This window comes from Cyprinus carpio, chromosome B22 (assembly GCF_018340385.1).
Source record: "Cyprinus carpio isolate SPL01 chromosome B22, ASM1834038v1, whole genome shotgun sequence".
Taxonomy (NCBI): domain Eukaryota; kingdom Metazoa; phylum Chordata; class Actinopteri; order Cypriniformes; family Cyprinidae; genus Cyprinus; species Cyprinus carpio.
The window spans coordinates 7173748-7245836 of NC_056618.1; the positions used below are offsets into that span (position 1 = coordinate 7173748).

The 72089-nt window shown below is 38.1% G+C and overlaps 1 pseudogene; it reads right to left on the reverse strand.

The window, feature by feature from the left end:
- Positions 1–5635: 5635 nt before the first annotated feature.
- LOC109046703 lies at positions 5636–54354 on the reverse strand (annotated as a pseudogene).
- Positions 54355–72089: the final 17735 nt, after the last annotated feature.

A 72089-nucleotide genomic window follows, 5' to 3' on the forward strand; every position in this document is an offset into this window, starting at 1 on the left:
GTATTCATGTGCTCACTGCTTTTCTGAGAGAGCGCATCTGCGCACACTTTCGGATAGCATCAAGAACCGGGTGCTCCTTAACCCCGTACTTTTACAACACTACTTGGCCAGATACACACACTTGCAGTCCTGGCCTGGTCTAAGTGTATCTGATCATGCGTCATGTTCTGGAAATAAATCCTGAGACTTTTGCTGAGATCTCAGGAGAGGTGACGAAAACCTTTCCAAATGCAAGTTAATTACTAATAATAATTAGATATTACATGTAATGTTGTAGTGCAAAGATTAGTTTATTTAACAGATTGTTATCACTTAATTAGATTAAATTGTGTCATCTGTTATAGGGACTACTGAACAGACATATAGAAGTTGATTTTAAAATGCAAAAAAAAAAAAAAAAAACACAATCTCAGAGCAAAGCTCTGTAAACATTTTCATTTTTACAACAGTACAAGTGTGTCCCATCAGTTGTATACACACTTGTTCTCATCATGCTCTCTTGAACACTTGGGCCAAATACAGGAAATACATCATATAAGTAATCAAGTAGTCAAATGCAAAGAGCGCAAGAGTGGGTGTCTGGACAAGGCATTAGTCCCTCTATATATAAAACCACTGGCCCAATGTGTTAGACAACAGCTGATGCTTACAGGGGCAGACAATAATTCATAACTGCAAACAAACAAGGATCTTTGACAAAATTATGAGATATTAATATTGTGATTTAAATGTGCACTTGGTTTTAAACATGACTCACCACGAACAACAACAGAGTAAGACTTTCTCTAAATGCATTAATATTGTGATTTAAATGTGCACTTGGTTTTAAACATGACTCACCACGAACAACAACAGAGTAGGATCTCGAAGAGAGAATGCTCTTAGAGTCGGTGATAATATTATAATCTCCAGAGTCTGTGACTTTGGTGTTTGTGATGGTCAGAGATCCATTTTCATACACTTTCAGTCTGTCTCCGAGTTCCTTATTACCAAATGTACACTTAAGATAATCACATCTACCAATGAGATATTCGATGTCATCATGATACATCCCTAATCTCCTGATCTTCTTCTGTTTTTCTCTTATCATGTTTTAGAGTGAATGAATCTCCCTCCGTCACAAAGAATGTGTTTGTATCAACAGACATAAAGTTTCCCGGAGAAGAAATGAACAGTTAAGTATAAGCCAAACAAAACTGCACAACAGGAAAGTGCTGTGAAAATGTGTTTCTACAGATCATGAACAGTATGAGTAGAGAAATATGTAATACTGTACGTACTAGAGCTGCACGATTCTGGACAAAACAAAATAATGTGTGACAAAATATTATTGCTGCAGTCTATTTAAACGTGTTTAATTTTAATGAATTTTTCAAAAAAGTTTTTGAACAGTAAGATTTTTTATGTTTTTTAAAGAATTCTCTTCTGCTCACCAAGCCTGCATTTATTTGATCCAAAATAAAGCAAAGTATTAACATTGTGAAATATTTTTACAATTTAAAATAACTGCTTTCTATTGGAATATATTTTAAAATGTTATTTATTCCTCTGATCAAAGCTGTATTTTCAGCATCATTACTCCAGTCTTCAGTGTCACATGATCTTCATAAATGTTGAAAATGACTGTGCTGTGCTTGGATTTTAAGGATTTTTATTAATATTATTATTATTATTATCATCATTTAAAACAATCGAGTAATTTTTTTTTTCAGGATTCTTTGATGAATAGAAAGCTCAGCATTGATCTAAAATAAGCTTTTTTAACATACAATTATTACTTTTATTTGGCAAGGATCCTTTAAATTGATCAAAGGTGACGATAAAGACATTTATTTTACTTCACTTGTTTCATTACTGGATGAATCAGCGTTTTTGATCGATGCTCTTGAATGAATTATTAATTCATTGACAAACACAAACAATGCCATCGACACAAACGTTATTTGAAGTGCAGTTATTTTCAGAAGAACATTGCTCTGTTTATATCAGTGTTTACAGTATATCTGAACTATAAACGTTACCCAATATTTTTGTGATAATATAAATGACTGTAAGACAGAAATAATGCTGTGTAGTTGTAAAGACAGTTTGTGAAGATGTTTCTTAACCAAGCATGGTAACTGCTCTCTCTGTGTCAGCGGCAGTGTGAACACAGATTTGAACGATTCGATAAGACCTTGTCAAAGGTTTAATAGACTCTGGGAATCGTTGTCTTTTAGGCCTCATTTACACTGCAGGTCTTGATCCCCAGTTCTGATTTGTTGACTATATCAGATTCATGAACAACAAAAAAAAAGAAATTGAATAGAATGGATTTTTTTTTATTTAATTCAATAACGTATCCTGAATTACATATGAGTGTAAAACCTGAATTAAAATCATTGACAATGAAAACTGCTGCAAAATATCATTTATTAAATCTGTAACAAGACACAGCCTTTGTAGCTGAGATAGAAGATTGTATTTATTTGAAACTAAATGATGTGTTGGTTTCATTTTTCAATTGTGTGTGTTCTATTATAGTTCTGTGGCTAACACAACAATAAAAACCTTCTTCTAGAAACCAGTAACATGACACACCTTTTAGATTTGAAAAAGAAAACTGCACGCCTTTTAAATAAATTTATTAACAGATTTGAATTTAATGCAATAGCATGTATCCTGAAAAACAAATGAAAGTAAAACCTGCATGAAAGTGCTCTTTTAGGCCCAGTTAACAAGACACACCCTTTGAAGTTGAGATGGAAAACTGAATACATTTTAAATTAACTTATTAAAATATTTTCAATGTCAAACTCGTTCAAAACTACTGCAGTATCTTCCTCTAGAGGGCAGAAATCCTGGAGACTCAGGAAGGCTGCGAAAGCGATTTTTTGAAAGTCAATAGTGTCATGTCTGCATCACTTTTGACAATGAAAACTACTGTAAGATGTTCTTAAATAAACCTGTAACAAGACACAGCCTTTGAAGCTAAAATAGAAGACTGTAATTATTTTGAACTAAATTATCTATTGGTTTCATTTTCTATTGAATATGTTCTGTTATAGTTCTGAGGCTAAAACCAACATAAAAATGTTCTTATAGAAACCAGTAACAAGACACAACCTTTTGAAGCAGTGTAATAAAACTGTGTGTGTTATAAATTAATTTATTAAAATGTAGATTTTCAAATTCAAGTCAAAACAACTGCAAAACAACACTCTTCGCCAGTGTTATCTTAAAAGTTGAATTTCAATAGCATGTTTTCTGTTATAGTTCTGTGACTAAAACAAATATAAAAACTCTTCTTATGAAAACAATAACAAGACACACACCATGAGGTTGATACAGGAGAGTGTATTATTTAAAATTAATTTCTTTATTGGTATTCATTTCAATAGTGTGTACTTATTTGGTGTCATACTTCTGTTAATATAACGACAAAAAAATGTTCTCACAAGGATCTGGAATCAGCCTGCTGCATAACCACTGGATTATGGAATACTAATGCTTTTAATGTTGTTGTTATTTTATTAATATATTTATTAATAGTAATAATATAATAAAAAACACTATCACATATCTTGTTTACAGTATTTCTTAATTAAATTCAAAAACACTATAAGTGTTTGTCTTTATATCTTTCAAAGAGCTTGGGTGCACAAATTGCTCGTTTTGTTAATTATATATATATATATATATATATATATATATATATATATATATATATATATATATATATATATATATATATATATATATATATATATAAACAACATTCCAGTTGGAAAAATTATCGTTTTGTCATTTTCATGTACTTTGTAGACGGTCCCTAGCTGGCCTCAGCCTAGCGGTCCGCTGCTCTTTGTGTCGCAACAAATCGAGGAGAATTAAAAGAATTAAACTGCGATGTGTGTTCAGTTCTACGTTCTGTTGCTTTTCAGATAAGCCATTTTTTTTTAAATACAATTATACTCATCCACTAAGAATTTTAAAAAAAATTTTCGCGGCTGAATATCTGTCTAACATCAAACGTCAAACGACCAACTTTATATCGGTCATAAAGCGGCACTTTAAAACGTCTCTAAACACATAACAATGTGTCATCTTCACTCCTTAGTAACTTATTAGAGCAACGATTAAGAAATAATTTTAGGGGCTCTTTTTTGTCAAGCGTAAAAATGTTTCGAGCCACAAACGAAACAAAAGAGAAATAAAAAGTCTTACCAGTCACGTGCAAAATTACTGTCATCCAAAAATAATTCATTTTTACCGATATCGCTTTTGTTCAAATGCCACTAAAACATTTGGAAACAGAAAGCATTCCGAACAGCTCGTGAAATCTACACAGCTGTCTGATTTCCGGAGCGCTCAGAAGTGGAAGTTAACTTTTTCCTTCTTCTTCTTCCAGGTTTAATGGCGGTTGGGAACTCATCTCAAAGGTGCACTACCGCCACCTACTGGACTAGTTAATTGTTAATATCAAAGGAGGGGGTGCAGAGAAAAAAAAAACAAACAAACAAAAATCGTATTAAATCAAACAGATATCGTACTGTATAAATGACGTCCTGTATCCGCTGTGTTCTAATATTCCTGACATAATTTAAGTGCATTTGGGGGCAGCTGTGGCCGATTGGTTAGAGACTAGGTTACTTACTACAAGTTATTAATGGCAAACAGTAAAAGAGCATTATTTAACATCTGTACATCTGGATATACACTGTCCCGTTTATTACATGGCTCCTTGGCACATAAGTCAGTAATAAGATACAAAATATTGATGAACTGAAATGTTATTGGCTGTTTAAATGTGAAGCTTCTGTGAGCCTGTCAGTTCTTAAACTGCTTTGAGCCTCGATGAAGTTCAGGCAAGATGGACAAGGCATAATGTTACGGTCAAGTAGACAGCTTTTCACAACACATTTGAGAAGAAAGCTTTTTAAAAATATATGTTATCTTAAATCCATTATAGTGTACATAACAACTGTTCTAACAACAAGATAAACACTTCAACAATATTGTAAAACTACTGTTAATACTGATGTCCTTCAGTTTCATTTTACAGTAAATACAGTCAATAAACTGAGGCACAAGATATAGCGGTTGTGTTTGAATGAAACGACTGAGAGCGTGACAGTGTGACAGTTACTGTTATTTTATTACTTTAGTACTTTATTTCACTGTAAAGCAGTTTTAACTAGAGAAGACTGTGTGACAATCAGACTGTGAGGTTCATAACCTACAAAGAAGTCCTTCACAAACTAAACACACAAACAAATGGCCACTTTCCTGTAAAAGCTGTCTGTCCATCCAGATCAAACCACGTTTCTGAAGAAACTGAACCACAGAATGTTTCAGTTTGACTCAGTTGAACTGCTTCTGTCAAACATCAGATCGACTTTCAATGCGAGATATATATGGTTTAAACTTTTTTGTTTGTTTGTTTCGCAATTCATGACCATGGAATGATTATGAAACCATTTAAACCTCCATTAGTTTATTTATTTACCATTAAATTCAGATTGACTAACCCGATATTCACACAATTTACCACTTTTGTACTCTTAGTTTATTTTTAAAACCAAAGGTTGAATGATAAAATGGAAAATGTTTTCCACAATCACAAACACATTCAGATTGTTTTTTTTTTTGTGTTTGTGTGTGTGTGTGTGCGTGCGAACAAGGTGGGTCAAACTTTGTTGTGGGAGGAATCACTCACCAGATGAACAGACTAGAGTTTTTTCAGCAGATGGGCATCAGTGAGAAGTGAAATTATGTAATGATGTAAGATCACACGTGAGCTGGACTCTGGTGTGAGACTGGAACTCTCCCTTGCCATGTATCATGCTCTCTCATTGGCTAGAATTCACAGCCGACGTCATTTTAAGTTAAAACACATTTCACACTTCTAGACACCGAATCGCAGACAGGTCCAGGTTTTTATCCTACTGTAGGCTGCTAAATATTTGATGAGCATCTGCGACACATCAATGGTTCTCTTAAATCAAGTCTTTGATATTTCAGACCATGCAAACATCACTCATGTAAACCAGCACCTATTTGCAGCAGATTTTGGGTTTTGTCAGCGATCTCCACAAAACTTCACCGATGTGAGTGAAAACTGGGCATAAAATTGTATAGTGTATATCTGGCATAAAAGAACAAAAGCACTGCCAAAAAATGAAACAATAAACAATAATGCATATATGTGCTCAAGGTGTTTGCAGGCATTGTTTTGCACATGCAACAGTGTATTGTGCATTGGATTTGCACCCATAGTCTCCATCGCTGCCAGTGACACTATTCTACAAACATATAGAGAACATAATTGTTAGAATATTTTAAAAATCACACCAGATGAATGCAGCACAGCTGAACATGCTTCATGAACAGAACTAAAGAGACAGAAATGAAGAAAACACTTGAAATGGAGAGATGATGTGACTGACCATTTACCTTTAATGCTCTACAAGATTCCCATTAGAATTCCCATTAGAAGCATTGGCCACAGAAGTTATAAAATGAGATGTAGTCTCATCTTCCAAACGATTCTCCTGTATGAAAACAGGCATTCACAGAAAGTCAAAGAAATGAACAGGACTAATAATTCACTTACATATACACAAAATACTTAACATGTGGAGTTGTTTTTTATGATGTTTCAGAATGCGTGGTAGTTTCCATTTCCTAAATATTTAACACTTCTTAAAAGTTTCTCTTAATGAATTTAGTCTGCATCACATTCCATCTTTCGTACTGCAGTAATACAAAAGGTCTGCATGCCAGTTGGGTGTGAAGTACTTTGATTAAAATATCACATCTAAACTGTTGTGTTGGTGAGTATTAAGATTATATTAGTTGTTCTCTGAATACAATTGTATTTTATGGTTTTATACTATTGTTATTTGGTTTATTTGGCAGACATCTGTATGTTTTTTTTTTTATAATTGTTTAACATGGTCTAACTGGTGAGGCTGTGCTTTGGTATGAAAAAATAAAGGAGAAGAAACAATAGGTTCACAGTGAACATGTATGTTACACCCAGACCCTAAAGTGGAGTTCTGAACATGTTAAATAATTCACATAAAACAATTATATCACAACATAAAAATGTATTCATACCACTGTTGTTCATTCAGAGTAATACAAGAGCAGTCTTAAAGAGTCAATTATTGTTGGTGTTTTTGTGTACTGATTTCTAAATGAATACACATACCACATATAGATCTCACTGATCTGAATATGTTGTCATTTTTAGTTGTTTGTTTCAGTTAAGTACACATAGTGTCTCACCTGATCCTGATTTTGGCGTGTCCTGGTTGCTGTTTAAACAGTCAGCACAATTAAAAACTTACTTTGGTTAATTAAAACAAAAATACATATTTTCACATTGTTTAAAGAGTATTCATACACAATACATTCTGTGCTGTAAGTAATACACACCTTTCTTTCTTTTCTGGCATTTGCAATAGAAAAACACAACAACTGCAGCAGTGAGCAGTGAGCAGAACAACAACACATATTCTTGTTACAGCAGCTGAAGACAGACCTGAATCTGAAACAGATAAAGAGAGTCATTATCACTAGAGTCATCATCCAATATTTAACAATTCCTTTAACTTATATTTATATCTTTTTACTTTGGTCATCAGTTGGATCATGATATTAATTTAACTGCTAAATTGCACCATCTGATGTTTTTTAGGAACAGCAACTAAGGCAGCATCACAGCACTGAGTAATCAACTAGAAACAGGAGTGTTTACTGGGGGGAAAATAAATTTTAAGCAGTTATTATGTTTATATTTTCAGTCTTGTGAACAGTATGTTTCTGGCTTACAGCCTGAAAACTGTCACTTTGACATGCATGTGAAGATGATACAGACAATACAAATTATATTTTAACATTGAGTCAGAACTCACTTTTTCAGACAGGCCACAAAAATATTAAATAATGTATATTTAATTAATTATTTATTAAATAATTAAAAATAATATTAAATAAACATTAATATTGGACTGTATTCTAAAGTTAGAGGGCAAAGTCAGTGAATAACTAAATCATACTCACCAATGACCATTAATACAGCTGATATTCTGCTAATGCTGAAGCTGTTGCGGCTGTTGATCTGTAGTTTATAGAGTCCAGAGTCTATTATTCTGGTGTCTGTGATGGTCAGAGATCCAGTCTGATGATCCAGCTTCAGTCTGTCTCTGAATCTCTCTTTACACTCATCATCTGAACAGATCTTACTCTGATCTCCAGTGATTTCAGCGATGAGAGTGTCATTAAAATACCACTTCATCACATCATTCAGGTTTTTTACTATACCAGGATCTAAAGTAACAGATTCTCCCTCCTCCACTGAATTTCTCTTTATTTCATCTAGTTTAGGAACATCTGAAACAAACCAACAGCTGCTGAGAATCTTTTTGGAGGAAAAAAACTCTACTTAGAAGAAAAACTACTAAAAACAAGTATGGTACTTCAGATATTTTTTTTTAGATTTTGACAAATTTCTCTTTATGTTTTGCTTACGTCAAACATACATCATGGACAGCTAAAACACAATAACTAAGAAAAATTAGACACACATAAACAGATGATAAGAAAAGCTGACCAGAGATGGTTTCAGAGATTAGAAATGGAAATAATTCTGTTCTGTTTAATGATAAAAGAGGAGCTTGGAATGTCACTGTTATAATAAACATATATAATCTGTTTCTAAATATTCAATAAATGACTCACCATGTACAGAAACATTGAATATCTTGTTGCTGAAGCTGCCACTGTTGATGACCTTTAGTTCATAAAGTCCAGAGTCTGTGATGTTTGTGATGGTCAGAGATCCAGTCTGATGATCCAGCTTGTCTGTCTCTGAATCTCTCTTTACACTTATCCTCTGAACAGACTTCTCTCTCATCTCCAATGATTGTAGCGATTTGGATGTCTTTAAAATACCATCTCACCTTTTCTTGTTGATTTGCTTCAATATCAGTGTACAGAGTGACTGAATCTCCCTCCATCACTGACACTGACTCTCTGTCTCTATCAACACCAGACACGCCTGTAGAACAAATGAACATTTAATTCAAACTGTGACAGTGGGACCAAATTACACACAACAGGCACTGTGAACATGTTTCAGATACATTTCACTGTCTGAAAAAGATTGTAGATTTAAATTCCAAGCCTTCATTTCTGCTCTGATAAATTATATATATATATAAAAACTTCATGACACTTGTCTCATTAATGTTGGAAGTATGCATTGTTTAGAGGTGGCCTAAATTATATTTGAATTAACATACAGATACAGGTGAAGGTTTCTTTTTAAAGCAATGTATGAAATTGTGTTTTCACACCTGGCTCTTTGAAGTGTTTGTTATAGAACCTAATACATTTTCTCCCATAGTTTAGTTTTTTTTAGGCATATGGCATTAATGATTTATAGATTGCATTTAATAAACTGTATTACACTTCTAAAAATCATTTGCAATGTGGGAGTAACACCAGCTAGTCAATCCATCTTGATGGATGACACTAATAAGTTTGCAAAAGTAGGTTTTAAATGTAACAGTATATTTAATGAGTGACTTGATTGACAGCATTAGTCCCTGCGACAAAGTTGTTTAGAATGAGGAGTTCTATCATATGATATGAAGATCTAGTGTATGTTTAAATATATGAACATGTTCTACAATTTGAGGCCATTTTCTATACATATATTGTGTAATTTTAACTGCTATAGCACAATCCTATGGTCCAATCTCCTTGAAACTTTGAATTTTCATGACGTTTTGAGCTTTCGTTTTGGATTTATAGGCATTTGGATATAATTGGCCATGCACCTTAATGACCCTGTTATGGCTAACCAAAGGACAAAATTCAACTTAATGACCCTGTTATAGCTAACCAAAGGACAAAATTCAACATTTCTGTAATAATATTTGATCTAGAGAGAGAAGAGAATTGTTCCTTGGTGGTTTGATCGAGATTGAGCAAAAGTAGCAAAAAAGTAGGTTTTTAACATATTTGTGAATATTTAATGAACGATTTGATTGACAGTATTAGTCACAGAGACAAAGTTGTTCAGTATGAGGAGATATATTATAAGATATGCAGATCTAGTGTTTGTGTGAATATATGAGCACTTTTTTGACAATCTGAGGCAATTAACCATAGGAAATTGTGTTTTTGAGGCCATTTTAACTTACATAGTGCCACCTATTGTCCGATCTCCTTGAAACGTTGCATGCTTGTTAAAAGTCATACAACTTTTTTTCTCTCAAGTTTCGTAAAGTTTTGAGATTTTGTTTACATTTTATAGGCTTTTGGGTATATTTGGCCACACCCCTTTTCTAAATGACCCCGTTATAGCTAACCAAAGACTTATTTTTTTGTCACAGTTAAAACGCTAGGATTAGTTCGCAAAAGTAGGTTTGTAACATAATTGAGAATATTTAATGAATAAAAACCTAGGACTAGTTTGCAAAAGTAGGATTTTATCATATTTGTGAACATTTAATGAACGATTTAATTGACAGCACTGGTCCCAGAGGCAATGTTGTTCAGAGTGAGGAGATCTATCATATGATATGAAGATCTAGTGTTTGTGTCAATATATGAACATGTTCTACAATTTCAGGTCATTTTCCATAGAAATCTTGTGTTTTTGAGACATTTTTAACTGTTATAGTGCCACCTATGGTTCGATCTCTCTTAGCATGCTTGTTAAGAGTGATCTGTCACATGTTTTCACCAAGTTTCATAAAGTTTTGAGTTTTCGTTTAGGTTTTATAGGCTGTTGAGTATATTTGACCACACCCCTTTTCTAAATGACCCAGTTATAGCTAACCAAAGACAAAATCCAAAATTTTTGATAATTATTGATCTAGGGAGTCCAGAGAATATTACTGCAGTGGTTTGGTTCTGATTGGGCGAAAAAAAACTAGGACTAGTTCGCAAAAGTAGGTTTTTAACATAATTGTGAATAATTAATGAACAATTTGATTGACAGCAATGGTTCTTGAGGCAAAGTAGTGCATTATGAGGAGATCTATCAAAATATATGCATAATTTGTCGATATGTGAAACAACACGTGATTACAGAGCACCAAAAATCTTGTTAGCGCCAACTAGTGGCCGATTTCTTTTAAAATTATTACAGACCTTTAGGGCCATTACAATTGACCTCTGTTAACCTTGTTTAATAGGTGCTTAAAATTGTTTGGCCATTTCACTTTTTCATACACATGTGTACCTAGTTTGGTGAAGATATGTCATTACATTCAAGAGCTATACTTTAATTAACATTTGGCTAACATTAGCATAGATGTTTTTTTTTTTTGTTTTTGTTTTGCGGACTGTTTCATGTGAAAATCAAAATTTCAACGTTTTTTGATAATAATTGATATTCAGTGTCCATAGAATATTTCTGCAGTCGTTTGGTTCCGACTGGGTGAAAAACCTAGGACTAGTTTGCAAAAGTAGGTTTTGGATATAACCCAATTTTGCGGAAAAACCATGTGTCATAGAGCCAAAATTTGCCATCCATTTTTGTTCAGGCTGACCGAAGGATTGCAACAATGCATAGTTTTTTTTTTTTTGCGCTGTAATGCCCCCCCCCCCCCCCCCAGATCAGATCCATTGACCACTACAGTATTACAATGTGAAAATTGATCCTGAAGTCCTGAAGTATCAATATTTTCAATATTGATGTTGCATTGAAAGAATTAATCCTCACATAAAACCACTGATCCTAAGGTGTTTTTACCAAGCAATTAATTTAGCACAAAATTTAGTGTGTAAGATAAGCTTCTGTAAGCAAGTGGAAAAGTTTCCCAAAAGAAGTTTCCCAGAAGCACAAGTAGAAATTAAGACATCATTGCCAGCACTGGTCTCTGCGATCAGCTAAGGAAAATGCAGTAATGTAAAAGGTGTCTCAGTGCTAGATTGAAGATTAGAAGGCAGAACTCTTCATTGACCACTGGACAAGCTGCATGTGTGGAGCTGAGGAGTATACTCTATTGGTTCAATAGGCTACACAATCATGGGGAAGACTGCTGATCTCACAATTGTCCAGAAGACTATCATTGACACACCTCACAAGGAGGGTAAGCCACTAACATTTATTGCCAAAGAAGCTGGCTGTTAAGTTACCATTCTTTATTTGTATTAGTTAGACTCTCAATGCTTATATTCAGGTATATGATTGAATCTCTTCTTTAACATCTTCAACATATGTTGTCATGGTATCCAAATGATCTGCTTTTTATTCCCCTAACAATTATGTACACTATGTGAGCCTAAAATGCATCATACTATTTTTACCATAGTTTGGGTTAGGTTACCAGATAACCAGTTCATCATGCCATATGCAAATTAGGTGTCATTGAGACAAAGAAACACATTCCCGCTGAAACTATATGCCTTGTTATTGGTCAATCTAACCAAAAGGGGTGTAACCGGGAAACCAGATAAAACCTCTTCCACACCCAAAAAGTGAGTTTCTCTTAACTTGCGGTTCCCTGGAGACACCCATCACCTTGGACACCTCGCGACTCCCCTTCTGACAGTTTTCAGCAACTTTGTTGATTCACTTCGAAGCAATCAACCCATGGATGAAATGACGAAGGTTTCACTCTTAACAAGATTCAACAGGAATCTACGCATTATACATGCACCGGGACACTTTACTCAGCAACTACAGAACCAATGCAAGTAACCGCTTGTTAACTATTTAGATGCGCTGCTAGGCTTTGACCCCTTTTAATTATGTGATGAGATTCTTTGATGGTTCTTAACAGGTTGTGATTTAGTTTATGAGTAAATACTGCCATGACTCTCCACTGTCTTGCATGAGAGTGCTAGCTCGCTCTCTCTCTCTCTGCAGTGTGCTCTCCATTCTCTCTCTCTCTCTCTCTCTCTCTCTCTGCAGTGCATGCTCTCTCTCTCTCTCAGTCTCTCTCACTATCTCTCTCGCTCTATCTCTCTCTCTCTCTATCCATGCCTTCCTTGCGTTGGCATCTACAGGTCCTTCTCAAAAAATTAGCATATTGTGAAAAAGTTCATTATTTTCCATAATGTAATGATAAAATTAAACTTTCATATATTTTAGATTCATTGCACACCAACTGAAATATTTCAGGTCTTTTATTGTGTTAATACTGATGATTTTGGCATACAGCTCATGAAAACCCAAAATTCCTATCTCAAAAAATTTGCATATTTCATCCGACCAAAAAGAAAAAGTGTTTTTTAATACAAAAAAAGTCAACCTTCAAATAATTATGTTCAGTTATGCACTCAATACTTGGTCGGGAATCCTTTTGCAGAAATGACTGCTTCAATGCGGCGTGGCATGGAGGCAATCAGCCTGTGGCACTGCTGAGGTGTTATGGAGGCCCAGGATGCTTCGATAGCGGCCTTAAGCTCATCCAGAGTGTTGGGTCTTGCGTCTCTCAACTTTCTCTTCACAATATCCCACAGATTCTCTATGGGATTTCAGGTCAGGAGAGTTGGCAGGCCAATTGAGCACAGTAATACCATGGTCAGTAAACCATTTACCAGTGGTTTTGGCACTGTGAGCAGGTGCCAGGTCGTGCTGAAAACGAATCTCTTCATCTCCATAAAGCTTTTCAGCAGATGGAAGCATGAAGTGCTCCAAAATCTCCTGATAGCTAGCTGCATTGACCCTGCCCTTGATAAAACACAGTGGACCAACACCAGCAGCTGACATGGCACCCCAGACCATCACTGACTGTGGGTACTTGACACTGGACACTGGCATTTTGGCATTTCCTTCTCCCCAGTCTTCCTCCAGACTCTGGCACCTTGATTTCCGAATGACATGCAAAATTTGCTTTCATCCGAGAAAAGTACTTTGGACCACTAAGCAACAGTCCAGTGCTGCTTCTCTGTAGCCCAGGTCAGGTGCTTCTGCCACTGTTTCTGGTTCAAAAGCACACGTCTGTGCACAGTGGCTCTGGATTGTTTTTACTCCAGACTCAGTCCACTGCTTCCGCAGGTCCCCCAAGGTCTGGAATCGGTCCTTCTCCACAATCTTCCTCAGGGTCCGGTCACCTCTTCTCGTTGTGCAGCGTTTTTTGCCACACTTTTTTCCTTCCCACAGACTTCCCACTGAGGTGCCTTGATACAGCACTCTGGGAACAGCCTATTCATTCAGAAATTTCTTTCTGTGTCTTACCCTCTCGCTTGAGGGTGTCAATGATGGCCTTCTGGACAGCAGTCAGGTCGGCAGTCTTACCCATGATTGCGGTTTTTGAGTAATGAACCAGGCTGGGAGTTTTTAAAAGCCTCAGGAATCTTTTGCAGGTGTTTAGAGTTAATTAGTTGATTCAGATGATTAGGTTAATAGCTCGTTTAGAGAACCTTTTCATGATATGCTAATTTTTTGAGATAGGAATTTTGGGTTTTTTCATGAGCTGTATGCCAAAATCATCAGTATTAAAAACAATAAGACCTGAAATATTTCAGTTGGTGTGCAAAAAAAATAAAAAATATAAAAAATTAAAATTTATAACAACACAATATAAAAAAAAAAAAACTTTCACAAAATACAAAAATTTTTAGAAAGACCTGTAGTGTGTTTAATGTACGTGTATGTTTGTGTGCATGGGGAGTGTGGCGGGGGAGGCGTGGTTCAGCGAGGTCTGCGACGGGAGAGCAAGTGAGGAGACGAGCGGTGGTAAGTGGGGCAAGTGAAAAACGATTAACACCTGGATCTCGTTGCAGTGATTGGCATGGGGAACCGGTATTTAAGTCGGCTGAGGACCGGCGAGAAGAGAGAGAGGGCTGGGGACTCGTGGGAGTGAGAAGCTGTGGAGCTACAAACCCCAAAGATAGGAAGACTACAGTAGTGCGAAGTAGAGAAATACTGTGAACTGCATGCGCATGTGGCGCGATTGTTTTTGTTTTTATTTTATTGTGTCAAATAAAGTATCCCACGAGCCTCAGCACACCGACCCCGGTCTCCTTCCTCTTTACTTGAACGAACTTTGTTACAGTCAGATGTTTGTAGTTTAATAAATATCCATATTTATTCACACTTGGTTGTCTGTGTTTGCTGCTCTCTGGACAAGGTCACTTTAACGTTCCGGTTTTGTTACATGCTCTGGGAGCGATGTATTAGTAGTAAAATTATTTTCCGTGGCCAGAGAAATAATTTTACTTAGAGTCAATAAATTATTAACACTGTCCGCCCTGCAGACGAACAAATCATTTTATTGTACTATTAATGCTATAATGCTACTAGTAATTCCTGAAGATGAATGAAGTTAAAGGGTTAGTTCACCCAAATATTAAAATTATGTCATAAATGACTCACCCTCGTGTTGTTCCAAACCCGTAAGACCCGTTCATCTTCGGAACACAGTTTAAGATATTTTAGATTTAGTCTGAGAGCTTTTAAAAAATAAACAAAGGAAAAATAAACTAAGGAAGAACGGAAGGATGGATGGATGAAACAAATAAATGGGGAAGAAAGGAGGAAGTAAGGAAGGATTAAAATGAATAAAGGTAGAAAAGAAGTAAGAGAGGGAGGAAAGAATGCAGTGGGAGAGGAATTAAGAATAAACAGGCAGAAAAAGGGTTTCCTGGGACATTTTCTGAAGTGCAGAGGTGTTTCAAAGCTAAGAGGCTCACCTACAAAGAACTGTGGATAGAATGAGCAGAAAAAAGAGGGACCGAAGGATAGAAGCGGGATGAAAGATGACATTCCCACCCACCTGCACTCTCCGAGCTGACTCATTAAGGTGTGCATTTGATGGCTGTCATTACCATGCAGGAAAAAAAGAGAAGGAAAGGAGGGAGACCTCTGGGGATCTCATTTCTTGCACTCTTACAAAATACATCGCACATCCTGTGGGTCTACAGACACAGCTGGAAGGTGGAGTTCTCTGAACAACCACAGGGGGCAGTCCTGGGCGAGAGGTGGAGGACTAAAAAAAAAACACACCATGGTGGGAGAGAACAAGACAACTTTGTCGCATTCAAATCCACAGTAAACCACCCAAGCTGTTCTGGAGTGGAAAAGAAGTGTAGGTGCTGTCTACAGTCGTGGCCAAAAGTTTTGAGAATTACATAAAAATCTACAGACAATCCAAAAACTTTTCAAAAATACATAAAAATCCCACATTAAAACAGAAGAGAAGGAAAATGCCTCCTGTTTATTCTACTTGCTACATGAACTGCCACAAACTTCTACAAAGGATTGCAGTTCTTGAAACAAAGTTACTTGCTGGACTTCCAAAACAGGCAGAACACTCAGCAGACTGTCATCATGGACGATGCCCTAATCATACAGTCGTTGAGTCCCATGAATCTAGTGAATTTAAACAGTTTATACCAAGTGTAGAGGAACAATCCAAAACTGATCATCACACTAATCGATGGCACAAACAGGGAGTGAGACTCAAAGGCACACGAGACATCAGATTGTCACGAGTTTCTCATATTGCTGCCGTAGCATCCTCTACCCCAGATTCGGCTATGGCAAGGCTTGTGAATACTGGTATTCTATCACCCCTTATTGTCAGAACAAATTTGAAGCAAATTAATTTATTAAATCCCTTATATTCACAACTGAGTGTCTCTGTGTGTTGCTCACAATTCAGGAATGAGAGTTGATCCTTGTAACATGCTAAACTATTGCTTGTACTACATAAAGTAACAAAGCTATTCATCCTTAGCCAGGAAAATAATCTTTCCTAGAATTCAAAATTGATTATATGGTCTGCTCGGCGGACGGCCAGATCAAATAATCGTGATATCGATTCTGCTACATAAAATTCTAAGATCTAATCGAAATATTTATTATTAATTATAACCAGTTATAATTAATTATAAATATTATCCTTTTGAGCTAATTTGCTACATGTGTACACAAGGAATTGTTTTGTAATTCTAAGAGATGTGAAAACAGGTTTCAAATGAAAGCCTACAGACTTTGACATGCAAAAATGTGGACTGAAAGGAGTAGTTTAGAAGGGGTCATGTGACCGGGGACGTTTGTTTTCTTACCGTACACCATCAGTGTGTAGTGGTCAGCTGCACGGCCATAATTATTATGTGCCTGACAGAGATAAGTGCCGTTGTGCGATTGGCTGAGGCGAGACATATGGAGAATGTTGCCGGTTTCCTCCACCCTCTCAGGAAGAGTGTCATTCACTCGCGACCACTGGATGTCACGTGGTCTAGAAAAAAAGACAGCAAAATAAGACATTATATTAAATAAGCAATCAAGAATTTATTAAAGAAGGAACAAGGGATTACAAATTTATAAAAGGTTAAATCTACGTTCCAATGTAATAGTATATAAACTGAAAAAGTTATGTACATTGTGTTTTACATTTTGAGGTAAAAAAAGGATGACATTTCTAAGAAGATCAAATCAGGAAGCACAGGTGTCTGAGATAATGACCTTTTGTCTTTATGCTCTTCCTGACCATTTGGCTTTTTAAACTCTTTAATCCATTTGGCTTTTTAAACACAGCTGTACCTTTGTCTCTGTGATAATGTGAAAGCATGGCGATACTGTCAGACTGATTGGATTAGCACCTTTGCATTTGAATGACAATGTTATGTTGATGAGATCAAGGCTGGGAAAATGCCGGTGTCAGGCTGATTCCTGTACTTCATTTGCATACTATGGGTTAGATTGTCTCCATCTCTACTGAATAGCCGTGTTTCCACTGTCGGGCCAGTGCGAGCCAGTGCTTCAAATGGGTCAGGCGGGGCTAATAGCCTCGGGCCTGTAGCACCGAGGCCAAAATATCGCTGCATTTCCACCGTCGAGCCAGAAGCTTCTACTAGCTTACTACTTCTACTACGCTTCACTAAAACCCACCCTTTACACGCCTCTCAGAAACAACTTCACAAATCATTACACCAACAAAGAGAAGTTATCAGAAAACTAATAAGAAATAAGTCACTGGAACTAGCGCGATCACACAACAAACATGATAAAAGCGCCCGTTTGTTCGCATGCTTTGATACATATTTAAATCCAAAAGCATGATGTTTTACTATAATAAGTAATACATTGATCATGATTAATTAATTTATCATTATTGAAAAAGCGTTATCCTGCTTATTCAGTTGAGTCTGTTTCTGTTTATTTGAAGTCACAATAGCTTATATACATCACATTTAGAAATAATGATAATTTCTATATTTTTATAAAAGCTCCCGAACAAAAAAAAAAAAAAAAAAAATTATTATTATTTTTTATGATAGGCTATGCGGAGCTAAACTCTCGAGACGAGACTTATGACAGACAAAATATGTTACTAAATAAATACACAATTGTGATAAAGAGAATAAGAAGCTGACGTCAGATTTCTTCAAGCGGCCGTATTTACCATGTTTACTATGTTAATCGTTAATGGCTAACGTGCATAGTCTTTTGGCATCGCTTATAAATATTTCTGCCTTGTATGGTGATCATAATCCACATCGGGTTAAGTTATTTCAAACATTTGCTGATGACTGAAACTTTTGAGCTCAACGTATTAAAAAGTCTTTAATTCTGGTGTTATAGCTTAACTTTCTTTTATGATCCGTGCCTCAGACGCTATCAAGATTCAGAGAAACTCCGCCTTTGCTCATAACCACTCCTCTAGCCCCGGCTGGCCCACTTTGGCCCAAGGTTTTCGTCGGGCCTAAAAACCCGGGCCGTTGGCCCCAAGGAAGCACCGATGAGGCACGATCAAGCACCAGAAGTGACAGTGGAAATGTGGCTAATGTATCCCTCCCCCTTGAATGGATATAAACGATGAAGTAATACTGCTTTAGTTAGACTTTTGATGACTGCAGCCCCACGCAGCGCGTTCTCAATAAAGAGTCCTGCTGAAGATACCCAAGAGTCTTCTGGTCTTCGCTTCTGAGTTTCCAACAGTTTTGGTGCCGTGACCTGGATAGAGCTTCTCGTCTGACATTGTTCCAGACTGAATACAACCTTTTGTAGCTCAATAACTATTTGGTGAGTGTTACTCTATCCTAAGAACCACTAGACCAGTACATGTTATCCTCTGTGCCGTCAGACTAGGGTTGTGGGTTCGAGTCTCAGGCCGGAGAACTAGGAGAAGATCACAGGGAATTGAGGGAACTGAAAGTGTTCCTCCCAACTCTTCTGTTGTCCAAGTACAAACTGTTGTCAAAGCACAAAGATATAGAGAGTAGAGCTGCACGATTAATTGTTAAAAGATCACGATCTTGATTCAGACACCCACACGATCTCATTTCTAAATGACAACGATTCCTGAGTCTATTAAACCTTTGACAAAGTCTTACCGGATCATTCAAATACTTCCTCACACACACACAGACAAATACACATCATTTACAATAAACATTCAACAAAAACCGTCTTTTCAACTACACAGTATTATTTCTGTCTTACAGTCATTTATATTATCACAAAAATATTGGGTAACGTTTATAGTTCAGATATACTGTAAACACTGATATAAACAGAGCAATGCCCTTTTGAAAGTAACTGCGCTTCAAATAACGTTTGTGTAGATGGCATTGTTTCAAACTTAAAAATGTATTTTGTATTAATAATTCATTTAACATCCATTAGAAGCACTAAATCGCCTACTTTCAAGTTTCAACATGTTTTACTCCATTTTTGTCGCTTCTGCATTAACACAAGATACTCCCTTGTCCATCTTTTCCCAAACAGGTCCACCATGTATTGGACCTGTCACCAACGTCTACGAATGTAGAGATCTTCCTGTTTGAATAGTCCTGGAGGTAAAACTGAGTTTGAACTTAGTTGAAGAATGTGGTTTGGGGTAAGTGCATCAAGGTCGTTTGGGTCATCTGAAGACGGTGTTATTGGACGGTCATTCAGGATTGATTCCACCTCACCACTGAACAGAGCAATCTTTTGACCAAAATCTGTACCAAACGCTCCCAGACTCCACCTTGATGTGCTCCATGAGGCGGGTTGAAAGTCCACTTTATTCCTTCCTGTGCAAGAGAGCTTTGGATTTTACTTTGATTCAGTTCTTTTAAACTCAATTCACGGTTACTACTAACAAAGATTGTTCCATTGTCTGATCTGATTTCTTTGACTTGCCCTCTGTGACATATGTACCTTCGAATTGTATTTATGTAAGAATCAGTGTCAAGAGTTTGGGCCACCTCTAGATGGACTGCACGGCATGTTAAACAGGTAAAAATGATACCATACCTCTTCACGATACTTCGTACTCTTTTGACCTTGATTGGCCCAAAATAGTCCACTCCAGTCTAGGTGAAAGGAGGAAGGTCGACAGAGATTCTATCAACAGGAAGATCAGACATTGTTTGCTCACCTGGCCTTTGAAATAGTCGCTGGCAGACTATACATTCTTTGATGATCTTCCTGCATACGGCATTTGCATGTGGTATCCAGTACTGGCGACGTACAGTAGACAACATGTGATTCCTTCCTCTGTGACCAATTTTTTCATGTACATGGTTCAAAATGAGATTTGTTATATGACTGCATTTAGGCAAAATTGTGGGGTGCTTTGTTTCAATGGGTAAGGCTGACTTACTAAGCCTGCCACCTACTCTTAGCAATCCATCCACAATCACTGGATACAGTTTGTACAAGTGGCTTGATTTCTTCACATTACCTTTGGCTAGTGCAGCAATTTCGTCTTTAAAAAACTGTCTCTGAACAAAGCGCACAATTGCTCTCTCTGCTTGTATCAAGTTCTCAACAGAAAGTCCTGATATGGCAGGGTTTAAGCATTGCAATTCATCCTTTGGCACGACATCTTTGTCAGTAACTGGAGGAATCTGAGCTTGATTTTTTTTTTTTTTTTTTTACCCTTTGCTGAAGAAGTTTCATGAACTTCAGTATCCATGCTACTGACCTTTTGAGGGTTACCCATTAGGAGAAATAATTCAGAAGTTTGCTGGTTGGACATTCATCTGGTTTTACCATGATTGTATTAGCAGTAATCTCGTTTCTCACTTCTGGATAATCATCCTGGATGGCTCTTACTGTTGCAGCACTCGGACACTGGGACTGTGGTTGGGAAAGAAAATCAGGACCATTAATCCAGATTTCAAACTTTAGGAAGACATCAACCCTCATGCCTCGAGAAGCTGCATCCGCAGGATTCAACTTGGAACTAATGTATCTCCAATTAGTTGTTGCTGAAATAGACTGGATGAATGACACTCTGTTTGCCAAAAAGGTTTTGAATCTTCTTGTAGTGTTTGTGATGTAACTTAGAATTGTTGTGCTGTCTGACCAAAAGGTAGATTCGTCTAAAGGAAGTTGCAACTCAGTTTTCAGTAATTTGTCAGCAAGCTCCAAGTCTTGGTATAGTTGTTTGCTTTAAAGGTGCTACCTTTGCTTTTCCCAAGACAAATGTTGCATTGTGTTCACCACTACTGTTCGAAATTCATAGGTAAGACACAGCACCAAAGCCAGTTTCACTGGCGTCGCAGAAGTGGTGCAACTCTGCCAGTGTTAAGTCTTCAAACCCTTTGAGAATGAAGCATCGTATCAGTTCTCAAGTTCTCAATAGACTCAAGTCACGCTCTTTCCATGGGTAGCTGGTCTCTACTGAGGTCCAGTTGATTCACGCCTTTAGCTCTATTCTCTTCAGGGATAACAGATAAGTTATTGCTTATCCATTTATTGAGTCTAAAACCCCCTTTGGCACATACTTCTGTTTGTTGTTGATATAGAGCCACGGCTTGTTCCTCCGTGTTAACAGATTTTAAGCAGTCATCAACGTAGAAATTTTGCCTGATTGTGCTTATAACATCTACTGGATAATCCTTCTGGTTATCATCCGCTGTTCAAAGAGCAAACGTGGCACAGCTTGGGGATGACACAGCTCCAAAGACGTGTACAAGCATTCTGTACTCTGCAAGCTCTGCATTACATAGAAATCGTAAAAAGTTGACATCCTCTTTTGCCACTCTTACCTGATGGAACATACTCTGAATATCTTATATGAAAGCAACTGGGCCTTGATAGAATCGAAGCAGCACTCCCATGAGTGACTTAGTCAGATCTGGGCCTTGCAAGAGTTCTTTGTTCAGAGATGTTCCACCAAATGTGGCTGCACAATCAAACACCACATGTAGCTTCCCTTTACGAGGGTGATAGACTCCATGGTGCGGCAGGTACCACACCTTTCCAAGTTCTACCTCTAGCTCATTTTGAGGTATGTTCTCTGCATATCCTTTTTCAAGCACATCATCCATGAAATCCTTGTATTCTTTGTAAAATGACGGGTTCTTTCGAAACCTTTTCAGAAGGTGTTGTGCTCTTTGCTGGGCTATGCACTTGTTATTGGGCATACTCACTTTGGCATCACTAAATGGTAATTTCAAGTAGTAATGCTCATCTTTAAGTGTGGCAGAAGATGATACTATATCCATAAACTCCTTATCTTTTACAGACATTTCAGTATTTTCATACTGCTCTTCTACAAAGTCTTGGTTAAACAGTCTAATTATCAGCTCTTCCAAGTTACTAATGGAAATTCGATTGACTTGAACTTTTGGCGTATCCCATACATCACCATCCATGTTGAGACTCAGTAGGCCATTAATGACCCAACCAAGGAGTGTTTTTACAGTGTACAGTCCACTATCCACGCTGTTAATTACTCTCCATGGCTCCAAGGCTTTTGGAGCATTTACTCCAATAAGTAACCCAACAGCAGCATCTACTGGAGTTAAATCCACATCTTTCAAATAAGACCACCTTTTTAGGTCTTCCATTTTGGGGACGTTATCTTTGGTGACTGGGATTGTGCTTTGAGTATACACATCAGGTAATGCCAGGTAAGTATCTCCCTTTAATGCAGCTACTTCAATCCCAGAGATTTTGTAACTAGAAACTGGCTTTTCTTGACCCATTGTTTTCAAAAGTATATCTGTCTTTCGCCCAGGAGCATTCAATTCTTTCATCAGCTGCTCAGTGCAAAATGTTGCTGAGTTGCCTTGGTCGAGAAAGGCATAAGTTTGTACAGTTTTGTTCCCTTTTTTTAACTTTACTTTTACTGGGACTATAGCGAGTGCACAGATTTTTGTGCCGGCCCCAGCATGGCTTCCAACATCCATGGAAACTAGAGTACTGGACAGTGATGATTCTTTTGATCCAACTTTAACAACCTTTGATTCGTTTGATTTTTCTTGATCTTCCTTTCTATCAATATGTAGTACGATAGGATGATTGGTATTACAAATCTGACAAATCAAACACCTTTGACAATTGCTGTTCATGTGCCCCTTTCCTAAGCACCCAAAGCACATTCCATTGGCTTTCAGAAACTCCACCTTTTCTTTGTTGGATTTACGTTTGAACAAATCACACAACCCTATTGCATGACCTTTCCCACAAAATGCACATACTTTCCTAAAAACAGCTGAGAAGGCATTGACCGATCTTCCCTGGGCATTCAATTTAGTTTTAGAATCAAATTGTTCAGAACCTGTACTGACTGCTGTGGCAAAACTGCTCCCGCTACTGGCCATTATTACATTGGGTTTTGCAGTCTGCTTTGTTTTAGGAATTCTCCTGTTATCTGCTAAACACTGAATTTCTCCAAAAACAGGGTCAAGCATGACTCATGCCTGTTTCTCAATGAACTCAAGGAAACCCTTAAACTTTGGCCTTTGTTGGGCATCCTCTTGCATATTGCAGACAACAGATCTCCATTTGTCACATAATTTAAAAGGTAATTTAGACACAATGATCTTCATGTTTGCTGCAATTTCCAAATCTTCACAATAATGAACTTTGTGCAAGGTATTGAAGCAGCCTCTCAAGAAAAGTGCATAAGATCTCAGAGCAGGAACATCTTCTGCTTTTATAACAGGCCAGTTTAGAGCTTCATCAATAAATGCAGATGTTATTTTAACAATATTTCCAAAGTTTCATTCCAACTGTTTCTTTGCTTCATTGTAACCTGTCTGAGGATCCATGTGAATGCAACTGCGCACAAGACTTTTAGGTTGTCCTGAAGTAAATTGTTCAAGATAATACAATCTGTCTTGCATATTATCTGTTTTTCTTTCAATTATTTGCTCAAAAGCCTGTACGAATGCTCTGTACTTGAGTGGATTACCATCAAAAATGGAAATCTCCCTTACTGGAAGAAGAGACAGCTGCTGTTGCCTGACTAACGTCTCAGTGATCTCATTTTGTTTTCTCATGACATCTACAAGAGCACTGCCTTTCAAGTTAGCAGAGACCCCAATTTGATGACCTTTTGATTGAGCATCCTGTGGTTCAGTTTTAATCACTTGCTTTGCAGAACGGTGAGGAACTGATCTTTTGGCTAAAGACAATTTTGTTAATGTTTGGGCCAACGGTTTTGATGGTGTAACGGCAGGAAGGATATAATCAGTGGATGTACTAGACTCTGAGTCAAATGTGTCAGACAAATCTTGTTTTGAAACACTGCTTTGATTTTTTGTTATTGATGCAGGCTTGAGAATTTTCACTTTTACATCAGCTGCGGCTTTAGCTTTTGTTCTAAAGCTTTCGCTTTTACCATGAGTGCAGCATGCTCTGCTTCAGCTTGCAAGCAAGCTACTGACGCACTGGATGTTTTGCTGCTCCTTCTGCTGTGTTACCATACGCACCTTCCCCTTCAGCGTCATCTTCTATTTGTTCAGCCTCCTTTTCTAGATAGTGCCTTTTGTCTATTTGAGACACACTATCATCTGGCCCAATAGCATCTCCTAAACCCTCATAATTATCTTCTTCCTTCTTATCGTCACTCACACCCATCCAACCTTTAATTCCACTAAGGAATTCTCGAAAACGGATTAACTTAGTTTCGTACCAGTCAGAATGATGTGCTTCCTTTTCATCTGGGTCTTTCAGCAAACTCTGGACGGCAACTTGCAAATTCATAAACTCCGCCAAAATACAATAAAACTTTTCAACTTGAACATCAACTGCTTCCTTACTTTCACCAGCTTCGATTAGGTTATCGATTTCATTCTGTTTCTGTTTAAGAGCTCCAAGTTTCCCTCTTCGTTTAGCGAGCAACTTAAAAAAACCTTTCTTCCTCGTTTCCTTCCGATCCTTCATCCATTTTAACTTAAATCAATTTCAACAATAAACAATGCCCATTTTCCTTTCTTTTTCTCGTCTTGCAAATCTTCGAACAAACTAATTAATTTTCAACAAACAAAGCACTGAGAGCATGGCGGCTCAACGTCTGGCTTTCCAATCCCATTACTCACGGTAAAGCAACGAACCATATATCCGTCCATTCTCCACAAAGTCCATGAAATCATTTGCTCCACAATCCGTCATGTAAATCCAAGGTATTCCACAGAATTCAGATAATTTTTGCGGGCCTTGTTTCGGCCTTTGTTTTGGGAGCATAATAACGATATCGGGCCTTGTCCTGAACGCACTTCATTTTGTGAAATGTTTGCTTATTCTTCATTTCATTTATTTAGACAAGTAACTGACCAACAAAAAATACATTAAAATTAAGATACAAATTATACCAAACGAAATTTGTTCCAAAAAAATAAAAGAATTCTACAAACAAAACATATGAAGTGGTCAAAAAATTATGTCTGACCCATTTCCCTTCTTCCGGCGTACTGCCATTCGATTTACCGCCCCTTATGACGTTTACAATTATCTTAATTTGCAAATTGAGCTAAACAAACCACAAACCAATAATATTTAAACAAAAATAATATACAAGAAAATACACTTTCTTAAATGGCTACAACAAATGTTTTCAAGCAATCAATGCACAATTAAAATTGGAAATAAACGAACAGAACTCTTCACTCAAGGGCGGGGTGTGAGGCAGGTGCTGTCCACTATCACCGACCCTCTTCAATATTTAAATAATGATTTGGAAAACTCCTGGAACAATCAGCAGCACCTGGCCTCACACTACATGACTCCAACATACAGCTCTTGCTGTTTGCAGATGATCTAGTTCTGCTGTCTCCAACAGAAGAGGGTCTACAGCAGAACCTAGACATGCTGCACAAGTTCTGTCAGACCTGGGCCCTGACGATCAATCCTAACAATTTCTAAAGTACCAACATTCCAGAAAAGGCCCAGAGTTCATGGAAAGAGACACAACTTCACCCTTGGTATGACCAAAATAGAACATGCCACATACTACACATACCTCGGGGCTGAAGATAAGTGCAACTGGTAAAATAAATTTGGCTGTGAATGAACTATAAGAGAAACAAGAAGGGCCTTTTATGCCATCAAAAAATCTATCCAAATTTAAATACCAATTAGAATTTGGCTCAAAATATTCCAATCAGTCATAAAACCTATTGCATTATATGGCAGTGAAGTGTGGGGTCATCTTTATTCTGAGCCATTGTACTTTATTGGAGCTGGACTGAGATGATACTTTTTAAGCATTTTGGAGTGATAAGAGGATGAAAGCTGTTCTTGTGTGAGCAGTTCAAATGATTCGTTTAAAAAAAAAAAACATGTAGAAACAGAACTTCATGCACACTTTCAAATCCATCAAAATCTCCCACACGCAGCCTGATAGATACATATTTCCAAAAGAAAAACACACATGCTCTTGTACACTCACAGTGGGTTGCCGGTAACGGAGCAGGTGAGACTGAGGTAGTCTCCCTCTTGGAGGATGCCTTGAGGGGGAATGATTTTCACCGTAGGAGCAACTGCAGAGATAAAGAGAAAAATAGAGAAAGTGAATAAAACAGGAAAAGAGCTCTTTCAAAGTCTAGTGAACACATAATGTCTTCTATTGCAGTCTCCTGCCTAAAATGGAAATTATTGCTTAGGAGCAAATACTTGAATGTGTAACTAAATGTTTCTCTGGAATCACAGCTGATTTTAATACAGCCAGTGCAAATGATAATAATTATTATTGATAATAATAATAATTATAATAATTATAACAAATAAACACACATATGAGCACTATATTTTTTTCCTAAACACTTTTTAAAAATAATTATAAATTGAATCATGATCTATTTATTATTTTAGACAATTTTTATAAACTATCATTTAAAGGCTTGGGCTTTTTCTTTATGTAAGAAATTAATATATATATATTTATTCAGCAAGGATCCATTAAATTAATAAAAAATGACAGTAAGTGATGGAAATGTAAAAAGTAAAAAAAAAAAAAAAAAAAAAAAAAAAATTTCACTTTCAAATAAATGCTGAATGTTTTATTATTTCATTAAAACAATCCTAAGCGGTAGCAAAATTGAGCATAAATATTGAACAGCACAACTTTTTTCATCACTGATAATTGGGGGTGCACAATATTGGATTTTTGCCGATATCCGATATGCCAATATTTTTTTTTACAAATTTTGGCCGATAGCCAATGCGATACTGGTGTATTTCCTTTTGTTGGGAAAAAACACCAAGTCTCTCTTGTGTGGAAATTATAAGCAAATTATTTAAAATTTTGTTTAGTTTTTAACAAGAACTTGTTAGAATTAATATTAAAACTGTGCATTTTTTTCCAAAAATAAACAATAAAAACATATAAATATATACACTCCAGAAAGATGCACAATGTATTTTTTTCTCAGAAAGATGCAGTAGTAAGTAACCTTAAAATTTTATTTTAAGATTTAACATTTGTAGATGGTCTAAAGCAAAATAGTTATTTTATCTTTTATCGCTCATAATTTGTTTTTAAAATTTGTTTTATTCATTTAAGCTATAGCTTCAGACCTTTAAATCAAATCATACTCATGATTTTATGACATCAGTTACTGCTTTATTTAATTAGAAACAGTCTAAATGTTATTTGTGTGTTTTACCTCCATTTTATTAGAAGTAGGCCAAAAGAGCCCCCTTCGGAATTAAAACTCCTTACAGAGCGGGCATTAGGAACCCAGGGAGGCTGCCGCTGCTGCCACTGCACGTGCTATTACTGTTTACTCTATCATACACCAAATGTGTCATTCTGTACCTGCGTTTTCGGTTTCAATTTCAATTTCAATTTTATTTGAATAGCGCATTTACAACAGCCACCAGGCTGACCAAAGTGCTTTACAGAAGAGCAAGAATATTACACATACACAGAAAACAGACCAGAGAAAAATTTTAAACCACCCATTTAAAAATTTTACATATCACAGTAGTCAATACACTAAGGAAAGCAAAAAGGTTTTTAGCAAGGACTTAAAATAGACAAGGAAGGGGCCATTCTAATCTCTAAAGGCAGGGTATTCCAGAGTCGTGGCCCTGCCACCACAAATGCACGCTCCCCTCTACACTTTAGTCTAACGCAAAGGACCACCAACAAATCCTGGTCACAGGATCATAGGCTTCTAGGTGGAGTATAAAGACGAAGAAGTTCAGATAAATAGGAGCTTTATGTAGGGATTTATATACAAAGAGGAGAATTTTAATGTCTATTCTCTGACAAATCGGCAACCAGTGAATGGGATCTAAGAATTGGAGTGATGTGTTCATGTTTACGTCACTTTAAAAGAAGTCTAGAGAATTTGAGATTTAGATATACCGCAATATAAAGAATTGCAGTAATCTAAGTTTAAATGCAGCGATTCAAAACTGCATCTAATCATCTAATCACCATTCTTTGCTGACTCTAATCGCTAGCACATCATGAGCACATGTGAGTTATCATATTCCTCTTATCGGCCAGACATATTGGCATAATTTTTCATATGGGGCCGATGCCGATACAGTCATGACCAAAAATATTGGCACCCTTGGTAAATATGATCAAAAAAGGCTGTGAAAATGTATCTGCATTGTTAATCCTTTTGATCTTTTATTTTAAAAAAAAACAAAATCACAAAAATCTAACCTTTCATTGGATAATGAGAATTTAAAATGGGGGGGGGGGGGGGGGGGGGGAGTAACACCATGAAATAAATGTTTTTCTCTAATACACATTGGCCACAATTAACAGCACCATTTTATTCAATACTTTTTGAAACCTCCATTTGCCAGTTTAACAGCTCTAAATTTTCTGCTATAATGCCTGATGAGGTTAGAGAACACCTGACAAGAGATCAGTGACAATCCCTTCATCCAGAATCACTCCAGACCATTTAGATTCACAGCTCCATGTTGGTGCTTCTTCTCTTCAGTTCTCCACACTCCTTGTCTATAGGGTGTAGGTCAGGTAACTGGAATGGCCATACAATTTATGTTGAGGTTGGTAAGATTTATTTTTAAGTTTTTGAAAGAAGCATAAGACTCACCCAGGCTGTATTTATTTGGTCAAAAATACAGTAATACAGTAATACAAAATACAGTGGTTTTGTGCTCAGTGACCCATTTTTGTGTTGTTTTTGAGGTTTGTGGCCCATTATAAGATTTCTAACAGAGTCAGTCACTTTTTGATTTTTTATCTGTTAGTATTTGATAGAATCCATGATGCCATGTGTCTAAACAAGATGTCCAGGACCTCCAGCAGAAATATAGGTCCACGACATCAAAAATACTGCAGTATATTACATTGTTCACATGGGGTACTTTTTATCCCTGTGCACCAAACCCATCTTGATTGTTTGCTGCTAAAAAGCTAATTTTTTAGTTTCATCTGACCATAGAAGCCAGTCCCATCTGAAGTTCCAGTCGTGTCTGATAACTGAACATGCTTGTTTTTAAATGAGCAAGGATATTTTTTCTTGAAACCCTGTGTTGATGTAGGTGCTTTTTTTTTTTTTTAAGGTTTTCTGACCCCGAGACTCAACTATTTTCTGCAGTGCTCCAGCTGTGGTCCTTGGAGAGTCTTTGGCCACTTTCGTAACATTTTATGTTGATTGGAAATTGTTATATAGACACACGTCCTCTTCCAGGCAGTTTCGTAACATTTTATGTTGATTGGAAATTCTTAATTATTGCCCTGATGGAGGAAATGGGAATTTTCACTGCTCAAGCTCTTTTCTTAAAGCCACTTTACTAATTTGTGAAGCTCAATTATCTTTTGCTGCACATCAGAAATATATTATTTTGTTTTTCTCATTGTGATGGATGATTAGGGGGATTTGGGCTTTGTTTTCCCTCCTCTTTATATTTCTGTGAAACAGGAAACCATTGCTAGATAATTTCATGTTCATAATCACACTGGAGTGCTCAAAATTGTGAACATGAATGGGAATATACTTCAGAGATATTTTACTCATAAGAATTTCTAGGGGTGCCAATAATTGTATCCAACATGTATTTGAGAAAAACATTTATTTCATAATGATATTTCCCTCCATTTTAAATTCTTATTATCTAATGAAAGGTTAGATTTTTGTGATTTAAAAAAAAATAAAAGATCAAAAGGATTAACAACACAGATTAAATTTCACAGCTGCCTTTGATCATATTTAACAAGGGTACCAATATTTTTGGCTATGACTGTATTTACATGTAAAGCAATTATCTGCCAATTCCGATATCGGTCCAATAATATTGTGCATCCCTTAATAATGAAGAACAAATCAGCATATTCGATTGGTTATGAATGATCTTGTGACACTGAAGACTGGAGTAATAACTGCTAAAAAACTTAATTTAACACTTTATTTTAGGTGTCTTTAACTGCTATGTACTATAGTACATGTATCACGCACACACACAAAAAAAAATTAATTATTAGGTACAATGCATCAATTGTGTTCATGTTGAATTGCAGATCACTTTTGCTGCTACTCATGTGGGATACGGTTAAGTCTAGGGAAAGGTATGGTGCTATGGTTAAGTTTAAGCATAGGTTAAGGTGTAGGGGTAGAGTAATTACAGATCTAACTACAGAAATTAATTACAGATGTAATTACAGGAGGGTAGTTTTAAATATAAGCACAATGAAAAAACATTTATGTACACAATAAATATATCAAATGATTATTTCAAACGTAAGGAAACTATAGTTAAAAGATAGTTAATATAAAGTGGATCCGTTGTGATTGTAAATGTTAAAAAATTAAACATTTTAATTGTAATTATATGTTTTACTGTATTTTTGACCAAATAAATACAGCCTGGGTGAGTCTTATGCTTCTTTCAAAAACTTAAAAATAAATTACCAACCTCAAATTTTTCTGTTTAGTGGGGAACGAACTATTTAATGTTTATACATACATAAATTCACAAAATGTATCACAAAAGGCCACATTCAGTAAATGGACTGTTACGACTCAGGCCTCTGTGGCTCTCTCCGACAGCCACTGGAGGGCACCTTCACCGGAATACTGACACTCTTATGGACTACATTACCAAGCGGCCCGTACCTTGGACTAATCGCCACCAGGTGTTCCTCATTCCACGCCCTATTTAAGCTGCAGCCAAACACACACAGTTAGAAGTCTTGTTTTGCCTGTCTGACATTTCTGAGCGTTTATCCCTGCCTGCCTTCCCATGTATTACCTTGAACTGTTCTGATCCTGACGATTCTCTGCCACCTGCCTTACTGACCCTTTGCTCTGTCCACGACCTGTCTACTGTCTGCTGCCTGCCCCGATTCAAGCCTGGTCATCGACCCTGTCTTTGATTGTCTCTGATATCGCTGACGCTGTTGTCTGAACCCTGCCTGTTATCACTACGATTCCTTAATAAACATTGCACATGGATCCGAATGTCTCTGACTCCTCCTTCCATGGACCCTCTTCTGGTCAAAACAATTTATTTCCTAAACTGTAGTAATTTTACGTTTATCTCTAACCAACAGATGGCAGAATTCTACACCTAACACCTAGATCAATATCCAGAAACAACTTAAATTAAATTTAGATCATCATTTAAGTGTTTTTTTTTTCCATAAAAATTTTATATTTCACATGCAAGCTAATGGTGTAGTTGCAGAATTCTGTGGAAAATAAGAACAAAAGTACTTCATATCTCCCAAAATATTAATAATAATAATATTATATATTTTTTTTACAATTACTCTTTCAATTTTGGAGTCATATTGACCCCATAGGCCATAAGTGTAAACATTAAACTAGGACCATTTGAGGGTTAAACTCAATTGTCTTTTTATAGAGTAAAGCCCTTTCGATTTTTACAGCAACTTTATGAGAGAAGTCCTTGTGTAAAGTTAATATTAGATATTTTTATTGGTTGAAACCTTTCCAAAGTATCACATTTTGAGTGTTTCTGTTAACACTGTGGTGTGATGTGTAATGGGATACTGTTGTCTTCTCGTCCTTTATCATACCAGGCAAGATCTAACACTAATAAACAAACCTTGTTAGAGGCTTGTCAAGTGAACATGTTTAAACAGATGGGGCTTCAGCGAGCTGATAATAACCGCTAATCAGTCTAATAGGGCAGTGCAGTAGTCATAGAAAAGTGACGGCATTGTTGGCTCACAGTGAACGTTTAGGCTGTAGTGACGAACTCGTTTCTGCCCCACGAGTGCTGGGTGAAACGCCTCACAGCTCAGCGCCGCTCCGTTATCTTTCTTCTCCACAGGGATACGGATAGTGTTGGAAATACTCACAATCTTGCCGCTCTCCTGCTGAGAGATCACACCTGAATGAAAAGAGAGGAACAGTGTTAACAGTGTGTGTTCACATTTCAGCCAGACATTATTTTCATATCTTTCATACAAAGGATTGCGCGCTCGCCCTGATTACTTCAAACAGTATGAATTTGACACGCTGAGCAATACACCTTACACACACTGATTTCACAACCACAGAACAGGCTCTATTATCCTTCTGAGACTCTTAAGTCTATTAAGTTTTAATTTGATGATGAAAAATAAAATGACAAGAGGAAAGTGAAGGGCAGTAATGGGGCGATGAAAAAGACAGAGGGAAGAGAGCGTGAGGTCGAAAAGAGTTTACAGATTTATGAAGATTACCACAATTATGAGTTTCTAACTTAAAACTATTCTTCGGTCTTTTTTCAAACTTAACAGAAAGCACCAATCACTTGAGCATTGCAACTTCATATAAAAACAACCAAAATGGCAGCGGCTTAAAGCAAATCAATACATATTTCTTTTTGATATGTAATTTTATACTCGCTTTGTGTTTTGTTTTGAAGGAGCATATAAATGTAATACAGCGATCGAGTATTCTGCTGTGACTGACAACAAAGCCACATACAGACCTTATTTTGTGTTATAAGGATTTATAACAAGTTGGCAACACTGACTCGTCATCTCTGAAGTAGTGATGCGCCTGTATGCATGTTTCATATGGATTACATAATCTGAGAATATTTTTTTTTCTTTATGAAATGGTTCATTTAAAAGAATCACTCTCTATAGATATATTTTTCATGTCTGTAATAAGGCAAGCATACACGGAGTTTCACGCTCAAGTACACAGAGTCCAAGACGTCAGAAAGCACATCTTGTTTGCTTTCATTATTTTACAAAACCACAATTTTTCGTTGTTATTCTGTAACACAAATAAACATAGAGTCTTTACAGATACAAAAGATGCATTACTATTATCTGTATGTCCAAAAATGACGAAGTATTTTAAGAGCATTTCATAATCTGCATGCCTCCATCTGTCATGCAGTAGCCCAAGCACACTACTGTTCAGCTTCCACACTCTGCACAAAGACGTGAACTGCACACTTTTTTCTAGGCTAAGACTAAGCTGCCATGTAAAGTTGCTACTACATAGATATCTCAGATGATAAGCCATATTTAAGGTTGATGAATGTTAGGTGAGCATATGGATGTCCTGACCAATGTACTTTATTACCACATAGAACAGCCAATAACGATTTGTCCGTCACGGACTGCGTGATTTCACCACTTCATGTGGATTTTTTTTTTTTTTTTTTCTGTGACTAAACGACTAATAAAATTTTGGTAATATGCATATAAACAGCCTTTTAATTAGCAAAGTGGAATAATCATGGCTTATAGTAATAGTAAAAAGTATAGTAAAAAGATAACCAAACTGGATGCAAGAGAGTTGGGATAACCTCCAAACCAAAGCCAATACCTTTTTAAAAGGTCATTATTGTTAAATGTTTCTAAAATGTTTATATTCCGAGGTTGATAGCTCACAACAGCCATTTTAGGATAGTTCAGATTTGGTCTTAGGAGTCCTCTTCACTACTCCTAACGTTTCACAGATTTAGGAGCTAATTTTAGCGCTAAAATGCTTCGTGAAAAAAGATGGCGGCGCCTCCACACGCAGCGGCTTCTCTCTGTCCCGACAGAACGGTGTTTTCGTGTTTTTTGTCTTGTGAGTCGCAGTGTTTTTGTACGTCGTCATCGCGTCTATCTGTCTTTAAGCGCACATACAGTCGTGAGTTTCTGCTGGATGTCAGCAGAGCTGCATTTTTAGAGTTAAACTCCGCGCACGCGGAACAGCTGCGGGCCCTCGGTCTGCTCCGGAGGCCTACATCATCACCGACCCCCACTACTGCATCTCGCCCACAGCAGAAGCGCCACAAGCGGCGTGAGAGGAAGCAGAAGAGGGGTAAGCGCGGAGGTATCCGGGCTAGGCTAACAGCTAACCCACACAAGCCATCTATCCCCACCATCGTACTGGCTAATGTACGCTCTTTGGACAATAAACTGGACTACATCTGATTACTACGTTCAACTCAGAGGACTGTAAGAGACTGTTGTGTGTTTGTATTCACGGAAACATGGCTCAGCGACAGCGTTCCGGACTGCGCCATTCAGCTCGACCAGCTGACGTGCTATCGAGCAGACAGAGCTCGCTTCGCGGGAGGAAAAACCCGCGCGGCGGCGGGCTTTGTGTTTACATCAATGACGCGTGGTGCCGCGATGCTGTTGTGATCTGCAAACACTGCTCAACCCTGGCGGAGTTTATGATTATTAATCGCCGGCCGTTCTATCTGCCAAGGGAATATACTGCCATACTGCTCGTTTCGGTTTACATTCCCCCGAACAACAACAACTGCAACAGGAACGATGCACTAAATGAACTGTACCAGCACATCAGCGAGCAGCAGACAGCACACCCCGATGCTTTTCTCATCATAGCTGGGGATTTCAACCATGCTGACTTAAAGAGTGTGTTTCCAAAAATACACCAACACATTAACTTTCCAACACGAGGTAATAACATTTTAGACTTTGTTTACACCACACAGAGAGGAGCTTACAGAGCCCTCCCCCTCCCCCACCTCGGTGCCTCAGACCACATCACTGTCATGCTAATGCCTGCATACAGACCGCTCGTTAAAGTCGCCAAACCAGTTCAGAAACAGATTCAAGTGTGGCCAGAAGGGTGGTCTGACGCTCTTCAGGACTGCTTTGATACAACTGACTGGAATATGTTTAAGCAGGCTGCCACTTACAATAACTCCACTGACCTCCAGGAGTACTCGGAAACTGTCACTGCCTACATCACCAAGTCTATTGAGGATTGTAACAGTCACAAAAACCATTACTGTCCGGGCCAACCAGAAGCCGTGGATGACAGGGGAAGTCTACAGACTCCTGGAGACGCGGAACGCTGCCTTCAGAGCTGGAGACGAGGGGGGCCTAAGAACAGCCAGGGGCAACCTATCCCGCGGCATCAAAGAGGCTAAGAGACAGTACTCCAGGAGGATAGCCCATCAATTCAGTGACAGCAGAGACACTCTGAGCCTGTGGCAGGGGATACAGACCATTACGGACTACAAGCCCCCACAGCGGACCTGTGACAGCAACATCTCTCTGCTGAACGAGCTGAACACCTTCTTCGCTCGCTTTGAGGCACAAAACAGCTCCACTGCACAGAAGACTCCACCTCCTCCCAGTGACCAGGTGATGATGCTGACCCCGGACAGCGTGAGGAGATCCTTCAGCAGGATCAATGCACGCAAAGCTCCGGGTCCTGACAACATTCCTGGGCGTGTACTGAGAAACTGTGCAGCAGAACTCACTGATGTCTTCACAGACATTTTCAACATCTCACTTAGTCAGGCTGTTGTTCCCACATGCTTCAAAGCTACCACCATCATTCCAGTCCCGAAGAAGCCATCTCCATCCTGCTTCAATGACTACCGTCCTGTTGCACTTACTCCCATCCTCATGAAGTGCTTCGAACGGCTAGTCATGCACCACATCAAGTCTGCCCCCCCCATCCCCCCCCCTCCCTGGACTCATTTCAGTTTGCATATTGGTCCAACTGGTCGACCGATGATGCCATCTCAACTACCCTCCACTCAGCACTCACACATCTAGAGAAAAAAGACTCATACGTCAGAATGCTATTCATAGACTTCAGTTCAGCATTCAACACAATCATCCCTCAACAGCTCATACACAAACTGGTCGAGCTGGGGCTCAACACTTCGCTGCAACACATCCAGCACCATCACACTGAACACTGGGGCCCCCCAAGGATGTGTGCTGAGCCCCCTCCTCTTCACTCTGCTGACCCACGACTGCACACCGTCACACAACTCCAACCTCTTCATTAAGTTTGCGGATGACACGACTGTGGTGGGTCTCATTAGCAACAGAGACGAAACCAAATACAGGAGCGAGGTGAGCCGCCTGGCCGGGTGGTGCAGTGACAACAATCTCTCTCTGAACGTGGAGAAGACGAAGGAGATTGTTGTTGACTTCAGGAGAGCGCACACACAGCATGTTCCTCTGACCATCAACGGTGCGACTGTGGAGAGAGTGAGCAGCACCAAGTTCCTGGGTGTGCACATCACAGTGGACCTCTCCTGGACCGACAACACTGCAAGCACTGGCCAAGAAATCACAGCAGCGTCTCTACTTCCTCCACAAACTGAGGAGAGCCAGAGCCCCACCCCCCATCATGTACACCTTCTACAGAGGCACCATCGAGAGCATTCTGACCAGCTGCATCACTGTGTGGTATGGCGCCTGCAACGCGTCCTGCCGGAAGACTCTGCAACGCATAGTGAGAGCAGCTGAGAAGATCATTGGTGTCTCTCTCCCCTCACTCCAGGACATTTATGGAACCCATCTCACTCGAAAAGTCCTCTATATTGCAGGTGATCCCACTCACCCGTCACACAGCTTCTTCAGTCTGCTGCCAACAGGGAGGAGACTGCGAAGTCTCCAGGCCAGGACCAGCAGACTGAAGGACAGCTTCATCCATCAGGCTGTCAGGAAGCTGAACTCGCTCCCGAACTTGCCCCCCCGTCCCTCTTCTGCCTCAGGCACCACTGAACTATGAACCCCCCCCCCAGATCCCACATCTCCATGTCCTTCCACCCCCCCTCCCTCTAACATACGATGTCATGCACCAGTCACTTTGTGCAGCATTGGTCTGCTCACTACCTCATTCACCATGGAACTGACATCATTCTACCACCTCATCAGTCAGTTTAATAAAAATAACTGCTCCTGAGCCCTTTGTCACTTTGTCACTTTTAATCAGACTGAATAAGCTATTTTTTATGCACTAAAAATCTTTTTATCTGCACTGTTTGTTCACTGGTTTGCACTCTATCTGCCATGTGCCTTGCGCTGCTTTTATTTAACCTTATTTTCTGATTTTTTTCTATTATGTATTTTTTTACATTCCCTTATTGTATAGTTTTATCTTATATTTTATATTTGATCTAGATTTTTAGGCTCTACTGTTAGTGTTATCTGTATGCACCGGGGGTCTGAGAGTAACGCAATTTCGATTCTCTGTATGTATGTACTTGTGGAAGAATTGACAATAAAGCAGACTTGACTTGACTTGACTTGAAATAGCCTAAATAGGAGTCCTAAATTTAGGACTGACACGTCCATTATTTTTACGATTTTCTCTTAAATCGGCGAGTTATGAGCTACTTTTAGGCTTAAGATGTTTTGGGAATATGGGCCCAGTTCTAATTATTAACTTGTAGTCTATTAGCATGCGTATTACTAGAATATTGGCTGTTTATTTGGCGCATATTAATGCACTTTTCTGCATGACCACATTCTAGAACTCTTAACCCGACCTGATAGCTAAACTTACTGATGATACTTATTAATAAGCAGCAAATTAGGAGTTTATTGAGGGAAAACTTCTGGTAAATAATGAATATGTGTTCCTTAATTTAAAGTGTTACCGACTTATTTATTAACCTTAGTTAATATATAAGGTATCATGAACTAAAAATAAACATGGGGATAACATTTTTATGGTGGCCAAAATCCAAAAAAAGTTTTGCATTTCCAGTTCCATCATAACAAAGTCAATGGAGTTAATGGGTTTTATGTTAAATGCCTTAAATAAGGTCTGTAACATGAGTTCAAGATATTTTCACATTTTATTCTACAACATAAAATACACCAGTAATATCTACTTCATAATTTCTTCATAATTTATCAATTATTAACTTTATGTAGCATGTTTGAATCATAAACTTTTGTTAGTCACAGAGTTTAATTTTTGCAATAATCCAAAAGCCAACTGAAAAATCCTATTGGGTTTTTGAAATGTTAAAGGGAAAGTTCACACAAAAATGAAAATTCTGTTATTAATTACTCACCCTCATGTCATTCCAAACCCGTAAAACTTTCATTCATCTTGGAACAACATGCCTACTGTTCAAAAAATATTTAAATAACACCTTCATAATAAAAATCCCTCTAAAGTCGTACACCACTGTTCTGTGGGGGAAGTCATGGCCTAATGGTTAGAGAGTCGGACTCGCAATCCAAGAGTTGTGAGTTCCAGTCTCGGGCCGGCAGGAATTGTAGGTGGGGGGAGTGCATGTAGAGTGCTCTCTCCACCCTCAATACCACGACTGAGGTGCCCTTGAGCAAGGCACCGAACTCCCAACTGCTCCCCGGGCGCCACAGCATCAATGGCTGCCCACTGCTCCGAGTGTGTGTTCACGGTGTGTGTGTGTTCACTGCTGTGTGTGTGCACTTTGGATGGGTTAAGAGCAGAGCACGAATTCCGAGTATGGGTCCCCATACTTGGCTGTATGTTACGTCACTTTCACTTTCACTTTCACTTTCAAAGCTTGGGGTCAGTACGATTTTTTAAATAATAATTTTTGTTTACATTTTTTTACTGTATTTTTGATACTTTAAAAAAAGTAAACCTAGATTAACAAATGCTGTAAAAGTACAGTAGGCCTACTGTTAGTAATTTATTAACTAAAGTGGTCACACTTTATTTTAAGGTCCAAATCTTGCTATTAACAAACCATTAACTTCCTCAGTAAAGGAAGTAAACTCCTAATTTGCCTCAGTAAACTCCTAATTTGCTGCTTATTAATAAATTTAGGTATTGGGTGGGATTAGGGATCTAGAATATGTTCATGCAGAATATGTGCCATAGAGGTACTAATAAACAGCCAATATGTTAATAGGCATGCTAATAAGCAACTAGTTACTAGTGAGAATTGGTCCCCATACTAAAGTGTTACCACTAATGTGAACAAACTGAACCTTATAGAGTGGGTCCAATCTCAGAGGTACATCTCACAATACAATGAACACAGCACTGATGTTACAGCACAGGCCAGTTGTTAATGTTTGTCTCACTCTACTTGTCTGTGTAAGTGGTGTTCCAGACCAGAATATGCAAGCAGTTTTGTGGAGTTGTGCCCTTTTTCTAGACCAGCTGTCAGCCTGTGTGCTACTTGGTGAATAAACAGAAAATTTGGTCTGAAACACACATTACTTGACATAAACTTGTTTATATAACTCTTACTTGTGTGATATTGCTTAAATATCCTTGATCAGGCAGACATTAAAATTATTTTAGCTGAAGTGAAACAGCGGCAGACTCAGAAGTCTAAATTCAAACTGGGTACCTTTGTACTGAATCTGTCGCAGACAGTCAGACACTTGCGCTCACAACTTTATAGAGCGCCATCATACATGACATTTACCGTGAAGACAGAGAGTCTGACAAAGAGACAAATCAAATATGCATGCATGTAAAGGATTTTTAAGAAAAGATGACTCTTTTGTGTTTGTATGTGTGCTTATGTGTCTTTCATATTTGTAAGTGCATTTATAGGATTTAAATGTGGCTGCACTGAATGTGAAATTACAATAATTGTGACATTTAAATTAAACTCACCTGCGATTTCTCTGCGATCTCGGACCCAGCGCAGGGTGGCTGGTGGTTTGCTCCGTGGGGACACACATGTGAGCTCCGCCTCTCCGCCCTCCACTGCCTCTGTCTTCACCTCCACTGTAGGCACCTCTGGGGGCACCAACACTGACAGCGTCGCCACCTGGTGGTGTGTGTCATCGGTGTAGAGCTGGCAGAAGTAGCCACCCTCGTCAGATACCATTGCATTAGTCAATGTGATCCGCACCAGGTGCTGTGTGAAAAGAACCATCTGAAAACGGTTGTCTTTCAGTACTGGAAGAGAGAGAAAGTAGGGATCAGTGAGGATAAAGGAACCACAGGATACACAAGTTAAAATTTAAATAAAATTGGGCCTACTGTATTTACTTTCTAAATGCATCCTTGTAGTCTTATTTTGAGCAATTTCAGTGGTGTTATTGCAATTAAGAAAATGTGTCTTTTTTCATTCTTAATCAAAATGAAATGATTTTCTTCTTCAATGAAAATGGCTCTGTGAAAAGAAAATAGAGCCATACAAACGCTACTAACTTAACTACACTATCATTCAAAAGGTTTTTTTTTTTTTTTTAAGAAATTAATACTGTTGTTCCAAAGAGGATGCATCCAATTGATCAAAAGTAACATTAAATACATGATGTGTTTATATGTGAATGATTTCTGAAGGATCATGCGACACTGAAGACTGGAGAAATGAATGCTGAAAATTCAGCTGTCATCACAGGAATAAATTAGATTTTAAAATATACTGAGACAGAAAATATAATTTTTAACTGGTAATATTATTTCACATTATTACGGGTTTCGCTGTATTTTAAATTAAATAAATTCTGCCTTGGTTAGCATACGTTTTTTTCGTAAACAATTTTTTGGCTGACTTCATCCATGCCTAAATACTGCTGTTATTGCTGTTTTCAATTGTTTAATTGTCAGAAAAAAACCCAAAACAAAACAAACAACAACAACAACAACAAAATGTTTTGTAGATCCTGATTGTGTAAGATATATAAATACCACTTTGTCTTTCGATTTTTGTAAGTAACTTGATAGTAAAATAAAATAGTATTACCTTTTAAGTAACAAAGCAGTTACCAGAGGCAGACAGTAACTACATTTACTTGAGTATTGTACTGAAGTACACTTTTTGAGTATCGGTACTTTACTTGAGTATGAATTTTACTGGGAACTTATGACTTTAACTTCCCTACATTTGAAAGACAAATATTGTACTTTTCACTCCACTACATTTCTATCAAAGTCCTTGAAGTAGAAAGTCATTACTATTTAGCAGCTTTGAAAGTCAGTGGGTGATTTCTTTCTTCTGTAAAACGTGACTTTGTTTTTCAGTTCAAGTTTAACAGTTCAACAGCTTTATTGTCCTTAAAATACAACGAGATTATAGTGCAAATCCCTTTAGTGCAATATATATATATATATATATATATATATATATATATATATATATATATATATATATATATACACACACACAAAAATACATAGTAAAAACATTAAAAACACAACAGGACATGACATAGCCTAACATTATTTTTCAGACAGTTTATCAGTAATCACTCTTGTAGGGCTACATGAAATGATTTCCCAGCATTTCTTTAACACTGACCAGTTGCAAATGTGATATTTATTTAAAACTATTCAATAATAAGAAGTTAATATTGTGGTATATATTAGACACAATATTGTCTGATTTTGCCAAATTGTGTAGGAGGAACTACGTGAAAATATTATCTATGAATAGGGTTGGGAACCGAGGAACTGATTCGGTTCCGAAAACGGTTCTGTTGCGACACGTGACCAAGTGTTGTGAGGTGTTCTGATGATTTGGCGTATCCCGTAAAGGATGTAACAAACAAAATAACAGAAACGCCGCCCTGCCTCTTTACTTACTGAGCACATTGATTCCAATGACGCGCATTCCACAGACGCTCTGGGCCACAGCACGTCTTTAACTACCGAACACATGTTTCCCTCGACTGTACGTGCACTCGCGCCTTTGATAACTGTGCACGTTGTTTTGTCTGACTGTACATGTACCTGCAGCACGCAGCACCTACCACCATTAAATTACATTATATCTGTCCCATATTCTCATTTATATACATATTGACTGGGGCTAGCTGTGGCCTAACGGTTAGAGAGTTGGACTTGTAACCCGGGAATGAACAGCGCTCTCTACCATGGCTGAAGTGCCCTTGAGCAAGGCACTGAACCCCCAGTTGCTCCCCAGGTGCTGGATATATAACTGCACACTGCTCTGGGTGTGTGTTCACAGTGTGTTCACTTCTCACTGCTGTGTGTGCGCACTTGGATGGGTTAAATGCAGAGCACCAATTCCGAGTATGGGTTGCCATACTTGGCAAATGTCACGACTTTCACTTTTTCACTTGACTTCAACTTGGACCACTAAATAAACAGACTGCTATTGTTATGTAAGTATGAGGGGTAGATTATTTAGTCAACAGGTTATTTCAGCAGTGATAAAGTGATAGAAAATATTTGTTTTCATGTATTTTAAATGTTTAATAATGTGGAAACCACTCATTGCATCTCCTGACTGCATTGTTATTTGTAAAATAGGGGCTTTATGGATTGTATACATGGTTATAAGTACAACAGTTTATATTTCATTAATTTAGGGAAATGAACAAGTGTCTCAGCCCTCAAGGGACTATTTGGCCAACCAGCTTATTCCTGCTTTAAAAGCAAAATGTTATTGATAGTGTAAAAAACATCAACTTTGAAGCATATCCTGATTGATGGACTAGCATTACTCAACATTACTTATACCTTCCAGCAACACTACATTCAATGAAGGTAAAATAGGAAAAACTTAATAATAGTTCATTTAAATAGAACCAGAACCGGAAAATGTCTAACAATACCCAACCCTACTTATGAAAATCCATATAATGTAATATATGTTGAACTTTGACATTACCAATCTTTAAATTAAGTTGACAATAAACAGTATTGAGCATTGAGTAGTTGAGTATTGTGCATTTTTCCTTACCGCTATTTTTTAATAGTTGTTTAATGATTTTAAAGGAAACGGAATCGGAACATTTCTAACGGTTCCCAACCCTGTCTATGAAGCCACAGAAGAACTGTTGTGCATCTCCTAATAAAACACAATATGTGTTGGACTTAAAGCAGCACTGCACAGACTGTTTTGTGTGTGACATCAAAATACTGCGAGATATTGTATAGACGCTGTGTGTTTCCCTGTGAAAGCAAAACTACTTTGTTTGGCATTGCTACCGTGGATGAAGTGGAGTCCAGCCCGAGGTTGTCACATGTGGTTGCCGCAAACCCAACAGACGCTCCTTTGCAGAATCAGCCTTTTCTTCCTTATCACTCTGTATTTACAGGATTTCACTTTCCACTTTATTCAAATGTGGATGAATGGCTACACATAGATGTGTACACTCACTGTCAAAGCTGTGTGAGATCACTTCCATCCTGCTTTTGTACAGGTGGGTAGGGGTGTTAAATATTTTTTGTTTGTTTGTTTGATTTGTTTGATTTGTTTTGGTCTTTCCCCGTAGGTTTTTAACATTCTAAAATCTATTTATTCCTCCCAGACAGTAATCAGTTTCGGCCCAGATCCGGCCCACATCTGGCCCGCATGGATTTCACGCGGGCCAGATGTGGGCCGGATCTGGGCCCAAAACTGTTTCCTGTCTGGGCAAATATACTACAAACTAGTGTATTCAGTAGAAGTAATGTATTCTAAGTTGCTTCAGAAGTATTGCAAGTATTACATACAACAATAAAACAGTGCATTGACATAAAAAAAGGCATTTACTTTTGATACTTAAGTACTTTTAAAAGCAAGTACTTCTTTACTTTTGCTAAAGTAAAAATCTGTCTTTAAACTTTTAATTGTAGTGGAGTAATTTTGACCCGCAGTATCCGTTACTTTCACTCAACCCAACTCAAACTAAAACCATCACACAATAAATATCAAAAGAACAGAGCAACATAAAAAGGAGAAGATGGAAAGGAGAAGAAAACAACAGACAAGGTTTTTAACTAGCATCTCTCACAGAACAGCTGACACAGAACAACACAAATACTGAGGGGAAGCAGAAAACAGAAGCATCGGGAACTAGTGTTGAAAACAATTTGCGCTTTGAAACCAAGGTGAGAGAATAATAATAAAATTGTCAGAAAATAATAATAATAACAAATAATAATGCTGGTTACAAAGGCTGGATGGGCCTTTTTGGGATAGGATTTACACACAAATCGTTATGTATTGACCGGCACTAAATACTCCTTTTCTCCCTACTTCCTTTTAAAACTCTTTGTCTGTGGCCGACTGTGCTCTGGAGATGTGACCCTCATGCCATCAGCACACTCTCAGGTAGCCATACACCACACTGGATCCATAAGATGACTACTGGCTCTGAAAGAACCCAGACATTTTTCACCACTTGGCTGAATTCATCTGTGTGTCATGTTGGAAAATGAATGAGTAAGAAAATTAGTGACTGAATGAGCAAACAATGAATGAACCAATTCATGTTTAAATACTGTAAATGAACATGTGAGTGAATGAATCAATGATTCAGTGTTAATTTAAGGGAGTGATAGTGATACATTGAGTAATGTAAACACAAAATGAATCAGTCAGTGAATGAGCAAGTGATTTATTGAATGAATTGTTTATTAATTTAGTAAGTGATACATTGAATCAATGAGCGAGTTAGTGAATGAATTAATGAATGAGTGAGTGATTGTATGAACCAGTGATTGAATAAATTAAATCAATGATAATGATAAATGAATAATTAAATAATTAAATAAATCAGTCTGTGAAGAGAGCAACTGAATAACTGAATAAGAATTATACATTGAGAAAAAAAGAGTGATACATTGAATAAACATTGACTGAATCAATGATTCACTATGTTACATTGAGTGAGTGATAGTGATACAATAAGTAAGTAAATCACTAAATAAATCAGTGAGAAAACAACTGAACTGAGTGAAACTGTACACCAAAGTCAACAGAAGAGTGATACATTGAAGGAACAATGTAGTAAATGAATGAATAATTGAATCAGTGAATCAGTGTGTTACACTGAGTGAGTTATAGTGATACATTGATAAAGTGAATCACTAAATAAATCAGTCAGTACGCAGGTAAGTGAATTTCTTGAGTTATTTTTATATCTTGGTTAAGAGGAAAGTGTTACAATTAGTGAATGAATAAATGAATCAATGATCCAGTGTGTTACATTGAATTAGTCATGGTGATACACTAAGTAAATCACTAAATAAATCAGTGAACAAGCAGGTAAGTGAGTTGGTGAATGAGTTGTATATTAAGTGAGAGATACATTACAGTGTACACAAATGAGCAAGATAGTGAATAGATGAATGAATTAATCAAATGAATCAATCAATCATTTGAATCAGTGTTACATTAAGTGAGTGATAGTGATGCAAGTGAATCACAATATGAATCAATCAGTGAGGGAGCAACTGAGTAAATGGGAGCTATATATTTAGTAAGTGAAACAGTGATACTTTAAATGAATGTGCAAGTTAGTGAATAAATGATTAAATGCATAGACAAAACAAATGATTCAGTGTGTTGCACTGAGCAAATGAGTGATGCATTAAGTATGTAAATTGATGAAATGAACAGTCAGTGACAAACAACTGAATGAAAGAATTAGTTATATACTGAATAAGTGAAACAGTGATACTTTGAATGAATGAGCAAGTTAGTGAATAAATAAGTGATAAACAGAATAAGTGAGTGAGCACTTTTTCGTGACAAGTATCTTCTCACTCTATCCATGTTGTAACTTAATTTAGATTAATGAGAGTCATACAGTAAATGCTTAGTATAATGTTTAATTAGTTGTTTTCAATAATAAGAACATTAACCATATACAGTATATAGTAATTAATTGGGCTGTTCCCCTTTAAGAAAACATTGCCCATACTGCTATTCAGATTGAGAGTGTGCTATCTGAAACTACAGTAAAACATGTACGCTGCTAAAGTGAATTAATCACTGTAAAACTATCTGAAACTACAGTAAATCAGTTCTTTTTTTTTAATTCAAGTCGTCAGAGTTCATTATTGCTTGTTAAGCGAAGAAGACACGACAAACGTTTGGTGCCGAAACGGAGAGCTGTAGGCGCTTTCCACAATGAGACTTTTACAAGACATCGAAACTTGGTAGACAAAGAAGATCTGGTCATTGAACGATAAATGGTTTACTGTAGTTTCTGCTGGTTTCGTCTGGTCAGAGGAGAACTGGCCCCCCTATTGAGCCTGGTTTCTCCCAAGGATTTTTCTCCATTCTGTCACCGATGGAGTTTTGGTTCCTTGCCACTGTCGCCTCTGGTTTGCTTAGTTGGGGGTCACTTCATTTACAGCGATATCATTGACTTGATTCTGAATTCAATGATGAATACTATTTTAACTGAACTGAGATGATGACATCACTGAATTCAATGATGAAGTGCCTTTAACTGTCATTTTGCATTATTGACACACTGTTTTCCTAATTAATGTTGTTCAGTTGCTTTGACGCAATCTTTTTTGTTTATATGTGTATCCCCGCCCGTGATATAGCGAGGGCAGGGATGACATGAACTGTTAGCCCTGTTATCTGAAAAAGAGAAAACGATGCTGGAGTTGGATGTTAGAATCGAGGAAGGGATGGACACCAATGATTTGGAGAATGAAATGCTGATGTTGAGGAGTATAAAGAGCGAGTCACACGCACTGAGTGATACAGAGAAACCGGGAAAGTAGCAGAACGAGCAGCACAGAGCCCTCGCTACACAGACAAACAGTTAAGTTGCCCAAGTTGATTATAGACAAGTTTAACAGTGAAATCAGTCAGTGGCAAGACTTTTGGAATCAGTTTGAAACCGCTATTCACAAGAATGATGCGCTGAGCAAAACATTAATTATTTAAAGACGTACCTAACCAGTGCTGCTTCAAAGGCAATAGCGTGACTGATGTTAACAGACAGTAATTATGATCACGCGATCGAGCTGCTGCAGAATCAGTTCGGAAGAACAGACCTGGTTATTAGCGCTCATATGACCAAACTGCTGAATCTCTGTCCAGTAAAGAAACAAAGTCACTGCTCTGAGACAACTTTATGATGAATGTGAAGTATACATATCCGCAGCTTAGGATCGCTGGGTGTCTCATCAGAGGCATATGGCAGCTTGTTGTGCCGTTCTGCTACAGATGATTACAGAAGACATTACTCTCCAGTACAGTTGACAGAGAGGAACCAGCGATGAATGGAAAGTCTCGGAAGTTATGGAATTCATGCAGAAAGAGATTCTGAGCAGAGAGAGAACCATGCAGCTGATTAAGACAAGTAATTCCAGAGACAAAGTTACCAGAAACCAGTTAAAAGGCAAGACACATCATTTGAAATACATGCCATGGGCTGCAGCTCTCAGCTGCAGTACTGCAAACCACCAGTCAAAGAATACAGAACTGCCTTTTAGATACACAGTGAGAGCACAAATCAGAACTGTGTCCGAAACTGATATTGCTGCACGAAAGGACAAACCGATGAAGATGGGAAGATGTTTCATGTGTCTTGGGCCAAAGCACAATGCAAGATTCTGTAAAACTAAAATGTGCTGTAATGTATGTGGAAAGCCGACACCACAGTGCTGTATGTGAAAAAAGAGAGACACCTACTTCTGACACTGGTGATAACAAGGACAATGTACAAGGACAATCTTCCTTTGCTTCCCATTCAGTAAAAATACGGCACTTATGATACAGAGTTGTCAATGCTGATTGGTGCCGATTACTACTGGTCAGTGCAAGGTCCAGTCAAAATGTCCAGTGTTGCTGATGCAGACTGCTTGCAAGTACAAGTTACTGAAGACACACTGGTTTCGGAGCGTCTGAAAGCCTTCTGGGAAATAGTCTCTTGGTATCACCATGAAGCAGACAGACAGTCCTGAGAAAGAGGAGGCTCTTTGTCGAAGATGCAGTTGGGAAGGAGTCATCTCCAACCACTGGGAAATACCATATGCCTCATCATGCTGTTCTCCGTGAAGACAAGTTAACAACAAAACAACAAAAGTTGTTTTTGATGCCTCCATCAATTAATGCTTGTCTGCTTACTGGTCCTAACCTGAATTCATATTTGCTCAGTATATTAATTAAGTTCAGACTGCATGTGATTTAATTTACAGCAGATATCAAAAAGGCTTTCTTGCAGATTTCTCTTACTGAGAAGGACCGAGATGCTGTGCGATTCCTCTGGCTTGATGCACTGCCTCATGAAGTCAGAGGTGAGAAGCTGCGTGTGCTACAGATGACGAGGGTGGTGTTTGGAGTATCTCCCAGCCCATTTCTCCTCGCAGCTACAGTGAGAAAACATTTGAAGAAATATGAACCCCAACTTCCTGAGGTAGTAAAGATAATAAAGGAATCAGTTTATGTCAATGACTTTATCTCAAGTGCGAGTGACGTTGAGAATGCTTTCTCCATAACTGCTAATGCCAAACAGATGTCCACAGCTGGCATGGAACTTTGCAAATGGACAATGATCTGTCTAGAGTTGAAAGAGAAATGGAAAACAACAATGAATGAACACCAGAGACAGAGACACCAGGAGCTGTACTGAAGGTGCTAGGCTTGGTGTGGAGGACTGAAAAGGATGATATGTATATGATTTGACTGCATTGCTGGACGCTGGACGCTGGCGTCGTACGCTCTTCTGTATCAGTCGTGCCACAAGGACACATTTTTTATGTGTATTTATGCTTTGGTTTGAAAGAAAACAGCGCAACAGCGCAGCGTGGCTGACACAGAAGAGTGCATGCCGCCAGCGTACAGCTCAGATTTGCTAAAATGGCACTATGCTGATGTGGAGAGACACAGAGGAGAGGAATTGTTAAATAAAGTAATTTTTGTTTTCTTTGTGTACAAAAAGTATTCTTGTCACTTCATAACGTTACGGTTGAATCACTGATGGCAGATGGAGTATTCTGACGATGCTTTTCATACTTTCCTGGACCTTGACACTGCTATTTATATGGTAGTCTATGGGACAGTCTCAAGCCTCCCAGTTTTCATCCAAAATATCCTAAATTGTGTTCTGAAGACAAACAAAGCTTTTAAGGGTGTGGAACGATATGGGGATAAGTGATTAATGACAAAATTTTCATTTTGGGATGGAGTACCCCTTAAAATTAAAGTCGTCAGAGTTCATTATTGCTTGTTAAGCAAAGAAGACATGACAATTCATATTTCATGTGAAGGGAGTAAAAGAGCCTCACTAAAGTAGATAAATGCCTTCTCTCATGCTAAATGGCAGGAAAATGTCAATGCATTGTCCAGGCCGGTGACACCTTTAGTCACGCCTCATTTACATACCTCACAGATCCGGCCAATCTGAAGGAATCTCATGGAAAGTGTGCATGCTGATAGGCTATTGTATATATGACCTCTGAGGGATATTTATGCTCTGCTGCCTGCTAAAAGACTGTTATCGGGATTCATTAGTTAGCAAACTAATTTGAGTGACAGTGACAGCTGCAATGGGAAAAAAAAGGGATTGTCACATTAAAGGATCTTTAAAAACAAATTGAAATAAGGTGTAATTAGTTAAAAAGAATTTCAGAAAGACTGATGGCGCCAGTATAAATATATTTCAAAGATGATAAAAGCTAACCAGCATGAAAAGAGACTGCTCCACTGCTAGCATGGAATCCAAGGTTGTGTTTAACATATTTACCACTTACCAGCGCTACAAGAGAACCATTAATGTATATGGAAGCGTCACAGAGGGAGTAATGTCAGAGAAGGAGTGCTCAATAAGTTAATTCTAGTACTTTTGCTAAAATACGCAGCAGCTGCAATGTAATGAAAATGGGGAAGAACTTTAATAAGATCATTGTCAAACTTTAAATGATACTTAGCAGATGCTACACTCTCAGAAAAAAGACTAGATTTTCAAAAGATACTGAAATGTTCACTTCAGTTATTAAAGCTACTAAAACTTTTTTTCTGAGAGTCTATAAAGGTTTGTTGGTTTATTAATTATGATATTAAGTTTAAAATGAGAAAATTATGCCACATTATGACATATAGTCACATTGTGAGACAGTTATAGTTTCTAGAAAAAAAGTCAACACTGTGACTTTTATAAGAATCTAAGAAAGTCTATATTGTGAAATTAAAGGGGTCATATGTTGCCGCTAAAAAGAACATTATTTTGTGTATTTGGTGTAATGCAATGTGCTTATGCGGTTTAAGGTAAACAAACAAACAAAAAAAAAAACACATTATTTCCAATAGAATGTACATTGTAGTTTCTTATAGTTTGAGTTTATTATTTAGAGTATAATTTCTTTAAAGAAATAATTTCATATTTCCATAGTAATAATAATAAAAAAAAAATAATAAAAAATTAATGAAGGTATAGTTCAGGCACCCAAAAATGACAATCGTGTCATCATTTACTCACCCTCATGGTCCTAAAAAGTATATGTAATACATTAAATCAAACAAAATATTTCTTGCTGAAGCTACTTTTTGTAATGTCTGTTTGATGCTTTACTCAACAATCACTTTAAATTATCTTTTGGGAGTTTTTTCTCAGCCAAATTTGATGTGCAATTAATTTGTGATTAATTAGATTGATTAATCACCACATCATTTAATTAATTAGATTAAACACTTTAATCGCTTACCAGCCCTAATAATAACACAGTTGCAAGTAGTAATTGTGATGTATAACGTGTCAAACTCGCAATCACAAGATATAAAGCCACATTGTGAGATACAAAGTTGCAATTCTGAGAATCAAGTCTCTTTTGTATTAATCAACATAATTGTGACATATAGAAACAAAGTTGCAATAAAATCTAATTTGTCAGATAAAGTTGTTTTTGTTGTTGTTTACAGTGTGTTGCTAAAATAAAAGAAAATATCTACTAATGTATCCTGTGTATCCCAGAATAATCTTCAAGTCTTTTAGCTAAGCTAAAGTAATGTAAGAATATTAAAATAATTATGCCAAAAGCACTTTGTTCAAACATTTAAAGTGATGTTCATTTAATGGGTTTTTTAAAGATTTTCTATTGACTGCCAGTGAAGTGGCAGCTTCACTCACCTCGTGTTTCATTGAAGAATACTGTTTGTCTGCGTGGGTTCTGGATGACCACGACTGAGCCATCGTAGTTCTGGACATGACAGGAGATCTGTACCGTCCCCCCCTCCAGCACAGTCAGGTTCTCAGCCTGCATGGCCTGCCCCCGCACTGAAAGAACAAGGGGCCTGACAGAGTTAACGCAAAACTTTCATTTGCTGAAATGAATCATTTATAAAGATATTTTTGATGGACAGAAGGAGACAAGATGGCACACTGAGCAATTTTGAAAATAAAAATGCCTCTGTGAGCAATTAACATCTCACTCACATAACTACCTTTTTGCTTAGAAGTGTGAACCATAAGGAGACAAAGAGCGAGTGAAAAAAGGAAAATAATGAGAGACTGACAGATAGAAAAGGGTCCTAATTAAGTGCTGGTAAGACCAATAGCATATATATGTATATTTTTTTATCCATTACCGTGGGCATGATTACATGATTATATGCTTATGAAACATTATGTAGTTCATGCTTTACTTAGAACTATTATGAAGTAAGAATGATATATGGTTTGGGGCCTAAATATAGGGGGACCGAGCTTTAGAAGTATGATATAGTAGAGTGTTTTTTTTTTTTTTTTTTACTTTCTTACCATGTGTGGAAAAGTACAGCTGTTAAGAGTTTGTAACCTTGAGTAGGGAAGAGATATAAGGTGGAGAAGCACCCTCCCTCTTTGTCGCACTCTACAACAACCTGTGTGTCTGTAAGACTTTGCAAGGAATAAAATCTTTAAAAGACAATTGGGTGAGTTTGTCTCTTATGCTGGTGAAGGTCATTTTTATTTTGCCACGACAATTTGGCATCAGAAGTGGGATTCCTTGGATGTGTCTTCTGGACCTGAAAGCGGACAGTACATCCTGGACAATAGAAGTTCAGCCCTAACCCCGAATAGGTTAAAGGTAGAGAGAGAACGACCGCTGAGGCCAGGAGGGGACACCACTGGAATCAGTAAATGAACCTGGGTGGCATCAGGACTCTCTGGCAAGAGACAAATCAAAATCTTCTAAAGAATTGGGGTTTTGAAATCAGAATTGGAATTAAGAAAAAGGGATAAACCATACTGGTGGGTCTGACTCTGTGGTAATGTGTAATTAAGACACGGTAAAAGAAGATAACGTGGAGCACCACGGAGCATGCTGAAGTTATAAAAGTAGCATTCCCAGCGCGCATGGACACAGCGAAGATTTGCAGCTGTTGCCATAGCAGTGAAGAGTCTAAGACTATTATCATCAGAAACAGAGGATTAAAGGAACCTGCCCAAAGAGGAAATCAACTTGACACATGGGAGTGTCATTTGCGGAGCTGGTTTCTGAATGGACTGAGTCCTAAGATTGTGCAATCAGTGAAAACCAGCTACATTGAATGGAAAATGTATTATTATCTGCTGTTCTACATGTTTTAGAAGAACTGTAAACAGCTAAGAAGGAAAAGGCTATAGCCAAGAATGACACAAAATTACAGTTGGCCTTAGTGCAAGCTGTTTTGAGGCCTGGAGGCTCTTCTATGCAGCAAAATCAGCAAAAGGGGCTGGGGGAAGAGTAAAAAGATGAGGTAGAAGATAATCTAATGGGGCTGAAGGAAATTCTGAGAAACAGGGTTGCTGGATCTGCGAAACTGATGATCATATGACCAGAAAATGTACCAAATGCAGACTGTGCAAGAAAGATGGTCATTGGGCCAAGGAATGCCCAGAAAACCAGCAAAATCAAGAACCAGACACGCAAGGAAGATGGAGAGCAGGGAGGAGGGGTCCTTTGGGCGAGCAGTCAACAGCCACAGAACAGGGAAGTGAAAATTTTTTAACCACACACACGCACACATACACTGATGTACATACTGCTCTCTGCAATGAAGAAAAAGCTTGCATTTCTTTGTGTGTTTCTGATTTGAATAATGCAAATTCTGATAAATGTTCAATGATATACAAAAGTGAAGGATTTAAGACATAAGCAGAGTTTAACTTTTATGCTTGGTGGGGGGGTGGGCACAAACACTTTTTTAGATGTTCTACATTGTGTATATTTATGCTTATATAACATATATTCAACATTAAAATACATTAATATATATACACACATATATATATATATATATATATATATATATATATATATATATATATATATGACGCGTGTCCCGAGCTCCTCATCAGCGGGTAAACAGAGCAGGCACATTCACCTGCTCATTATGGGCTGAGCGGTCACACCCTGCAGCCCATTGCAGACGGGCTTTATAAGCGGCAACCGACGAACACAGAGGCGTGATTGTCTCCAAAGGACTCAGCTTTCTCTGTTTTTCTCCTCCAGACAGCAGGTGTGACCGCCAGCCCGCTAAAGACTCGGACCTCACGGATCCACACAGCACTGCGCAGAGGGAGGAAGAGACTGCTGAGCACTGAGCACCGAACCCCTCACGTTGGCTATTTTTCCCTGCAACCTCAATAAAATCCCCCTTTCGGGGAACTTAACTTGATCCTCGTGTCGTGTGCTTCTTCACCCCGTCAAAATATATATATATATATATTCCCGAGGGTACACACAGAATTTATTTATTTATTTATTTATTTATTTTATTTTTTTATGGGGGACCAAATGATCAGTGAGAGGTGAACGAATGTGTCACACGTTTCAGAATCAACAAAATGGTAAAAATACATCGGCCTATATCAAGAGCATGCTCAAAGATGAAAACAGAGAACAAAACAGCTTGGATGAAGTGGAGAAATAATAACATAATACAAAGATTATACAAATATAATGAGAAAATGTTAATTCTTTAACTTTTATATTTTAATTGGACAGTGTGGTGAAAACTCATGACTTTCTTCTGCAATAGATGTTGATCCAATATTGTGTACAAATAACAAAAACTATAGTAAAACTTTTTTCCTTTCAAAGTTAAAACAATAACAATATATCATTTACATTCCTCAGCTACATAAAACAGCAGCAATTAATAAATAATACATCGACTTCAGACGAGTATAAAGTGATTAATGGACACACGAAATGATACGGAAATCGTAAATACATATCTTACCAAACACGGCCAAAAGATTAACCAACGTCCACAAAACGGCACATTTCATTTTCACCCGTTTTCGTATTACAAAAAAAAAAAAAAAAAAAAAAAAAAAAAAAAAAGTAAATTAAATTGAATTGAATTGAATTTATTTTTAAATGGAAATTAAAAGCTATCCGTTCTATTTAACGCAGCTTTAATGACCCAATGGATATCCCCTAAAGAACGAAAGTAACAAGTCTGTCCCCAGCAAACAGGGGACGCCCCCCGGACGTTATGAACGTCCGTTTATGGTCCGGAGTACGTCCACTCTGTAACGTTGGCTGTCGGACTTTTTGAGAACGTCCGGTTTTGGTCCGCATTGTAACGTTTGCTGATGGACATTCTGTGGACGTCCACTTACGTCCGCATTTGGTAATCATTTATTGCAAATAGTGGCAATTATCTGCACCTCAGCATTTTAATACACTATAAAAGAGTATGGAATAATATCTTATTGAGTGTAAATTTTAATTCAAATTATTAAACGGATTAAAAAAATCTCTCCCTACACCTACCCTAACCTTACCCGATAATGTATTTTAAACTTTTTGATTATTTCCTTCATTTTTATTAAAAATAAATGTTTTTCTGATATTTGAAATTTGAAAAGGGAGAAAAAAAGTCCGCCAAAAGGCAGATTCAAACCCAGGACAGAGTAATTTTTTTTCTTTTTTCCCTGGATTTCTTTTTTTTTTTAATTGGACTTTGTACTTTTTGAACCGAATTGAAGTGAACTTTGAAGTGAACCTAATAAGATAATTTTGTACCATATTGATAGAAAACAGAATACAAAGAATATATATTCCATTTGTGTATTTAACAACATGAAGTACATTAACATTAGGCCTACATTACATAAAGGATTCCCAAACTGGTCTTCGGATTCGTAGTTTAATGTAATGCTAATAATTATTTAAATCATAAAAATATAAAATAAAATAAATAATTTTAAAATGTCATCAATCAAAATAAAACACTTACTAACAGATATTTTGTTTTGTTTACCTGCATGTCATGTGACCAATAAACCAACATCAGAGAACCATGAACATTCACAATATTTTATATATATATTTCACACACACACACACACACAATATATATATTTCACACACACACACACACACACACACACACCGATATATATATATATATATATATATATATATATATATATATATATATGAAAGATATTTAGATGAAAAAAAAAAGTTGGACAATGCCTGCAATGGAGTAAATAAGGTAAATAAGAAATAATGTGAATTTGTGCATTTGAATGTGCTTGAAAGACAAAAGCCTTCAAATGACGTAGTCATATATGGTTATATAACAGTGGTTAGTAGTTGATGCAATGTTCAAACACTTCTTAAACCTGAAAAGATTTTTAGTAATCCACTCTTTGCAGTGGTCAGATGTTGTGAAGCCACCTGACAAGTGACTGATCTTTGTGTGAATGTTGATAAACAAAAATCAGCACACTTACAATACTGCTCTCAAAAGTTTATTTAGTTTGTGTTAATATCAACAAAACTGTAATACTTTCTGATTGTATATAAGGAGTAGGCTGTTTTAGAAAGGATCGTTTAAAAGATGAAAAAGAGGAATTAGGGAATACTTTGAATACTTTATGAATACTTTATTACTATTGTGTGAATAACGTAATCATGTTTTCAATAAAAAAAATTAACTGTAGTTAGATTACGAGTATTTAAAAAAAAAAAAATTAATCTATTTACAAGTACTTCATTTATGGAATGTAATTATGCAATCCCGAGTTGGTATAAATTGTTTTCATTACACATGTGAAAACTTTTGACCGCTACACTTCAGCCAGATGTGTTCTGTCCATGATCACTCTGTCTTTTGTTGCTGCAGTATTGTACCTGTTATGTTTTGTTTTCTGTTACCTTGTGTTTTGGATTACCTTTTGCAACCATTTTTGCTTTGTTCTGAATTATTGTTTGATCTTAATTAAACTGCGCATGGATCTAATTGTGTCTCATTCTGGCATTCCATGACATATAGGAGTCTGCAAGAGTCAGTGGTGTTTACATGGGCATCAACACTAACTCTGACAGAGGAACTGTTCACTGGTCTTGTTGAGCTAGATCACCACATTCAATAAATTCAGAATGTTTTTTTATATTCTTTTTAAAATTGTGTTCTGCTCTGAATAATTCTGAAAGGTTAAGGCAGTTTAGTGGTCTGTTGGCATCTCCGTGTGGTCTTGTTTGGTATTCCAGCTTGACTTGTTATTTCTATATGTATAGAAAAATGCAAAATGTAAAAAACATTTTTCTCAGTTTTGTTATACACATAAAATAGTGAATTATGAAAATTGTAATTTTTTATTTATTTATTGTTTTATTTGTTTTATATAATACATAATGTTGTATTTATTGCAGAAATTACAGTTTTTTGGGAATCATCCTCAATCTTTAACTTGGTAAAATCATTATTTTTTTATTTAAAATGTTTCAAGTCTTAATACTTTTCCTTTTGTTACACTGGAATAAACCATATACATGACAAAATTGTTGGATGTGATGGCCTACTTGGAAAATTGTCCACCAGCCGCCACTGGCTACAGCTTCATATTATTTAAACATTGTTTAATACTGTAAAACATACTGTTATTTTTGATCCACTGCGAGATTTCTGAAGTATACGGCTAAAACAAATAAATCAAATTATTCCAACCATTAAGAAAGAATCAAATCTGTCTTTAAGGGTACATAACATGAACATACCAAGATTGTACAAGTTCATTTCCATATAGAATTAGTGTTTGTGTGTTTAAATGCTTTACAAAATGCAGAATGTTTACAACACTTTTGTTACAACAAAATACAAAGAATAGCCTAACTCGTGATATGGTATGGATAACTGGCAAACATCTTAAGATACATATTCATATTGATATTATGAATAAACTATTAATATACAAAAAAAGTAAACTAATGATTTCATATAGCTGTTTTACAAATGTGTAATACTAGTAAAAAGGTGTGTGCAGCAGTTATTAACAGTTTTTGAATATAAAAATAAAGTACAAAAACCACACACATTTGTCATTTGGTTGCTGCTTTTTCCCCATGATGTTCATCGTTTCAAAGGAGACAATGGTGATATTTCTTGGATCAACCCTTGCTGGATTTGAACTGCCTTACTATAACCACAGAGCCTTACTATAACCACAGACACAAAGCTATGACACCACAAACAAACAAACAAAAAACAGAGAAAACATCTGGCAGGTGGTATAAGATTTGTACTGCTGCAATTTAGTGTTCATTTTGTCAACTATTTTTGAATGTGGTATAAGATTTGTCAAATGTAATATTTAGTATTTCTATTTAGTCGACCTTATCCTGTTTTTCCTGTTAAGTTTGGTTGACTAAAAGTCTGGGCATTTTAGTCAGTGCAAGTCATAGTTACAGTTAGTCCTGCTGCATAAAGGTTAAACTGATAATCATGATTATTTCCAGAAGCTATAGATTTTGAGTCATTACATTTATCATATTACTGGTAAGCCTCAAAGCTTTTTATTCAAAAGCTACAGAGGAATTTCTAATATTAATTTAAATAAATCCAAATTATGTTAATGTTTTTCTAGTAAAACAACAACAAAAAAAGGCTTTATCTCATCGAATAAATGTTGAGTAATGATTGAATAATGAATAATGTTACATTAGTGTCTCAGTCACAATCTGCTTAGGGTTTGTCCCATTAGTAGTGTCAATCAGTAGAGAGTCATGCTGATTAAGGGACATTACTTCTCCACCATTCACCTGTATAATAAATAAATAAATAAATAAACAACCTTTTATTAAAAATGTTAAACCTGTTCAAAATGCCAAATTTAACATGATATCTCAAATATATATAAATTTATATATATATATATATATATATAATACAATATATATATATATATATATATATATATATATATATATATATATATATATATATATATATATATATATATATTTAGTAGTGCTCAAGGTTGATGACGCACATCTTTTAAGATTATTTTCAAACAAAGAATCAAATAATAACATCTAAACAAACAATACCTATGCAAAACACAACAAAAATACAAAACTCAAAGATTCTTTTTACACAATACACCTCATATTTCCATCTTGTTAAATTGGCTGTTTGAAATACTCACCATTTCTATTTTGTTTGGTGTTTGTGATGGTAAATCACAGCAGGTGCAGCAAACAAACAGCAGCAGAACAACAACAGCAGCAGAACAACAGCAGCAGCAGCACATATTCCTGCTACAGCAGCTGAAGACAGACCTGGAACAGCTAAAGAGAGACAGTCAATATTACTAGAGAGTGAATAACAATCTGTCCAGTATTTCTTCCTAATATTCAGCTATCAGTTGTATTATATTGATTTATAAAGCACATCTGGTGGGTTTCTGAGCAACAGCAGCTAAAACAGCATTAGCTCTATGAACTCAACAGAAATTAATGTTCACAGGAAACCTTAGGTTCTGAGAACAGAATATATTGCTGTGAAAACCGCACCTGAATATATACATGATACCCACCAGTGACATTAACGCCAAAGCTCTTAAAGCTGCTTATGCTGAAGCTGCTGTTTCTGCTGCTGATCTGTAGTTTATAAAGTCCAGAGTCTGTGGTTCTGGTGTTTGTGATGGTCAGAGATCCAGTGTGATGATTAACCTCAAGTCTGTCTCTGAATCTCTTATCAGCGTCTTCACACTGAACATCTGTACATATCTTACTGTTTTCTTCACTGATTTCAGCAATGAAAGTCTCATTAAAATACCACTTCATCACATCATTTGTTTTTTTTATTTCACCAGGATCTAAAGTGACAGATTCTCCCTCCTTCACTGACTTTCTCTTCATTTCAGCTCCTGGTGTTTCAGCACCTGAAACACAAACCAACAGCTGCTGGAGGATCTTTTGATGAAAATAATAATCAACTCCACAACATGAACAGTGAATATATGATGCACTTTCACCATCTCATGTCTGAAAATAAATATTTGTCCCTATTTTTTCTTGCTTTTTGTATACTTTTTTATAGCCTACTATCAAATCCTCTGCAGTTTGAATTCCCGGTGAACTAAGAATAAAACTAACAACTAAACAAAAATCCTACGGCATTCAATTTGTAGTTGAAGTTCCTAATTTCCCACCTTTCTCTTCATTAAATTATCTAAAAACACAGGTAAGCTACAAATAATAAATAGCCTTGATTGTTAATCAGTGAATGAACTTACATGACTTTAACACAATGACTCACCAGTTACAGCAACAATAAAGCGTTTTCCACTCAGGCAGCTGTGGTTGAACCTTAGATAATAGTGTCCAGAGTCATTGGTTCTGATGTCTGTGATGATCAGAGATCCTGTCTTACGATCCAGCTTCAGTCTGTCTCTGAATCTCTCAGTCTCCTCATTACACTGAAATTCTGTACAGATATAACTGAGATCTCCAGTGATTACAGCAATGCGAATACCATTAAAATACCATACTATCTTCTCTTGTTGGTTCATTTTAACATCAGTGTGTAGAGTGACTGAATCTTTCTCCATCACTGACACTGAGACTTGGTCTGTAGCAACACAAAGCCCAGCTGAAGAAGAAACGGTGGGTTTAGTATATTTATTTTACTGGCTTAATGAGCAACACATACATGAATAAATAGTATACAACAGGAAAGTGTTGTGAAAATGTTTGTCTACAGATCACAAAGATTGCGGCTAGAGAAATAAATCTTCACAATGACCTGATAAGGATACAACAGGTGTCCTGAAGTCAGACTGAAATAAGGGCAGTCAAGATGGAAAGTTCTTATTGCTAGTAGTGGATTATGACTTTATGTTGAATGCTGAGAATGCATCATTGTAATGTGGGAGCACATCCATGTATACTCACCAAGTACTAAATTGACATAGAAGTACTTTACAAATGTGGTGCCACTGCTGCTACTGATCTGTAGTAGATAGAGTCCAGAGTCTCTGGTTCTGATGTTTGTGATGGTCAAAGATCCAGTCTGATGATCCAGCTTTAGTCTGTCTCTGAATCTCTCTGTACCATTGTTACACTGAACATCTGTACAAATATAACTGAGATCTCCAGTGATTTCAGCGATGAGAATGTCATTAAAATGCCATCTAATATCTTCTTGTTGGTTTGTTTCAACATCAGTTTGTAGAGTGACTGAATCTCCCTCTGACACATATTTTGTAGCTCTACTAACAGTGTGATGACCTGAAGAAATGAGCAAATAATAAGCCAAATTAAATTATACAAAAGAAAAGTGATGTGAAAACAGGTAGAGAAATACAAACCCAATTCCAAAAAAGTTGGGACACTGTGCAAATTGTGAATAAAAACAGAATGCAATGATGTGGCAGTTTCAAATGTCAATATTTTATTCAGAATACAACATAGATGACATATCAAATGTTTAAACTGAGAAAATGTATAATTATAAGGGAAAAAATAAGTTGATTTTAAATTTCATGGCATCAACACATCTCAAAAAAGTTGGGGACAAGGCCATGTTTACCACTGTGTGGCATCCCCCTCTTCCTTTTCTAACATCTGCAAATGTCTGGGGACTGAGGAGACAGGCTTTCTAGTTGCTCAAACTGTCTTAGGTCTTCTTTGTCGCATCTTCCTCTTTATGATGCGCCAAATGTTTTATATGGGTGAAAGATCTGGACTGCAGGCTGGCCATTTCAGTGTCCGGATCCTTCTTCTACGCAGCCATGATGTTGTAATTGATGCAATATGTGGTCTGGCATTGTCATGTTGGAAAATGCAAGGTCTTCCCTGAAAGAGACGATGTCTGGATGGGAGCATATGTTTGTTCTAGAACTTGGATATACCTTTCAGAATTGATGGTGCCTTTCCAGATGTGTAAGCTGCCCATGCCACAAGCACTCATGCAACCCCATTCCATCAGAGATGGACAACTTGGGTTGTCCTTGTCCTCTTTAGTCAGGATGACATGGCATCCCTGTTTTCCAAAAAGAACTTCAAATTTTGATTCGTCTGACCACAGAACAGTTTTCCACTTTGCCACAGTCCATTTTAAATGAGCCTTGGCCCAGAGAAAATGCCTGCGCTTCTGGATCATATTTAGGTATGGCTTATTTTTTGACCTATAGAGTTTTAGCCGGCAACGGCGAATGGCATGGTGGATTGTGTTCACCGACAATGTTTTTCTGGAAGTATTCCTGAGCCCATGTTGTGATTTTACAGTAGCATTACTGTATGTGATGCAGTGCCGTCTAAGGGCTCGAAGATCACAGGCATCCAGTATGGTTTTCCGGCCTTGACCCTTACGCACAGAGATTATTCCAGATTCTCTGAATCTTTGGATGATATTATGCATTGTAGATGATGATAACTTCCAACTCTTTGCAATTTTTATCTGAGAAACTCCTTTCTGATATTGCTCCACTATTTTTCGCTGCAGCATTTGAGGAATTGGTGATCCTCTGCCCATCTTGACTTCTGAGAGACACTGCCACTCTGAGAGGATCTTTTTATACCCAATTATGTTGCCAATTGACCTAATAAGTTGCAAATTGGTCCTCCAGCTGTTCCTTATATGTACATTTAACTTTTCTGGCCTCTTATTGCTACCTGTCCCAACTTTTTTGGAATTTGTAGCTCTCATTAAATCCAAAATGAGCCAATATTTGGCATGACATTTCAAAATGTCTCACTTTCAACATTTGATATGTTATCTATATTCTGTTGTGAATAAAATATAAATTTATGAGATTTGTAAATTATTCCATTCCTTTTTTACTCACAATTTGTACAGTGTCCCAACTTTTTGGATTGGGGTTTTGTATATCTGGATTCATAATGATTTAATAAGTATACAACAGTAGGTGGCTTCAGTCAGAGGAGGACTGAAATAAGGGCAGTCAAGATGGAGAGCTTGCACTGCTAGTGTGTGGATCATGGCTTTATTTTGAATGGACAAATGATATTGTAATTTGGGGGGCACATCCATGCAATGCATGAGAGTGAATCTTTCTGCTTGCATGTGGATTCAGATCTCCAGTGATTTCAGTGATGAGAGTGTCATAATGTTTGCATGCGGATTTCTTTTGCTCTCACACAAAACTGGACAAGCATAAAGATTCATCACTTAACACATGAATCTAACGTTGTTCAACACCTGAAACACAAATCAACAGCTGCTAGAGAATTCTTTACTGAAAACAAACTCCACAACATCAAAGAACTGTGAATGATGCTTCTTGATTTCCTCTTTTATTAATATTCCACTAATATTCCACTTTTTTTCATTAAATCCTCTGCAAATTGAATACCTGATAAACTTTAAAAAACACATTCTAAAGTAATTCATATGGTATGACAAGATCGGTCATCTCAACCAGGTTAAAACTCTTAAAACTTTTAGTTATATTACTAAATTTTGTAATTAAAAATGCACAATACACTTTCATAGTGTGTAAAATGTGTTTTGATCCACATACTGACCAAGATATGATCCATAGAGTGCATGGAGTTAATATACAGCTAAAAAGAAAAACACTACCTCTGAATATCTCCCGTAAAAAAGGGGGTACATTGATTAACAAGAAAAAATTAAAAAATGGGCACATCATGCCGAAAAGGGTTGCCAACCCCTGCTCTTTTGGATTGTAATGAATTATAATGATAAAAGGAAATGCCTGCTTGTTATAAATCTTCTCTTTTTGTAATATTAGTGCTCCTGTCACATGATTTAATCGCGATTAATCCACATCCAAAATAAAAGTTTGTGTTAAACATAATATGTGTTTATTTACTATGTATTTTTATTATGTATGCATAATACACACACAGATACAGTGCATATTTTGAAAAAAAAAATTACATATATTTACATCTCAGACAGCAACCAGTGTTGGGCCCAGATTCCGCTTCGCGTTGTGGCCTAACAAGGCCTCTGGCAAGCCAGCTAACGAGGGATTAGTGCCGCCTATGGACACAGCGCTCACACAGCATCACACCGGGGAGTGCATGTGTGATCACTGACACCTGATCCCCATCAGCAGAACTGCTTTTAAGCAAAGGAAAAAGAAGAGGAAGTTGAGTAATCGACTCCAGACCTAGATCTAAACGCTGTGTTCTGGCTCTCTTTCAGATTCAGGTGTCTGAGGATCAGCACGTCATGCCGCACACATGGATACTTTTGCTGCACAACCAGGACTCCAGCACCAGAGCACGCCAGACTGCACTACAAACAGTCTACTTCTCTTCCACTGTTCAATAAAACCACCCCTCTGGGGACTTTATTGCATTAGTGTCGTCCGTGTGATCACTCTCCCGCTACATGGTGGAGAATGCATTCAAGAAGAGAGTGATCCTTCCCCAAAAAAAAATTAATTTACAGTCAGTGTAAGTGTCCCCGCAAAGAGCCCCCTCTCTCTCACTGCTCGGTTGCACTTCTGGGGCTGGAAATGGAGAAGATTATTCACAGACTCATGGAAAATAACGGTCCAATAGCAGCAGTTCTCGGAGAAGCTGGTGGCCTGGCAAGAGAGGACGGAACAGGTATTAACACACCTTTGAGGTCATCGTGACTAGAGAGGCGTGGGAGAAAGAGCGGTGGGCACAGGTGCTCGCTTCCATTTCTGACGGAGAAGATAAGTTCGAGACCAGCGAGGGTATTATTGCTCTCCACCAGTATAGTGAGAGTTATGATGCACTGAAGGAAAGAAATCCTAGGCCTCGGGTGGGGCTGTCCCCAATGTGGGTGCCACGCCGGCCACTTTCACAGGCGTGGTCCTACGATGAATCACCTTCTCCATCCGAGCTCTTGACTCGCCTCGCCACCTACTGGCTGTTACACGACGGCCCAGCAGAACTGCCCTAGGTGCTGAGAGAGGGGTGGTAATCAACTGCCTGCTTCAGGCACTGCCGTGTCACTACCGATGGCGATGTTTCGTAAAACATGCGCAACCACCTACATGCCCTGATGGAACTGGTGGAACTGGCAAAGGCAACCTCCTTTGCCCCCCGATGCGGGGAGGGGGGAGAGAGCCGGGCGGCACTGCCCCGGGAAGACCAAACTGGGACCGACGCGACCGGTGGAGGGGCCACAAGGCCAGTTTTAGTTTAAAAAAAAAAAAAAAAAAAAAAACAGACGGTGTGTCCCCCCTGCACAAAAAAAAAACAAAGAAAAATGGTCAATGGCAGCCGTAAAAAAAAAAAAAAAAAAAAAAATAAAAAACCGTAAAAAAAAAAAAAAAAACAAAAAAAAACAAAGGTTTGCAGTGTACAAACAAAAAATTAAATTAAAAAAAAAAAAAAAAAAAAAAAAAAAAAAAAATAAAAAAAAAAAAAAAAAAATAAAAACACGTGTGGAATGCTGGTTGTATTGTCCTGCCCAATAGCAAACAGATGAACCCATGCCCACCGAGCCACCATCCTCCAGGAGGCCGCGTGTGGAATGCTGGTTTGAGCGCGAACCACCTGAGCAGTACCTCAAGGAGTGAACCCTGAGCAAACCATCTGCACTGTATTGGGAACTGTACGAGCTGTCCTAGAGCTCGGGGCAGGCCGCTCGGATCACTTTGGTCCAGCCCGTGTACTGCGACCACCCGACTACAGCGGATAAAGCTTTGATCACCACCATAACCTGGGTGTGCAATGGAGACACCCCACCCCCACAGGCAGGTTACCATCTCAGCTAGCCCCGGCGACATGGCAAACTGGATGGTGTGGGGGGTTGTTAAAGACCTCCTGGTACCTGTGCTTCTGGGGATAGACCTGGCCAGGTTTCGATCAGTTGATGGACCACGGCGATTGCGGCAACCATTCCCAAAGCCTGGGCAGAGAATTTGCTGGACTCAGGTTCGTGTAATAGAGGAGGAGGTGCGCCCAGCCTGTGGTCCTCACCCCATCCCTTACTCGTTATCTCAAGAAGAACAGCCTGCTTTACTGTGTCGCTCCAGTGGGCATGGGGAGGAAAAACTGCTTTCTTAGTGGTGCCAAGGGGCCAGACTGAGACTTGTAATCGAGCTAGCGCAACTCACGGAGGGCGCGATGTCAGGACACCTCGGGCGTGGTTAAACACCACACAGCGGGATTCGAGGGGACGAATTTCACTGGCCCTGATTGGAAGCTGAAGTAGAAATGGTCTTTGGCCAGAGCTATCCAAACCTGGCAACCACACCTCCCCTCGTCCATCCTCTGCCCAGCCCTCTTGGTGGTGTGCCCATCCCTTGAGCGTGGCGCCTTCCCTTCCGCAGACGGTATGGACTTAGATAGGGCCGGTGCCAAAATCCTCGCCCGGGGCCATGAACACAATTTTGGTGATACTGGACTTTCAACCCGGTACCGCCACACCGAAGCTGTTGCCCCTCAGGAAAAGGCCCCGTCCAAAGCCCTTGCCTGTGAGTTGTTCCTGGCTATTTCAGCCGAGTGGGGGGAAAACAGCCTGGTGTCAGAGACAAAGAAGAAAAGAAGCCACTTCTCTCCAAGAAAAATCAAGGACAGACTGAAATTCTGCAGGAAGTACAAAGAATTGGACAGCAGAAAAACTGGGGCAAAGTTATTTTCTCTGAATGAAGCTCCCTGTGTTTTGTCTGACTTTTCTGGGACATCTGGAAAATCTACTGTTCGGAAGAAGAAAAGGTGAACACTACCTTGAGTCCTGTGATGTGGCCAACAGTGACGCATCCCAAGACCATGCCATGTGTAGGGTTTGCTTTCAAACCAAGGGAGTGGGGGGAGTTGGGGGGGGGCTCTCTCCACTTCTTCCCAAAAAAACACTGCCATTGAATAAAGAATGTCTTCCAAAAAACGACCTGCAGAGTGAACTTGGGCAACAATCCAGAAGCAATTGGTTGATGATCTGTGCATTTTCCAGCATGTGATGGGCACATGTCACAAAGCAAGAGGTAAAGAAGTGCTCAACAGTATTACACTAAAAATTAGGATCCGTGGACAGAAAACTCCCCGGAACAGTCCCATAGAGAACTGCGGTCAGTCATCAAAAGGCGAGTGGATAAGCAGAAGCCCACAAATTGTGACCAACTCTGAGATCTAAAAATGGCAAGAATGGAGCCCATCAGTCAGGAGTTGGTGCAGGAAGATACTATTCAGCATGCCAGAGCCAATTTGCACAGAGGTTATGAAGAAAAGGGTCAACACTGTAAAGATTGACTCATATTTTTATTTAGTTAAAACTAAAACTTTCAAACTTTGATATGATTATCATGGTTTTCAGTTATAACCATAGACACATGTGGAAAAATAATCTATAAAATGACTGACAGCCAGAGCCAAACTTTTGACAAAACACAAAGAGTTATGGTCCTGCCCAAAACTTTTGCGCCATGACTGTACCCTCATCATCATATAATGATGAATGCTAATTTATAACCTGCGCATCACATTTGACATTTGTTTTTATCATCCAACCAAAAGATTGTACACAAATAATTTTTTGCCCAATAAATGGTTTCAACACAAGAAAGACAGGGACATGCTGTAATTTTTCATCATGTTTCCTTTAGGCCTCCCTTGCCAAACACTATTAGAAATTTCTACGGAACCAGAGTTTGTCACCCCTGAAATGATCAGGGGGCGGTGTGGCCCGATTCGAAGCGCTATGTCACAGAATCAAAATATTGTTCTTTTTTTTTTTGGCTCATTACGATTAGGTTTTAAAGGCCCATTAGTTCACCCAAAAAATGAAAATTCTGTCATAAAATTACTCACCCTCAAGCCCTCTTCCAAAAAGATATCCAACACAAATTATTAAAGGATATTTGAATGAATGTCAGAGAGCTCTCTGGAACCATGACCATAGACAGCAAAATGGTCCGATCGTCACTTAACCACAATCAATGCGCCTCCAGGAAGAGAGAAACCGTATTCATTGGCCATCGTTTTAAAATAACCCACATGACATTCAGGTGCCCCGTTCAAAACATAATGCCCTACAAATCTACAAGAATAATCTTTTATGCCGACCAAGAGAAAAACAAAAAATAACTGACTTTATTCCAACATGTTTGTCTCCTATGCATCACTCTGGCAGCATTTTGGAGAGTATACACATCTGTTTTAAACAACATCATGTATGCGCGATACGCATTGACTTTACGTTCAGGTCATAACAAAGACCCGCTTTTTAAACAAAATATCCGCGTACAATGCCTTAGGATATGAGCCATTATACTCATGAAAACATGCCAAATAAACTATTTATAGCCAATAATCTTAAAAACAGAAAACCTGGGTATTTTAAGCAAACAAAATTGCACTTTAGCCGATGATGCATATGATACGAAATTTGTGTCAACAGTTGCCCATGACACTGATACAGCCCCCCATGCTACCCAACAACCTTAATTCATACCCAAGTTGCCCGTATCCATAGCCACACCAAATTACATGGTTTTGCGAAATACCGCAGTATGCCCAAATCGACCAAACATTTAACTTAGTGTATTGATACGCACTTTGGTTCCTGAGATCAGGTACATACATTGTTTACATATGGGATACTCCTGTATCAATGGTAAACGCCCAGGAGCACAAAGAGCTCTTTGAAAATTATCAAAAATATTTTAATCAAATTGTGTGTTCGAAGAGGATATCGAACAAAAGGTGTCCTTACTATGTTTAAGAAACTACATGAAGTGAGGTGAGGCAATTAATGACAGAAATTTTCATTTTTATGACCCTAACTCGCTGAACTATCCCTTTTAACTGCCCCCTTTGAAATTTACCATGTTGTGATATTTAATGACTCTTGATTTGAGCTGCCCCTCGCCCTCACGACTATTGACACCGCCAATGGCCACGCGATGAAAGAGCTGAAGCAGGCGTCCAACTACCAGTTGTTGCTGCTTCTATAGCCCCAGAACTTGGTAGACCACAAAACATGCCCACAAAAGCAAGGAGTACTGAGAAAGAACATCACCCATATTCTTTGTTATAGACACCCCTACAATCAAACAAGGTGGTGCCCCCGTTCTCTTGTGCGTCTAGCCCCCCAGTAATCGTCTCTACTCATTGTGTGCCGTTCAGCAGGCATCTATAAGCAGTTTTATAAGGGATTATTAGCATCTGTGGTCTCCCATCGTTTTAAAATTGACGTTTAAGATTTGAAAATAATCTAGCTGATGTGGTTCTTCCTAGGCCAGCCTTTATAAAGATTTAATGCATAATTCTATTAACATAAAACATGCGCAATTTACCTCATACACTATAGCCACACAGTTAACTGGTTGCAGATTCAATATGCCCCTACTGTCTTGAAAGCACAGGAAGACATTTCGGCAAGCGGAACTAGAAATCAAGTGCAGTTCTCACTTTGCTGTAGCCTGGATGGGGACCCCACAATGAGAATGAATGTATGATCTATATTTAGATGCCGCTATAAAGTACTCATATACTCACCATGTGACAAGTGACACTACAATTGAAGCTGTCTATGCCCTGTGATTTGCTGACAACTGTTGTGTTAGCCGCCTGCCGATATCTGTAGTTAATTAAAGTCCAGAGTCTGTGCCGTTCTGGTTTTTGTTAATGATGACGCTTACATGAGATTCCAGTCTTATGATCGCAGCTTTGTAGTTCTATGTCTCGGCCAATCTGGTATTCATCCATATTTACACTGAAACATACTGCTTGCATGCTATAACTCGAGATACTCCAGTTGATTGCAGGATATGAAGTTTTCTATGAAATAACCACATAAAATAGTCTTCATGGTTCATTTTACAATACCAGTGTGCAGAGTGACTTGAACTTTCACCTCCCTTCACCGACACTGTGTCTGTCACCAGCAACGAAAACAAAAAACCTGAGAAGACGTATAAACAGTTAATTAAAAGGCAAACAACAAATTAGATTACACTTTATATTTTTAAGGCTGCATCCTTGTTGGCAGTGACTTAGTATACATTGAAGTACATGAACCTCAAGTATTCCATTTATATTAAGATAATTATATTAACAAATAAATCTGCGTGTAATTATGCCCCCCATAATAAAGTGTTATTGCCAAGTAGTAAGTACTATGTAACGTATGATAACAAGTATTATAGGCCTATATATTGCTGCCATTTTATACAACAAATGTATTTACATTAGACTCGTACAGACAATTTTAACCACTTCTAAATATCATGGTATAATAAGTATAATAATTCTTACCACAATATTAAATAAGCTAGTGTATAAATGTTTTCTATTTATTGTCCTCCAGTGTTTGAACTATACACACATAAACAGGCGTGGAATCATTTAGAACGGGGCGAGCGAACACTCTGCATCCAAATTGCAAACCTCTTGAAAAAAATAGAATAAATACATAAAAATATCTGCTTGGAGATATACGTCAGGATCCATAGTCTGAATGTCCCTGTCCTTATGCGTCTGTTCTGCCCTGACTCTTACTATTTTAGAACATGTTCTTGACTACACACCATAATGTTTCTGTGTTACCCTGCTTCCTTTGACCATCTTAGTTAGTTTATAATCGGATAATTGATTAGCCTCCGCCCTCCTCTTTACATCATTGTAATCCTCTCAGATATAAGCACTCAGTGCTCACACCACCATTCACTGGTCTGCTGAAGTATTGTGTTTGGTTAGCCATGTATTGTCTCGTTACCTAACTTAGTCTTGATCTAGCCATGAGGATAACACATGGCCTTTACAGCGAAAAAATTCGCGCAGCCAACACATAGTCGCACTCATCGCAAGCCGTCAGTCCTCCTGAACCCACTCCTCGCAATGCCGACCCTCTAAGAGGTCAAGCAAGCGCTCGGGCCGTTCATGGACCACTTCCTCCAGAAACTCGGCAGCCAACAGATAAATCTTACCTTAGTCAGGTTAAGTCACGGTCAATATTCCCAAGTCAAGTCACAGTTGACCCTTCCAGATCCCTCGTCACGTACTCAGCTGTTTTGTCCAGCACGTCAGGTCCACTTCCTGGCAGCCTGCACCTAGATCTTCGCCAGGAAGGTAAGTTCTTCAGTCTCCCAGACTGGCATCCAGTCATGACTGATTCCACCGCTGGTGGCAGCACGGCAGGCTGGTATCCCGAACCCAATTCCACTCTGTACTGTTTCCCGTCATCGGCTATGGAGGCCGTCATGAACACCTCGTCCTGCCATGTCCTGTCATGGCTTATGGGAGCCATCCATGAACTCTCGACTTGTCCTGTCACGGCTATGGAGGCTGTCTTTGAACTCAATGCATGCCTGTTATGGCCACGGGAGGCCGTCACATGAACTCACTGCTGTCATGTCACGGGCTATGCAGGACGTTCTGTGAAACTGCGTTTCCTGCCCTGTTCATGGCCATGAAAAGCCGTCGTATGAACTCTCCATTCTGTCCTGTTATGGCTCTTTGGAGTCCCATCTAGGAAACTCTCTCGTGTTCCCTGCCCTCAGTCTCTGAGGACAATGAATGGCATTGCCTGTGTTGTCTGTCTCATGCTTTACCATAGGCCCACGGTCTCGGCCGATGGGTACCGGCCCTTCTGAAGCTGCCATGGTGGTTCTTCGGTCCCATCCTGCTCGGCAGTGGTGGTGGTCCTTATGCCTCATCCCTGGTGGGGACTCAGTTCCGGCTTGCTTCAACACATGGTAGGCTCCAGTCTCCGCCTGCTCCGCATGGTGTGCTACAGTTCCATACTGCTCTGACCTGGGCAGACTCAAGTTCCATCTGCCTCCGCCATGGTGGGGCTCAAGGTCCGCCTGCTCCGCCATGGTGGGATACAGGTTCCGTCTGCTCCGGCCTGGTGGACTCCTGTTACATCGGGCGCAATGCTGGCCTCCACCAATCTGCCGTACGCAGGTCCCCCAAGGTTGCTGGAATCGGTCGCCCCTGTGCTACACAATCTTCCTCAGGGTACGGTCACCTCTTCTCGTTTGTGCAGCGTTTTTTGCCACAATTTGTTCATTCCCACACAGACTTCCCACTGAGGTGCCTTGATACAGCACTCTGGGGAAACAAGCCTATTCGTTCGAAATTTCTTTCTGTGTCTTCTTCCCTCTCGCTTGAGGGTGTCAATGATGGCCTTCTGGGACAGCAGTCAGGTCGGCAGTCTTACCCATGATGTGGTTTTTGAGTAATGAACCAGGCTGGGAGTTTTTAAAAGACCTCAGGAATCTTTTGCCGGTGTTTAGAGGAATTAGTAGTTGGTCAGATGAATTAGGTTAATTAGCTCGTTTAGAGAACCTTTCTTATGAATTTTGGGTTTTTGGGTTTTCATGAGCTGTATGCCAAAATCATTCAGTATTAAAAACAATTAAACGACCTGAAATATTTCAGTTGGGTGTGCATTGAATCTAACAATATATGAAAGTTTAATTTTTATCGATGACATTATGGAAAATAATGAACTTTTTCACAATTTGATAATTTTTTGAGAATGGGACCTGTATATCTATCTTATATATATATATTATATATATCTATAATATACCCACACGGTATTAATTTGCTGGTGGTTATGTGTACTATAATGCTTCTGTAGTGAAATTCTTTGCAAGGTTCGTTATGGGACCTGTGGGTTTCTGGTCACTTCTTAAGGTAAGTCCTCTGAAGCACCCCCCTTGGATGGATTCAGAAAAACCGGTGTGCTCGACTTGCAGTGTTAATTCACTCGGCGATATTATGTCAAAGACGGTTTGATAGCCTTGTTCCGGCTTCATGCTGCCTGGATCATGCAGCCAGGTCATAGGTTCTGTGGGAGAGAAGAAGCTGCTTCTGACACATCCATCTTGTCGATCATCAGGCCCCGCGGCACAGAACATGCAAAAATTTACTGGATGCACGGCTAGGGTTGCCCTGATGGGCTTCATGGGATATTCCTTATTCCTGACGGACATCATAGCAGG